Genomic DNA, 71,203 nt, shown 5'->3' with positions numbered 1-71,203 from the left:
CTTATAAATATGTCTTTTGTTATAGGCGATCTAGCCAAAAGGGAAGAAGGAATGGAGGAAAGTGGGTTTTTTTTTTCCTTCCCTGTACGTCCTAGCTCATGTCTAATGGTTGTCCCATGCGCTGCTGGGCAAGAGTGTGAAGGGATCTAGCCAGCCTGAGCATGGCAAACAGGACTCTGGCAGGCCTTTCCCTTCTCTCTGCCCCCATTCCCTCTGCCTCACTAGAACCATTAGATGACATTCCTAAAGCTAGCCAATGTGGTCTATTTCCTTATTTGACCACTTCCTTCTCCTGAGGCTGACTACCAAGGTCCAGCTATCAAAGAATTGAAATCCAGCAATCAAAAGCGCTCTTTTGGCTGTCCTAGATAGCACGCCCAAATGAAAATCAACCAACTCATCCTAACAGGGAATTTCCCCCTGTACCTTTTCAAGTTTTCTTTTCTTTCTCTTTCTCTTTCTCTTTCTTTTCTTTTGTGTGTGCACTGGTGTTTTGTCATGGGTGCCTGGTCCCCTGGAAATGGAGTTACCGACAGTTGAGAGCTGTAATGTGGATGCTGGGACTTGAACCCTGGGTCCTCTGGAAGGATAGCCAGTGATCTTAACCACTGGGACATCTGTCCATCCCTCCCCACCTCCAGCACCTTTATAAACTGCTGTTTGCCTATGGGTCACAGCTATCTCCCCTCTATCCAGAGGCAGTCCTTAGTTCCTCTGGGACAAATATCCCTTCCCCCTTTCCCGTGTTCCTTTCCCCTTCTCCCTCCTTCTCCTCCTCTGTCTCCTATCTTTGTTGTTTATTCCCTGTCCTCTGTCCCTCTGGGGCTGAGAACTTGGTTTTGCAGTGTCTTGTACCTACGCTGATCCTTTCAGAGTGAGTCTGTGAGGTTCAGTCTCTGGCCCAGGAACAGAAGAGGGTTACAGAGAATTCAAGGAGTCGTCTGCAGACAAGAAAAACTGTATTCACTGGCACACCAGCCACTAGGCGGGCAGACACCAGCAGACAGTTGGTACACACACAGGCACACACGTAGACAGACACACAGGTCACAAGGTAAGCAAGCACACAGGCCCGAACAGGCTGTCTGACAAACACACAAAGTGAATACACTCTTCTCCGACATAAAGGCTATATTTATAGAGAATCACACAAAAGAGCCCTTCTGCTCCCAACAGGTATATAAAAGATCACATCACTGCTTACTTTGGGGACCCTCAGACATCCAGTATCAGCAATTGTTTTGTTGTAATCCCCCCCCATGTTCAATGTTGGCTACCTTGACACACACTGGAAAGCCATATCAGTGCCATGTTGTCTAAACACATCCTGGCCAGTCGGTGGTGGCGTCTTTAATCCCAGCTGATGTAGGTGGGTCTTCTATCTATCTGTTGCTTTCATTGGTTAATTAATAAAGAAAACTGCTTGGCTTGATAGGTCAGAACATAGGTAGGCGGGGAAGACAGAACAGAATGCTGGGAAGAAGAAGGCAGTGAGACAGACGCCATGAAGCCAGCCACCAGGTCAGACATGCTGAATCTTTCCTGATAAGCCACCACGTCGTGGTGCTACACAGATTATTAGAAATGGGTTAAGCAAGATGTGAGAGTTAACCAGTAAGAGGCTAGAGCTAATGGGCCAGGCAGTGTTTAAGTGAATACAATTTGTGTGTTGTTATATCTGGTGTAAAGCTAGCCATGTGGGATCTGGGCAGGATGAAAAGCAGGCCTGCTTGCCTCATCACTACACCCAGCACTCGGGGACAGAGGCAGACAGATCTCCGAGTTCAAGGACAGCATGGACTACAGAGTGAGTTCCAGGATGGTCAAGGCTGTACAGAGAAACAACGTCTCAAAAAAAAAGCAAAAATAAACATATTCTGGCCCCTAAGGCCACCTCTTCCCTTGAGTGTACACCACCTCTTTGCCTCTTTGAGAGAGTGGTTTGTGAAGCAGAGGCCACCAGAAATTAATCTGATAGCCAGAAGTCTTGGCTATGAAAATGCTTGTTTATACAATAGCTAATTGTTTTCTTATTTGGGATGTGCCGTTGGCTATGGAAGTAACCCACTTTAGATGCAATGGAAGGTGCTTCTGTCTTCCAAACAAATTTCATATTTTCCAGATGGTGGTGACCCAGTGCAGACTACTGGGAAGAAGTGGAGGGCATGGGGCTTCCAGATAACAGTGGGTCCTTTTTCCTATGGCCTCTGGCTGCAGACCAGAGAAGAAAGCAGACACCAGACTGCTCCTGCCTGTCACCCACCAAGTGATGATGGGGTTCCTGACCTTTTTCACTCCCCCAGGGTATCTATGTCACCATGTCTTGTGAAGAGCCTGCACCCACAGTGGTGGTTGTTCCCAGAGCCAGGTGTGATGGCGCAGGCCTTTAATCCCAACATTCTGGAGGCAGAGGCAGTCAGATTGCTGTGAGTTCGAGGCCAGCTCCAGACCAGCCGGGGCTACAGAGTAAGATCCTGTCTTTGAACAGGGAACAGTTTCTCCCAGTAATCGTGCCATGAGGGTAACAAATAGCACTATTGATGTTTAACTGGAAGACTGAGCTAACCCTCAGCTATAATAGGTATAATTGATTCAAACTTTGGAATGAATTACCTTGAAAAAAGATTAGCCGATGCCATATTTTATAACCAAGGGACTTGGAACGGATTATCCCCAAACCACAATTAATTGGCAGAATATGGAAAATGAGCCCTGGCTCATGGAATTTGCTAACATTACCATTTAAAGAAGTGGCTAAGGTATTGGAGTTAAGAGTGCAGAAGTGATGTGTGTGTGTGTGTGTGTGTGTGTGTGTGTGTGTGTATAATCTGGCACAGGGCAGTGGAAAATTCTCTGCAGAGAAGAAGAAGATAAGCGGTTTCTTCCAGAGTCGGCCACTGGTCGGATGTGTCCTTGGGCAAAGCTTCTTAGCCTCCGAGGAACTCAATTTCTGTGTTTGTAAAACAAGGACTGGAATTAGACGGTATCTCTGTTCTCCACTGGGTCCAGTATTGTATTACCTCCAAACCTCTTCACCTGCTGGCAAGGTATCTCAGCAGCTAAAAGCACTTACCACACAAACCTGGGGACCTACATTTAATTCCCACAACCCACATGGCAGACAGAGAGAACCGACTCACACAAGTTGTCCCCTGAGCAAAACATGCCTTGTGGGGTGCACACACACAAATTCACAAACATAAACAACAACAAAACAAAACCCAGCAACAGCAAATCCCAAACACCCTACTCTGCCAAACCAATACAGCAGAAAAATCTGCTCCTACAAGACAGAACTTTTTTGTCCTGTATGCCACACTCAAGGCCATTTTCCTCCCCAGGGTTTCTGAGAAAACTATGTGTACAGCCAGTTGCCTGTCACCTGGGGCCTCCATCCCACTCAGCATTGTCTCCTCAGCAAACAGCACAGATTTTTGGCACATGTCAAGACCCTGTAAACGCTGAGTGAAATGAGCAAATAGAACCTTCACTTGCTGGCTGTGACTTAAGAACATGGTTTTCTTGATTGTACTTCCAACCATGGTCCTATCTCCTCTTCAAAGCAAGTACCAAATGCAATGCTCTTCCCAGTCCATTTCCTTATTTCCATGCCCTGACCAACAGATTCCAATTCTTCTTCTCGTTCAGGGCCACTGAGATAAACCAAAGCTCACCAGAGACTACAACGTTGGCAAACCAGAGAACTCTCCCTAGGGACTGGGGCTGGGATTATGCTTCATCAACCAGAATGAAATGGTGTTTATGGTATTAAGGCGTTTTTCTGGAAACACTCGTGACAGGAACCTTTAGCCCAAGCAAGAGAAGCATGGAGCAAGTTTACGTGAGTCTGGCAGTGGCTGCTCTGGACTTTGCAGGGACTAGAGGAGAGGAGGGAAACCATTCTTGTGAATCAGCTAAACCCTGTGGTTGCCAGATGGGAGAGCTTGGAAGCTGTGTTACGATTGGTGTTCAGGTCACCACATTTGGACACCACGCTAATGCCATACCGTGTTCCTGTATGTGTGTAATTGGGTGATGTCCCCATGATGTGACAACAGTATAAGGGTCATTTCTCTACCCACCTGTGATTTTGTCATAATAAGGACAAGCTGAGTTAGTATCATTAAGAGGACATAGTCGATGGTCAAGCCATAGAGGTGACAGACAGCAGCCCCTACCTCAGCTTTGCTGAGTATTTGGGGGAGTCTGGTGGAGTTGCCACGTGTTACCATAGAAATCAGTGTCTCTTTATTATATTCTTCCCCCTCACCACCACTGCCCAGAGATTCTTAATCTTGTTAAGAAAGGAATTGAAGCTGGGCAGTGGTGGCACTGGCCTTTAATCCCAGCACTCGGGAGGCAGAGCAGGTGGATCTCTGTCAGTTCAATGCCAGCCTGGTCTACAGAGTGAGTTCCAGGACAATCAGAACTGTTACACAGAAAAACCCTGTCTTGCCAGACAGTGGCGGCACACACCTTTAATCCCAGCACTCGAGGCAGGTGGATCTCTGTGAGTTCGAGGCCAACCTCCTCATCTACAAGAGCTAATTTCAGGACAGGCTCCAAAGCTACAGAGAAACCCTGTCTCGAAAAAACAAAAACAAACAAACAAACAAAAAACAAACAAAAAACCCTGTCTTGAAAAACAATAAATAAATAGATAAATAAATAAAGGAATTGGAGAACAGACTCCCAAGAAAGCTTAAGAGTAATATAATCAGAGTTTAAAAGAAAAATGCCAGTGTAATGGTCTGTCCTGTCCCTTTAAGAGACAAGTCCCACCCACTCCCCTCCCCTTCTGCTGAGGCAAGCAGATCTTCCTCCTGCTTCCAGCCTGCAAGCTCTCCCTTTCCACCTCTCTCTCAAAAAGGTACCTTCTCCTCTCCTCTCCCCCCACCTCTGTTTCCCTTTCTCTCTCTGCCTCTCTCTCTCTCTCTCCTCATCCCCCATCCTCTCCCATTTCCCCTTCCCTCCCATAACCCACTAAATAAATATCTAACCTCATTCTGCATGGCATGTGTATCCATCTCTGTCATCACCCACCACAACTCCTCGTGAGATCAGCTGACCCGAGGTCTCACGTGACTCCCTGCTGGGACCCGCTGCCCCCAGGGCAGACAAGCTATCTCTCTCCGCAGCTGCCTGGAGGAGAAGGACAGGGAAGAGGAAGAAACACCTATGCCTGTTTGCCTGTTTTCATTAAGCCAGCAAGGAGGTCAGCCACTTGATGGACAAGGCAGTCACATGGCAAGGAGGAGGACACTAGAGAAAGATCAAAGCCTGGAGGGTTAGGAAAGCTTCTTAGGCTCTGGCTAACATCCAGAAAAAAAAATAGACGAGAAGACAGAAGACAGAAAAGTGACTGTTTCTGAGGCAGACCCGACAGAACCCCATGGTAGCCCTGGAATGACTGCACAGAGGACAGGAATTCTGGTAGGGGAGGGGGAATACACATTATCTCATTAAAGGGATAATTATTCATCTTTTTATCTCTTCAGCATGGTTTAAGGTAGATCCACCCTCCTGAGGGGTGGTCCCTTGGCCAACTGAACTTGAAGGAGACGATGGCATGTCTCCACCCAGAGGGAGACTCCATTATTATTGTAGCAGTGAGGGCAGCAGCAGAGGTATAAAAATGTGGCTAGAGGGGGATATGGTGGGGAGCAGAGAAGGCAAAGTGTGTAGGTGATGGGGATAACAAAAGCTGTGGAGGCACAGAATGAGAAAGGTGGAGTCAGATGGCTGTAAAGGTTCAAAGTCAGGCCTGGAGGAGGTGAGGCATGCCTTTAATACCAGCACTTGGGAGGCAGAGACAGGCAGATCTCTGCAAGTTTGAGGCCAGCCTGGTCTACAAAGTGAGTTCCAGGACGCCAGGACTGTTAAAAACAACAAAGAAGAAGGAGGAGAAGGAGAAGGAGAAGGAGAAAAGGGGAAGGAGATAGGAGAAGGAGATAGAAGAAGGAGAAGAGGAGGAGGAGGAGGAGGAGGAGGAGGAGGGGGAGGAGGAGAAGGAGAAGAAAGGAAAGAAAGAGAGAGAGAGAAAGAAAGAAAGAGAGAGAGAGAGAGAGAGAGAGAAAGAAAGAAAGAAAGAAAGAAAGAAAGAAAGAAAGGATCTAAGGTTCAAACAGATCACGAGCCCTGGATTCTGGAAGAATACTAGGGAGCTGCTAAGCCTTGGAGGCCAAGGGTCTTGACACCCAAGGTTAGGAGCTGTAACTGGTTGGCACTAACAGCTATTGACTGTTGCCGCCATTGCCAAGTGCCAGGAACCCATTGGCAACAAAAGCCTGAATCACTAAGCCTCCTATCTGAGTTCCTAGACATGAGTCTCTAGTTCTCAAGGCTATGAGCATCTACATTTTTCAGGTCCACCCACAAGCCTTTGACACTCAAGAGCCCCATGCTACAAAAACTACTCATTGCTTGTAGCCAATATCTATTCAAGTAGGACAAAAGGGCCCTGGCCACATCACTGGTTGACACGGCCACCACTCAACTCTGATGTCCAGCTTCCCCTGTGTGTGGCACGTTCATGGGGCCTTTGTTCATACCTGTTTTCCTTCCAACCCCCATAGCAGTGAATCTCTAGCAAAGCTTATGCGGCCCCCAGTCCCTACCATGAGCTTCTGAAACACTGCAAAGTCCAGCTCCATCAATACTTGCTCTGTACAGTAGAGAATGAGTGCCTGCCATACTGCGCATTTTGAATGAGTGAGTTTAATAAGTATACTGCAAGCGAAAATAAAGGAGAGAAGAGAGAGAGATCATTAAATCAGATACTCAAAACATCTTTTGGAAATCAGCCAACAATGTCCCGTTAAGGCAGCCAGCTGGAGGTTCTGACACAGAGTCCCAGAGAGTCTCCTTGGATGAGGCTTCCAAGTAAAAGAAGAAACAGAATCAGTGAGGCCATCATCACATCAAATGCTCATAGCATCCTGCAGAAACCCACTAGGGGAGTTGAGGAAGTTGGCTGGCGCTCCCACCATGGCTGAAACGCAGCGCCTGTTTCTCGCGCAGGCGCGTTCACATTGTGGCGTAAACAACTGTGAACCGTGGTTCACCCTCTCGCTGTTTTGGAGGATACGGTGCTTTTACTCTTGGGTCATTCTGTTCCCTTCTCTCACGGAGTTCTGAGATGGGGCAGGGACAACCCTACTTCCAGAGCCCGCGTCTCAGGGAGCCGACAGCACCTGGCCCTGGCGTTTTGTTGCTGTGCCCCCTGGAGGAGAGGACACTGCATCCTCCGAGGGGAGGAGACTTGGGAAGCTAACAGTGATGCACACTGTATACATACACACTCAGGAGAGGGAATAGAAAGGCCACACTTGCCTTCTTCAGCCCTTTGTTCTGTGGTGTTGCTGTTGTTGCCACTACTATTGCTTAATGTGGTTTTTTGTTTGTTTGTTTGTTTTTAATTTTGAGACACACTTCCATCTCTCCACAGTCCAGACTGGCCTAGAACTCATGGTAATCCTGCTGCCTCAGCCTCTCAGGCACTGAGATTACAGGTGGGAGCTAGAACTTGGCTTCATACTTTTTTTTTATGAATAACCCCACTCATGATGGTGGAGCCCACTCGGCTTATTTCCCTCTCTAGAGCACGTGTCTTAATACTTGATTAGAGAATACCTTTCACTATGAGTTTAGAAGGACACAGCAGTGCTCCCAGCAGGGACAACCTACCAGAAGCCACACACCCAGAGGAGCTTTGATTCTTCCTCCTGCAGCAACCAGCAATGCCAGAGACTCCTCTGCTTCATGAGCCCCTCCCCAACCCAGGACGGGATTTGGACCAGACCGTGTCTCCTTGGGATGTGAAGCTTCTGGTTTTCTCTCAGGTACATGGCCTTGGGCTTGCTATATTCTTCCTGGGGGAGAGCTATTTTTGCAGGGTTCTCTTTGGCCATCTCTTTCCCCGGCCACACCCATCTTCTAGGCTACACTAATTCTGTGATACATTTATCTAATTATTCTTTATCAATAAAAAATTGGGAGTCAAGACCTAGCTGCTGCCAAGGACCATGTTGGGGTCCATGGTTCTACCATGGCTGGGGTCTGTGCTGAAGTCCGGGTCCTGCACTGCCACCATAGTTAGGGCCACAACCTGAGGCGTTGGTGGTCTCCAGTGATCATATGGCTACTAGAACCATCCCCACCTAAGTGGCCATTTCTTCCACCCAGTGCCAGGATGTTGTCTGGGACCAAGTTGCAGCCAAAGGCCATGTCTGGGTCTGTGGTCCAGATTCAGCTGGAGTCTGTGTGGATGTCTGTGGCCTGTGTCACCTCAGGAGGCCTTAGGAACCATGCAAGATGAGATCAGTGCCATGCTGAGCCCATCCTGCCTTTCGCTGGCCCTGGGAAAGCTGGCCTTGCCTGGCCACTCCAGCAAGAAAGCTGGCCCCTGCTTGCTGGAGAGATGGCCCCCACCCCACCTCACCACCATCATCACCAGGATGAACCGACCCTCAGTGCATGCATATGTAAGGGAGCAGACTCCATCACCTTGCCCTAGGCAGGTGGTCCCTGGGGCCCGGACTGACCAGCTTGGCTGCCACCCAGGCCCATAGTCGGGCCTTGGGTTGCCCAATGATAGCACCTACCCCATTTTGGACCTGCTGGAGCTATTAAGGGACTGGTCCTGTGTAGAACGATACCTGCAAGATCGCCAAGACTCGTGGCAGCCACAGGATGTCCCAGAGGAGTTCCAGTGAGGATCCAGAGATGGTGGTGGACCAGAAACCAGAGGCCTTGAACCAGACCAGTGACTCATTGCAATGAACATTTGCCAGCAAAACTGATGGGACAAAGAGGTTTACTACAGGGCACAATGAAGCCTCGGGTGCCACCAGGACGAATGAAGAGGTGATGGAGAGGCAGGAAAGAAGGAGAAGCAGAGATTTTTCTGTTGTTGTGGGTTTTGTTTTGTTTTGGGGTTTTTGTTTTTTATTTTGTTTGCTTGCTTTGATTTGTTTTCTTTTGTTGGGGGGATTGCAGCAGGGATGACGGGAGGGTATGGGGGGACCAGGAGGTGAGCAGAATTGGGGTACATGATGTGAAACTCCCAAAGAGTCAATAAAGATGTTAAAAAAATACTATAAAAAAATCAGGAATCAGATATCGGCATAAGAACCTAAATGATCAGAGAAGTGGCAGAGACGCCACCAGTGAGCTCCTCTCTTTCCCATTCCTCCACCCAAAAGGGCTGAGATCTCATCCCCATCTTACTACATCCTGTCTCCTATCTGTCTTCAGCCCTCCAAAACCTCTATGGTTAATTTTGGTCAGCTAATGGCTAGCTCCGTTCTGACTCAAAGCAAACTTTATTGTCAGAATGTGATTGAAATATATCATGACAATTCTGTGTATCGCTCTACGGTTTCTCTACTAATGCTCTGGGGTAGAAACCTCACCATAGTCTGATCCAACAAGGTGGGGACACTCGCAAGTGTGGGTTTTGCTGCCAGTGGTTTATCCTGACAATGAGAATGCTCTTAGCTCCTGCCCCCATTCTCTCTGGTAAACTAACAGATGAAGCTAACACACTCGTGTTAATTACTTCCAACCCAGACCTCCAGTTGCTGCTGAGGCTTCAACCTCCTCACAGTCTGTTTTGAATTAAGTTGGGTCCTCTGAGGGCAAGTGAGGCGCTTTCTGTCTCTCCCTTTAATGAAATCTCTAAGCCACAAGCCTGGAGCTGCGGATTTGGAAGTGGCCTGCTTCTCTTGTGAGTAGCACCTCGCTTTAAGCAAATGATAGGGCAGAAGTGGTCGCCTCTGGCCTCCTTGGCTGGCTTCCTATCATGAAACCCTCTCCCTACCAAGGAGCTGGGGCCCAGATGGTTGGAGCCTTTGTATTTGTGATCTTCCTACTATGGAATCTTAACCCTTTAGGTGGATGCTGAGCAGAGGAGAGAGCATTAGGCCTTTTGCTGTACTCACCTGGGCTTCAGTGTGTGGCTGAGAAGATGGCATGGAGACTTGTGGCAGCCTGAGTCACCATTGAGGGTGGAGTTTCTGACACAGTGAACTGGTCTGAGGAGGATGGGAATCAGGGTTTAACTACCACAGATTCCCACTCCTCTAAACAAGTTTTACTGGTTTTTCTTGAATAAACTCTTCTTTATTTGCTGCATGCCCTTAGGATAATTTCCAGAGTTTTGAGTTTGACTCAGGGACTTCACCAGTTTGTTTGCTTGGCTGGGGACCACGGCACTCCTCACCTGTCTCTTGGTAATGAAAACCACGGTGTTTGTTGTTTTAAGTTAATAAGAGTGTGGTCATTTGTTTTGTGGCATAGAAAAGTATTGTGCAGAGGACTAGAGGTCCCCCATTGAAGGAAAATTGGTATAAGCAAGCACTGAAATAAGGTGATAAGTAGGTTAAGTTGAAAAGGACATTACCTACAATCAACGGGGCTGTGGATGTATGTAGCGCGATGCTTGTCCAGTGCACACATCCCCAGCGCTGTGCACAGCGAGTGTGGTGATGCTCACTTGGCATCCCAGTGCTCTGTGTCAGAGGTGGAAGCAGAGGGCCAGACGTTCCAAGGTCACCTGCTACACGGTGAGTTTGGGCTGCTCCAGGAGATCTTGTCTCAAAAAAGATAAAAAAAAATACTGATCGTCTTATTTTAAAAATGAAATATTTTAAAACATTATTTTTGAATGCTGAACAGTCAGTATTGAAAACACTGCCACCTGTTGGGAATAGACATTAGTCACAGGCAAATGCATTGTGTTTGCTGTGTGACTTACTTTTGCTGGGATAAAATGCATGACAGAAACAGCTTTTTTTAATTAATATTTCAGATAAAGAGACAGAAACAACTTAAGAAAGGTTTATATTGGCTCATGGGGTCAGAAGGTCATAGTTCAGCATGGCAAAGCAAAGCATCTCAGTCCTTGGTGGTGGACAGTGTGGTAGTAATTTGTTCCCATGGCCACTGACCAGTAGGCAGAGGAAAACAGGCTAGAACCTGAAGTAGATATAACCTCCAAAGGCATGTGTGTAGTGACCTACCTCGGCCAGCTAGACACTATTGGGTTTTTGTTTAGTTTTGCTTTTTTTTTTTTTTTTTTTTTTTTTTTTTTTGGCTTTTTGAGACAGGGTTTCACTGTGGCTTTGGAGCCTGCCCTGAAACTAGCTCTTGTAGACCAGGTTGGCCTCGAACTCACAGAGATCTGCCTGCCTCTGCCTCCGAGTGCTGGAATTAAAGGCGTGTGCCACCACCACCCAACTAGCTAGACTCTTTTGTGTGAAGGCTCTATAGTGCATTTAGTTCAGTGTAACAGGATTTCTCTTAGACCACCAACCAGCTCCTAATCATGACAGAGACTTAATATTGGCTAAGAATGCTTGGCCTTAGCTTATGCTTGTTTCTTGATAGTTCTTTTTAGAATTTTTTTAATAAGATTTATTTATTTATTATGTATACAGTCTTCTGTCTGCATGTGTCCCTGCAGGCCAGAAGAGGGCAACAGATCTTATTACAGTTTATTAGTTGTGAGTCACCATGTGGTTGCTGAGAATTGAACTCAATATCCCTGGAAGAACAGTCAGAGCTCGTAACCGCTGAGCCATCTCTCCAGCCCTTCTTGATAGTTCTTATAAGTTAACCTGTTCATCTATGTTTTGGATCAGGGTTTTTTAACCTTTCTTTCCTTCTATATATCTTACTTGCACTGCTTCCTCCAGTGTCTACCTGGCAGCTGCCTGACTTCTGGCCCCAGGAGTGTCCCTCCATTTCTCCCTCATTCTTCCTCTCTCTCAAGCTTAGATTTCTCCTCCTGTTTATTCTCTCTGCCCACCAGTCCCACCTATCCATTTCCTGCCTAGCTATTAACCATTTATCTTTTGTTTTTTTTTAAATTTATTTATTATGTATACAATATTCTGTCTGTTTGTACGCCTGAAGGCCAGAAGAGGGCACCTCATTACAGATGGTTGTGAGCCACCATGTGGTTGCTGGGAATTGAACTCAGGACCTTGGAAGAGCAGGCAATGCTCTTAACCGCTGAGCCATCTCTCCAGCCCACCATTTATCTTTTGATTAGACCAATCAGGAGCCTTAGGCAGGCAAGATGCAACAGCAACACATTTTTTCATAATTAAATAAATGCAGCATAAATGTAACACAGCTTTACACAGTTAAAATAATATTTTGCAGCATAAATACACGTAATAAATACATCTTTACATAGTTAAAATAATATTCCATAACAGTCCAACTTCAAAAGTCTCCATAGTGGGACCCAAGAGATGATGGCTCAGGAGTTTGGAGCACTTCCTGCTCTTTTGTTGTTGTTGTTTTGTTTTGTTTTGTTTTTTCGAGCTGAAATTGCATATGCAAAAATTTTTACTGCAAAAAGTACTTTCTTTTTATTGTTTTTAATTGAGCTATATATTTTTCTCTCCTCCCCTCCCTTCCTCTCCCCTCCCCTTCTACCCTCACCCATGATCCCCATGCTCCCAATTTACTCAGGAAATCTTGTCTTTTTCTACTTCCCAAGGAGATTAGACCCATGTATGTCTCTCTTAGGGTCCTGTTTGTTGTTAGGTTCTCTGGGGTTACGAATTGTAGGCTGGTTTTTCTATGCTTTATGTCTAAAAGCCACTTATGAGTGGTTACATATTATATTTATCTTTCTGGGTCTGTGTTACCTCACTCAATATAATGCTTTCTAGATCCATCCTGCAAATAGATGGATGTCATTAATTTTTTCCGCTGTGTAGTAATTGTGTAGATGTACCACATCTTTTTTATCCATTCTTCGGGCAAGGGGTGTTTAGGTTGTAGAAGATGGGAGTTCAGTTCCCAGCACTCATGTCAGATGTATCACACTGTGTGTGAATTTAGCTCCAGGGAATCTGATACCTTCTTCTGGCTGCTGTGTGTACCCGTAAGTACACACACACACACACACACACACACACACACACACACAAATTAAAACATAGTAACTTTTTAATCCCCACAGTCTTAACCATGCCAACAATGTTGAAAAGTCCAAAGTTCCAAGAGTTTGCTGAGTCACAAGGCAACCTCTCAGCTGTGAGCCCCTGTAAATTAAAAAAAGGAAGCTACATAATTCTAGTACGCAACGGCCCAGAGTAAACATCCGGACTCTGAAAGCGAAGTAAAGGAGAAGAAGCAAGAAAACTTTGGACCAAGGCAAGACTTAAACCCAGCATGGGAAACATCAGCTTCTGTAGATGCAGCCCAGGCGCTGGGCTTGTGATGGCATCATCTGGACTCCGACAGGCGGGAGCAGCCCTGCAGCTCAAAGCACACTTGCCCCCCACCCCTTCTTGAGCCAACTCCACTTGGTGCCTGCAGCTTTCCTCAGCAGATACCCTGGTTTCCTGACATCCCCAACATCCTGCGGTCTCCATTACAATTCGGATTCACCGTGAAAAAAAATCATGCGTAGCCTATTTAAGGGCTCAATGCCAACAATGGAAACTCACCAGGCTTTGCTGGTGCAAGCTTCCATGACCAGATGAATCTTACGTTCTGCTTGCCCGCAAAGCACGGATAATGACAAGTTATGCTGACAACTTGACCAACAGCCAGCCTCCACTTTTATTTATTTTTTTTAAACAGAGTTTTTCCTTGACAGGCCTGCAACTCACTAGTGTAAACCAGGCTGGCTTCAAAGTCACAGAGATCTGCTAGCCTCTTTGTGGTGGTTTGAAAGAAAATGGCCCCCAAAGGGAGTGACACTATTAGGAGGTGTGGCCTTGTTGGAGTGGGTGTGGTCTTGTTGGAGGAAGTGTGTCATTGTAGTCAAAGTGTCAAGTGTGTCAAAGTGGGCTTTGAGGTCTCACATATGCTCAAGCCATGCCCAGTGAGACAGACCACTTCCTGTGGCCTGCAAGATGTAGGCCTCTCAGCTACTCCTCTAGCACCATGTCTGCCTGCACACCACCATGTCCCACCATGATGATAATGAACTGAACTTCTGAGCTGTAAGCCAGCCACACCAACTAAATGTTTTTCCTTATAAGAGTCACCATGGCCACAGTGTCTTGTCCTAGGCTTTTTCTTTTGGCTATCAACCAGCTCCCAAATCATGACACAGAAATTCTCATTAGTTGTGATAAGTCTAGCTTAGGCTTGTTTCTGGCTGGTTCTTTTAACTTAGACTAACTGGTTTATCTTTATCTACCTTTTGCCTCGGAGTTTTTTTTACCTTTCTTTTCTTCTGTATGTCTTACTTTCCTGCTTCCTCCGGTGTCTGACTGACAGCTGCCTGGTTTCTGGCCTTGGGTGTGTCCCTTCTCTTTCTCCCTCATCCTCTTCTCCTTCCCTCGCTTCTCTCTCAAGCCTAGATTTCTCCTCCTATTTATTTTCTAGGCCCGCTAGCCCCATCTATCCTTTCTCTGTTATTGAGCATTCAGCCCTTTTTTAGACCAATCAGGTGCCCTAGGCCGGCAAGGTCAAACAGCAACACATCTTTTCATAATCAAACAACTACAGCATAAACAAACGTAGCCCACCTTTATGTCGTTAAATATTTTCACAACAGTGTCTCTTCCCAGCAATAGAAGCCCTGACTAAGACACTCTTCCTTCCAAGCTCTGGATGTTAAAGCGTGTCCCACATCCTGTGCAGGGCCCCTTTTATAACCGCTTTGGGCAGTGGCCTCCAGGAGCCTGGGCGACAGAAAGAGGGAAATGCTATTCCAGGTCCTTTCCATCTCGGGGCAACCGAGGCTGCTGCTTTTCAGACACTCCCTCCTTCCTTTTCTTTGTGTTACTCGGGATTAAACCTGGGCAAATGCTCTACCATCCAAAGATAGCGTAGATATTTTCTTCTCCAGAGAAGATCTTTCTAATGCATTTGCATTTTGGCACCTTGGGTCCCTCCAGGACCTTTTCTGTGTCCTGGTGCAAGGTGCAGGTTCTCTTTAACAGAACTAACGATCCTAATGACAGCCGCCTTATACCTGCATATTTAAATGTGCCCATGCTCCTTTCCTTACCAAATGGCATGCCTTTACATCTTCTTGATTACTATAAACCCTGCTAAATGCAGACATCATTAACCATGACACAGTTAGAATGTATACTGTCTTGCATTGCTCTGCTGATGAATGAATTTATTACTTTTAAATTCAACTCGCACAACATTAAGGACACAGGCAAAATGTAGCCAGATTTTTTTTTTTTTTTTTTTTTTTGGCCAGAGGTAACACAAATGGTCTCTAATTCAATTCCCGATAGAGTCTGTATTACTATCTTAACCTCATCAACAATTTTACTACCCATATTTCCGGTGCTAGTCTGGTCTTCTGAACTTGCACAAGAATGGTTAAGTTCTGCTTATAGTACTCAAGGACTATATTCATATATATTCAATATATTCATATTCCTCCTACAGTCTAGTTCCAAGGCCTAAAAGACCAAATGGTTGAGTTTATACAGCAATGACACCACTCTTTGGTACTTGTGGTGGTTTGAAAGAAAATGGCCCCCAAAGGGAGTGGTCCTATTGGGAGGTGTGGTTTTGTTGGAGTAGATATGGCCATGTTGGAGGAAGTATATCACTGTGGAGAAGGGCTCTGAGGTCTCATATATGCCCAGTGAGACAGACCTCTTCCTGTTGCCTGCAAGCTGTAAGACTCTAAACTATTTTTCCAGTACCATGTCTTCCTGCATGCCACCATGTCCCACCATGATGATAACGGACTGACCCTCTGAAACTGAAGCTGCCACCTCAATGAAATGTTTTCCTTTTTAGGAGTTGCTGTGGTCAAGTGCCATAGCAATAGGAACCCTAGCCAAGACAGTGTTATTTTCTACAGTCATTTCCTTTCCCATCACCATGACAAAATGCCAGTTAGAAACACCTCAAGAAAAGACTTGTTTGGGCTCATGTTTTCAGAGAGTCAGAGTCCCCACAGAGGGGGAAAGGAAAAACGGGTTTGCTCCATGGCCGTGAAGGCATGTGACAGGAACTTGTTAGCACGGCTGTCGATGAAAAAAGCAAAGGAAATAGGCCAAATCCAAAACAAATTTAACTCCAAAGGCAAACCCATAGTGACTTACTTCTGTCATCCAGACCGTACCTCCTCTGTGACCCACAGACTTCCAAACAGTGCCACAAGGCTAGGGACTAAGCAAGCAAAACACAAACCTGCAGGGGACACCAGATTCAAACCATGACTTACATTTTTAGAAAGTGAAATTAGCCTGGTTAAGTGAGCCAAATTAAACATGCTGGAAGAAGCTAAGACTTAATTCTTGTAATGTATAAAATAGCAAAACCTTAAATGGATATTCACTTACCAAAAATGTTTAATAAATACTCCTTTAACTAGATAGACACCCTGGTGTGTTTACATTGTCATATTTAAATAGCTTCCAAAGAAACTTTGTGAAACTAGAGGAATTTCTCCAGTAAGAGAGATAAGAGTATATACATTAACATTTAGCCATGAATGCAGATTAAGCATGTCTGAAATCAAAATATATTGAATGGGAAAGTAGAATTTACATAACAGTGTCCAGGAATGCTATGAATGATGGGATAGTTGTGATCTTTAGTAATATGATTTGAGGCTAAATCCCAGGATGCTTTTCATCTAGCTTAACATCGCTCTGAGAAGTTCTGTGCTTGAAGAACACAGCAGCTGCACTGGGCTTCATCCAGCTCGGGCTAACATCTTCTGAAATCCGTCCTACATCTAATGAAGCCTCCCGAGGCTTCTTACGGTGATTAAATGCTAGCAGAGGCCTTGCCAAAGCCACTTAGCAGAGAACTGGCACAGCAGGTTTCCAGTAACTGAGTGGCCACAGGCAGTGCGAGCTAAGAGCAGAATCAAGTTCCGTGGAAAATACACCGCATTTGAAAAAGAGAGACAAAGAGAGTCGGCACTCCCTCTGGCATGAGCACGTCTGTGGTCAAGGCATCTCCCATGTCATGTTCCCCGGAGGTAAACAACCTGCCACTTGTGCCTCGTTTTCCATCTCTAATTCCATGTTGTGCCTCCAAAGAACTCTAAGGGGTTTTTATCTTCTCTGCCATCTTTCCTCTTAGCGAGGGGAATCAAGTCATCCACTCTTCCCGCAAATTATTTGGAGTAGCAAGATCAATGGGCAAAATAAAATCTCTTCCAAAACAAATAGTGTCAAGTTTTTTCTTTAAAACTTTCTGTAGGCTATCACATCCTTAGAAATAGATCATAACTCTGGAAAGATCTCCTATAACAATTAGAACAAGGAGACAAAATTAGATCCTGATCGAGCCAGAATCCAGGTTATGCTGTTCCGTGCTTCATAGGGTAGAAAGACCCTTTCATGGAATTCTCTTCCTGTTTGAGAAGGGTGACCTGCCTTAGATTCAGGATGGATCAGGGATTCTGCAGATCTGAGGGCTTTGGTTGTGGTTCACAGCTGGCCAAACCTAACAAACAGAACCTAGGATTGGGGAAGGACTGTTGGCGTCGTTTTGGTAACCAGTCAGTCCATGTGAAGGTTAGCAAAAACAGAAAGACTTGTGTTGGTCCACGTTTTGTTGTTATATTGAATCTGAGTCTGGATAGTCTGGCTTCTTAGGCTCACAGTTCAGGAGGCTCAAGAGCATGGAATGACATCTGCTTAGCTCTGGTGTGAGATCACAGAAAATCACATCACGGTGGTGGCAGCTGAGACAAGAGTGGCAAATGGCACATGCAGAGAGGCATTCTGGAGAGGTGCCAAGTTCTCTTATGACAATCCATTCCTGTAGGAACTAATCCAGTCCCAGGAGGCGTGCATGAATCCTTTCCGTGGATGGACCTGAAGACCTAGTTAGTTACCTTCTGCATTAGCTACTTTTCTATTACTGAAACAAAACACTGTAACCAAGGAAATTTATAGAAGGAGGGTTTATTTGGGGCTTAAGGTTCCAGAGAGATAAGAGTCCATCACCATGAAGGCGTATAAGCATTACAGAGAGCGTGAGCATGGCAGCAGGGACAGCTGAGAGTTCACATCTCTAGCCACAGGCAGTGGCTAACACACTATAAACAATACATGGCTTTTGAAAACTCAAAGCCTTTCCCCAGTGACATACTTCCTCCAGGAAGGCCACATCTCCTAAACCTACCTGCAAACACATACATACATGTATGTATGCACACATGCACAATACACTCCCCTAAACATGCACATATACACATATGAGAACATTCATACACACACACATTCCCACAATACACACACACACACACATAAATGTATGTGTGTGTGTGATAGCAAGATAATAACTCACAGCTGTAAGACTGGATATATGTATCTTCTTCCACTGACTCCCCAAACCCTAGTGAAACAAGAATAATATAAATCATTCATAGGTATGTAGCCATAAGAATGAGCCAGTGGGGGTAGGGCAGAAACTCAACATTTCTGAAAATGGAAATGATGTATACGTGCCGTATGAGCTGGCAGACATGAGAAGAAAGAAAGTAAGCCTGGAGCTAAAAGGCCAACAGGTTCCCTGAAGCTTGGGATTTAAATAAGGCTGCTTTGGGGAGTAGGAGTGAAGATGTAGCTAGCACTAAGGCATTAGTTAAAAATATGTATGCTCAAGTGCCCATGTCTGCAAGCATGTACACGGAGACCAAGCATGTGCACGGAGACCAAGCATGTGCACGGAGACCAGAGGCAGATAGCTGGGTCCGCTCTATTGCTCTCCACGGTACTCCTTTCCAGAGGCAAACAGACAAGGACATCATTGGGTGTTGGGAGCAGTGAGACCCCAGATCCTGAATTTCTTGTAATCCCCTGATCTGAGTGCCTACAGCTGCTCTGAGCACAAGACCTTCAGGAGTTCCTGATGGCAGGAGAGTGGTTTCTGGTGGGTTTGACTGGGGCGTGGCTATCTCTATATAATCTGCCCCTGAACACAATAAAGGGGGCATTCTTGGGGAATTCAAGGATGACCCGTGTTGTTGTCTCTCTGTCTGTGTGTGTGTGTGTGTGTATTTTAACCTCCAGCCCCTTGCCCGAAGCTCGGTAACAGGGTTCAAGCGCACCGAACACAGACACGGGGGCCTGGTGCGCGGCAGTTGGGTCAGGAAAGACAATCACATCAAAGGAACACAAGCAGGACAGTGGAGACAGGATGGCCTTTCCCCCAGTGTGTGCTGGAGCAAACTGGAGAGTCACGTGCTGAGAGGAAATTGACACAGCCACCCAGACTCACAGCCTTTACAAAGCATAACTCTACACGGATCACAGATTCCAGGGTATAATGGAAAATGGTGAAACCCCTAGAAGATAGCACAGGTGAAAAGCAAATGCCCTTGGGGTGACAATGACTTTCAGATCCTGATATTTACCCAGAGGAGCTGAAACCTAACATCTGCACAGAAATCTGCACATGACTATTTATATCAGCTCACATGGGTATTTACAGAAGCTGTATTCACAATACCAGAACCTGGGAGCAACCAAAATGCCTTGGGTGCCGGGATGAACACACAAATATCACACAATGATGGTTATTCAGTGCTGAAAATGTGTGCACTATCAAGACTTGAAGAGACATCGAGGAACCTTAAATACACATCACTCAGTGAACAAAGCCATCTCTCTGAAAAGAGTGCATGGTGTCCCACACACAACATCCCGGATAACACGAAGGTATGGAGACGGTAAAACCATTAATAGTGGGTAAGAGTTCAGGACGAGAGAGGGGTAAAAGTTATGACAGGAGAAACTTGGGGCAGAAGAAGTTATCTTTGTGAGAACAGCATGACAATGTCATTGTACATTTGTTCAGACCCATGGCCTGTGTGAGGTCACAAGGGGACTCTGATGTAGCAGTGTGACAATTAGTGGAGGATACTAGTAAGGTCTGGAGCTGTGTGTGTATCAGGCAGGAAGTGTATGGAAACGGTACTTGCTGCAAAAATCTTTCTGTGAGCCTAAAACAGCTCAAAGGTAATAGTTGTCCCCCCTGCGCAAAGGAAAAGTATCAGCTCAGGACCCCTAAGGTCAAATTCTCAGACCAAGTTCTCAGCACAAAGGAGATATATTTGCTCCAGAGGAACAGAGGGTGGGAATAAGGGACAAAGACTCTTGGGAAAGGGAACCAAGGAAAGGGGGCACAGGGTGTTTGTCCTGGAGGGACAAAGGACTGTCTCTGAATAGAGAGGAGGCAGATGTGACACCTAGGAAAATGGAGGTTTATAAAGGTTAAATGGAAAACCCCACGTTAGAATGAATGTTTAATTTTAATTGGGCACATCAATTAGGTGAGCCAAAGGCGGTTTTTGATTGCCGAACTTCAATACTTTGATAGCTGGGCCTTGGCAGTCAGCCTAAGGAGGAGGAAGTGGTCAAATAAGGGTTTAGACCTTGGTGGCTAGCTTTAGGAATGTAATGCTTTTTAGAAAGCTTTTTAGAAAGGCAGAGCGAATGGAAGGACAAGGCCTGCCAGAACCACATGTTTGAGTGGGCTAGTATCCTAGAGTTACTGGGGCTAGAGAGATCACTCACTGCTCTTGCAGAGGACTTGGATTTGGTTCTCTGCACCCACATGGTGGCTCATACCTGACTATAACTCCAGTTCCAGGGGCATCCAAAGCCATCTTCTGGCCTTGTTGGGTACTGTGAACATATGGTGCATGTGCATACATGCAGGCAAAACATTCACATACATGAAATTAAGAATAAACACATAAAATCTCCTTAAATGTATTTACTTTGTGTATGTACACGATGTGTGCATACATGCTTGTGTGTAAGGGTGTGAATGTGTGTAGGGGATTGGAGGATAGCTTCAGGTGTTGACCCTAGGAGTGCAAATTCTAATTGGTCTTTACAATAAAATCCCAGAGTCAGATATAGGGGTTAATGCTGAAAGAACAGAGAAGCAGAACAGCCAGTCACTAGTTCTTACCTCTACTGAATCCTCAGATCAAAGGGGTGATAACTTTCTCCATGAATCCTCAGACTGAATGCTGAGCTCCTGTCTCCTCCGGCCATATCTCTCTCTGCCCAGCCATATCCCTTCCTGTCTCCACCTCCTTAGTGCTGAGATTAAAGGCATGCGACTCCCAAGTACTGGGATTAAAGGTGTGAGCCACCACCACCTGGCTCTATTTCTCTTTGAGACTAGATCAATCTAGTGTAGCCCAGGGTGCCCTTGAACTCACAGAGATCCCTCTGCCTCTGTCTCCCAAGTGCTGGAATTAATGGTGTATGCCACCACTGCCTGGCCTCTATGGCTAACTAGTGACTTAGCTCACACTCTGATCTCCAGGCAAGCTTTCTTTGTTAAATCACAAACAAAATATCACCACAGGTCCTTTCCTTCCACCTTGTCTTTTTTCTAAGATTTATTTATATGGGTGCTGAGAATCAAACTTTGGCCCTCTAGAAGAGCAGACCATGTTCTTAACCTCTGAGCCCTCTCTAGCTCCTCCTCCTTGGTTTGAGGCAGGGTCTGTCTGTTGTTTGTTCCTGCAATGTGTTCTCTAGGCTAGCTGAACTCTTGTAGGAGGTCTCTTATCTCTGTCTTCCATCTCACCCATAGACAAGCTCAGAGCAGAGACAAGCACTACTGCATCCAGTCTCTTGTTCCCGGGATGGAACTAGGGTCAGTGGGCTTTGGCAGCAAGAGCTTTTATCCACTGATCTGTCTTGCATTATTATAACACTTGCATTATTATAACTATTATTATAACCCCCAGAGACATTCCTACTCCAGGAAAGCCACACCTACTCCAACAAGGCCACACCTCCTAATAGTGCTGGTCCCTATAGGCCATTTAAGAAACAGAACATGGGTTAGAGAGATGGTTCAGTGATTAAGAGCACTGGCTGCTCTTCTAGAGGTCCTGAGTTCAATTCCCAGCAATCACAAGGCTCACAACCATCTGTAATGAAATCTGGAGCCCTCTTCTGCCATGTAGGAATAACACTGTATACCTAATGAATAAAAAAGAAAGAAAGAAAGAAAGAAAGAAAGAAAGAAAGAAAGAAAGAAAGAAAGAAAGAAAAAGAAACAGAACAAGCAACACCTGTCCTCATCTGAATCCTGGAGATGCATACATAGTTCACACAAAAAATTTCAGATCTCACCAAGAGATCCATTCCCATGGGTAACGGCATTGATGGAGAACTGAGCATCCACAGAGCTCATCTTGTAATGGAGGAGCCCCACTTGACTGTGCACGACAACAGATCGTACTAACAGCAGCCAATTTCCACCAGAGCCTCTTCTTTTCCTCTCCTTGGAGACTGTGCTCTACACCTGTGTGACTGAAGTCAGCCTACCCATGAGCAGGTCTTAAAATGCCTTCCTTCCTGGGCTGCAGAGACAGCAGCAGTAGTTAAGAGGTCACCCACATGAAGTGACTCACAATTCCCTGTACTCCAGCTCCAGAGGGATCCCGACACCTCTGGCATCTGCAGGCACCTGTACTCGTGTGTTCATACCTACAGACATGCGTATGCGCATACACACACAGACACACACACAGATTTTTTTTTAAAAGAATGGATCTCCTTCCTGTGCACACGAGATGGAGCATCAACTAAGTCTACCTAATTTTGGATTTGCAATTCAAATTAGTAAAACCCCCTATTCACCTTAACAGCCACTTAATTAGCTTTATGTGCAATTAGCACTATTCTCTGACTCAGGCTTCTGGGCTTTATTCTGAGACTGTTGATAGGTACATTCGTAGGCTTTGAGGAGCTCTTCTTTCTCATATGTCCCTACTATGCCCTAGCCCACATTTTGTTGATAATAACACAGTACCACAAATGGGGTAAGTTATACAGGAAAGAAGTTTATTCCCAACCAGTCCTGTCCTGGGACACGGGGCTGTATCTGGTAATGACCATTGGAGAGATCTGGGTGTGAAATGTCCCCCATATACTCAAGTGTTTGAACACGTGATCCTCAGCTAGTGGTGCTATTTGGGAAGGCTGTGGTACCTTTAGGAGGTAGAGCCTAGTGGGAGGAAGTGGCTCTGTAGGGGCAGCCTTGAGCCTTTATGTCCTGCTCCTACTTCTTGTCTGCTCTCTGCTTCCCACCGTTGACGCAATGTGACCATTGCTTCCCACTCCTGCCACCAACCCTTGCTTCCCATCATGGACTGCGCCTTTCTTAAACCAAGACAAAATATATCTATCCTTCCTTCCTTAAGCTGCTTTCTGCCAAGTATTTGGCCACAGTAATGAGAAAAGTAGCTACAATCTTCCTTGCAGACAGACCTGGGGCATGACAGAGCATCTCACAGAGAGAGGGGGAGTTTGTGTGTGTGTTCTGGTCTCTTCCTCTTGTAGTAGGAGGCCGCTTGTTCATTTCCCGGCCGCCCAGACTCATGAAATAACCACGCAGAAACTGCATTAATTAAATCACTGCTTGACCTATTAGCTCTAACTTCCTGTTGGTGAGCTTTACATCTTAATTTAACCCATTTCTGTTATTTTATATTTTATCATGAGGCTCGTGGCCTACTGGCAGGGTTCCAATTTGTTTGTCTCCGACAGGGGCTCCATGGCTTCTCCTGACTCTGCCTCCTTTCTCCCAGCATTCAGTTTAGCCCCCACCCCCACCCACAGCTCTATTCTACTCTATCACGGGCTCAAGACAGTTTCTTCATTAACCAGTGGTATTCCCAGCATACAGAGGGGACTCCCACATCATTCTCTCTAGTACTTTAATAATGAAACTGTAACAGGCTCCCAGACCTTAGTAGACCCCGAATCCTTAGCACAATTGACACCATGATGGAAGTACCATTCAGTCCTGGGAACCTAGCATGTAGTCAGCAACATCTGCCAAAATGAGAACAAAGAATTAATTCATTAAAGTTCATAGTTCTAGGAAGTTCCCTAAATGTACTAACCTTGCTTTTTGGCTTCTGTAGTTCTGCTTCTTACTAATTGGTCTTGCTAACCGAGGTATGTCAACAACTGAGGACACGGTTTTCGTGCTTAAAAGCTCACCCTGAGGATGGCTCAGGACTACACTGGGGTCCCAAACACCCAGTGCAGTTGCCAGCTACCTAATAAAACTTTCTATTGGCCTGACTTGTATCTGAGTGGACATGTCTGGTGGATAGCTCACAACAGAACACCCATCTCCTTGTCTAACCCTAACCACCTCCTAAGGGCTCCACTCAAAACACTACAGCCTCATGAAGTTTCCTCTCTGTTAGTTGCTTTCCTATGGCTGTGATAAGACACCACAACCTTATAAAAAAAAGCACTTTATCTGCCGTTGACAGTTCCAGAGATTAGAAACCATAATGGCGGAGCAATGGCATAGCCGCAGGTTTAGCCGAGAGCTTTCTTCTTGATCCATAAGTTAGAGGCAGGGAGAGACACTGGGAATAGTGTGGGCTTTTGAAACCTCAAAGCCAACCCCAGCATTATACCTCCTCCACCAAGGCCCACCTCCAGCCACACACCTCCTCCAACAAGGCCACGTCTCCTAATATTTCCCAAACAGTTCCACTTACTGGGAAACACAGATTCAAAGATATGAGTCTGTGGGAGCCATTCTCATGCAAACCACCACACGTTCTTTTAAGACCTCACGCCAGGGTTGGAGTCTCAGCTGAGGACACTGAAGCTGTTGCTTTGTCCTTGAGGAAACTTTATCCCCAAATAGCAAAAGGACTTTGTGTTGAGATGACTTCCTAAACAGCAAGACAAAGAGTCAAAACAGCCACAAGCTTTGGCTCTTTTTATGGCTCTGCTTTGAACAGCTCCTCAAATAAAGGACCAGTGATTTTCCTTTCTGGAGGAGATCTGATTTATTTCTCTTCAAATAGTGTCATGCTGGTCAGGGTTGTTAGAGGACCAGAACTGAAAAAAATGCATGTGTGTCTGCTTGCACGCGAGCGCGTGCGTGCGTGTGTGTGTGTGTGTGTGTGTGTGTGTGTGTGTGTGTGTGTGATGAGGTGTGAGAGCTGTAGTTACCTGTGGGTATAACGATAAGTTTTGGAATACAGTTTAGGAATTACACTGGTTTAGTAAAGTGGTGGTGTAAGGTTTCCCTCTAAGAGCCATGACCTCACTGGTTCCCAGGAAGTTGACTGGGTTTCCAGGACTAGGCACGTTTGCCCTCCTGTTCAGTAGGCCATGGGTCCAGTTAGAAAGCTTTTGGTTACTGCCAAGACATGAGGACCACCATTGCGCCCTTAGGGATATCTTGCCACGCTGGCCATTTCTGTGGTTCATACATGTCGCAGCTAGGTAGAAGGAGTCCTCAAGAAAAAGGCTTTCAGGTTACATCTCTCAGGCCCTGTGACTCCTGAGTTACGTTATCTGGGTCAGTGCTGGAGGGTGTTGCTCTACCCTGGGGAAGCTCTTCTCCCCTCTCTTCTTCCTTAATGGTCTTTCAGGCCTGCCCAGAAGCAGGCCTCCTAGTTGATTCCAGATACTATGAAGTTGACGATCAAGGTCGGCCACTACAAGTATATTTAGTGGTTGTATTTTCTTTGTGCCAGGACAATGTCAAACAGAAGGCAGTAAGCAAAAGGACTTCTATTCCCTGTAAGCCCCCACCACCCTACACATTCCAAGTGGGCACAGAGGAGTTAAAAGTGCAAACCACTGAAACTCATTTCCTGATAGTCCTTACATTCATTTACCCTCGGAGGAAGCTGAGAACGGATACTTTTTTCTTTCTTTCCTGGCTGGGAAAGATTGAAGAGTGGTATGGAGCAGAAATGACGTCAGGACCCAGAGGCTGTGGCCAGCTGCTGGGGCCAGCCTGGAGTCTTCCACAATCATAGGAGATGGAACAGGCAGCTTTGCTAGGCATCATAGTGGGCGTCTGCCCTCAGGGAGGGTTTGAATTCCTTGCCACATCTTCCAAGTCCGCTGGACCACAACGGGATCAGGAACTCATCAATTATAGGCGTGTGAGATCATAGCACATTTTCCGAAGTGCCTCTTGTTTTTCAAGCCCTGTGTTCCCAGAACCGACAAATTTCACTTCTTACTGGAAGGTGAGAGAAATAAAGCTGCACGGACACCTTCAGGTTGAGTAGGGGCCTGTGCCTTCCAAGCACATGGCTACAGAGGCCTCCCTCGGTCTTGCCTGCTTTTCTCTCCGGGGCTGCGGCTATGCCTTCTCTCCCAGATGCCTGGTTGCTGGCCATAATGCCTTGGAGCTGCCTGGGTGAGGGACTCATCGGTTGTTCTCATGGATTCTTCATGGAAGTTAGTCACCAGAAAGACCAAGGCATGGGTGAGACATAAAACTTCCAGTCCATTATCCAGCCTCGGAGACAGAGAGCAGTGAAGACTGAATTAGTAATTGATTGTGTCTATATAATGAAGCCTCCATAGACACCCCTAAAATATGGGGTTCAGGAGACTTCCAGATTCTTGAATGTGTCCATATGTCGAAAGAGCGGTGTTCTCTACCTCCACAGGGACAGAGGTTCCTGCCTTAGGAATCTCTCTGGACCTTCTCTGTATTTTTATATATGACTAAAAATGCCCTTTGTAGTAATTGACAATTGTAAGTCACCTCTTCCCTTAGTTCTATGAACAGATCTAGAAATGACTGAACCCATGGAGGGGGTCACAGATTTGTAGCCAAGGTAGACACAGGTTATGTGTAACTTGGGGACCCAGTATTTGCAAGTGTCAGCTAACATGAAGGGAAGTGTTAGTGGACCGTACCCTTCGCCTTGGGATCGTTGCTAACTTTGAATAACAACATCATTGAGTTGAACTGGGCGTCCAAATGGTCTCAGAGACTTGGCTGGTATTTCTTCTTCCAAGAGCATGGATCTTGTCAAAGTAGACTCCACCCTCATGACTCCATTCAAGTTTAATTCGTTTCTAAAGGGAGGCCTCATCGCCGATATCATCACAGTAGGCTCTAGGGAATTCAAATGTGCATTTTTCTCCCTGGGGTGTAGGGGTGAACGTGGACACACAGCTCAACTGCAGTAGATGGCAAACATGGGCTTGGGGCTCTTGCTAAGACATTAAAACATCACATCAGCGACTTTTCCCAGACCAGCTGGCATGTCGCTGAAGGACAGATAGATTCTGCATGTAACGGAGTGTGTCCATCTTTTCTGTCATTCACTTCTGAGCACACACCCAGGAGAAGGATCTAGAACTGATGCTGTAGGAGGTGGACAGAAGTAAAGAGAATTCGGCTGTGCTGGAGTGTCCTGGACTAGGGGAACTGGAAGGTACTCTAGGAGCCCAGGGGAGGAACAGCCGTGACAGTGGACTATGTGAGGAGAAAACAGGGTGCCTGGAAGTGGGTGGTGCCTGGACTGAACAGTGCGAGGTGAGGCCAATCTAGACAGGAAGGGCCTTCCTGGCTGAGAAGAAAGTGTGTGTCTATGCTGGAGATGTGAAAAAAAAGCCCTGAGCCCTCTAGGCACTGCCTCAGACTCAGAGCCCAGAGTCCCATCGAGGCAAACTCTGGGAAGCCACTCAGGGTCAGGTCACAGAGAGGATGAATTTCACCCTGGAGTTTACGAGGTCCCTGGGGATTCCGAGCAGGAGAATGACAGGATGAAGTTTACGGACAGAAGAATTAATCAGACTATGAAGGGGAAGGCTACAAGAAGGGAGGAGGAGTTATAACAGGAGGGTAAGCTAGGAAGTGAGCTGTGTTCTGAGCAGTAGTACTTGGAGGATCTGTGATCCAGGCAGGGGAAGGAAGAGACTTCTGTGATGCAGGAAGAAGAGATATAAGGATGAGGGAGGAAAGGTATCTTAGGGTTTCTGTTGCTGTGATGAAACACCTTGACCAAAAGCAACTTGGCGAGGAAAGGGTTCTTTTACTCGCAGTTCTGTATAACATTTGCCATCAGAAGCAGTGACGGACAGGATCTCAAGTAGGGCAGGATCCTGGAGGCAGGAGCTGATACAGGGGCCATGGAGGGGTGGGTGTTGCTTACTGACTTGCTTCCCATGGCTTACTCAGCCCGCTTTCTTATAGAACGCAGGACCACAGCCCAGGGACGGCATCACCTGCAGTGGGCTGGGCCCTCCTCCACTAATTAGTAATTAAGAAGATACGTTATAGCTGGATCTTATGGAGATGTTTTCTCAATCGAGGTTCTCTTCTCTCAAATGACTTTAGTTTGTGTCAAGTTGACATAAAACTGTCCAGCACAAAAAGAAGCTCCAGTTCATTATATGTGCATATACTGAAATAAACAACTGATTCAGGTTGGAGTTGCGTTCTAAGACAACTGACTAGCAGGCAAGGGTTTGAGGTTAATGGATGCATCTCACAGGCAATAGTGCTAAGCTTGTGACCCAGGTTCAATTTCATGTGAGCATCAAGATGGCAGCTTACAAATGTCTGCCACTCCAGTTCCAGGAGATCCAACACCCTCACACAGACGTACATGCAGGCAAAACACTAAACAATGCTCCAAATAAAAATTTAAGAAGTATTTTTAAAAAAATAAGAAAAAAAGAGTGCTTGCTGCTCTCACAGAGGACCTGAGACCTAGCACACAGGTTAGGCAGCTCACAGTTGCCTGTAACTCTAGTTCCAGGGAATCCGACACCCTCTTCTGCTATGGGAGCACATTCTGCTCCTTCAGCCAATAGCCTTTAAGATACCAGCCTACTTGGGCATGGTCTCTTATACTGTAAAAGCAACCTTAAATGTGTGCCCATTCTCTTGCTTCCAGCTCCCACTTCCGGCTGCTAAACTCTGTTCCGTTCGCTCAGAGGACTGTTGTCTAGGACAGTGATCTGTAAGTTTTCCGCTTAAATAAATTACCCTTTTGTTATTCATAATTCTGAACTGGTGTTGGATTGTTTTGTGACTTACATCATCACTCTTCTGGCCTTGGAGGGCACCTGAACACACACACACACACACACACACACACACACACACACAAATAAAAAACAAAAACCAGCCTGACATGGTGGCATGGGCCTTTAATCTCAATACTCAGGAGTCAGAGACAGGTAGATCTCTGTGAATCTGAGGCTAGCCTCATCTATATTATGATTTCCAGGCCAGCCAGGACTACAAGCAAGAACTATCTCAATACATAATAAATAAATAAATAAATAAATAAATAAATAAATAAATAAATAAATAAATGGGGTGGTGAGAGAAGATACTTTGCTTCCATGCTTGGAAGAGAGTGATGTAAAATGGGAAGACCCTGGGAATGGAGGTGTACTTGTGTGCTTGTATGCATGTGTGTTTGAAGCAAGAGATTTTTGAGCATATTTGTTTTAAAGAAATACTAACTCCTTTAAAATTCAACATATGTTTGAATCCTACTCACATAAATGATTAGTTTTGACCTTAGGCATATTATTTAACTCTTTTCTCCCTCAATTTTCTCACTTGAGAAAATGAAGCTTATCATGATATTTGTAGGAAAACAGACCAACCGGGAAATCACATATTAAGGGCATAGATCAGATCCGATGCAAAAGCAAAGCAAAGAGTCCTTTTTAATCATGAGGTTTGAACCCAGGCCTCTAGTCCGTCCAATGCAACAGTGGAGCAGGAGAGACCCCGGCTGCAGTGGGGTGGGGGTATTTATGGAAGCTGTCAGCTGCAGAAAGGTTGCTCTACCTGGAGGCTATCCAGTGGGGCGGTTACTTCATTCCACCTTTATCAGTAAAATCACTGCGAGCCTACCAGCTAGCTTCTGATTGGTTCCTTACCATTAAGTCGGTGGTCTGGCAGCTTTTCCCCCAGTAATTAGAACAAGGTCAGGGGCTCATCACAGCCTCCTGAGTTAGGGGCCTGAATCTTGCTGGGTCTTTTTTGCAGACTGTTATAACTGCTAAGGGAGCAGGAGTAGGGGAGTGAGGGTGGGTGAGGGGAGGTGAGGGTTTGGGCCTTCAGCAAGAATCTGAAGTGAACGGAGAGATCCAGTTTCTATAACCTGTCCTCTGACCTCCACATGTGGGTGGCAAAAACATACACAGTAAAAATAAAAAAGTAAAATTTCTAAAAATTTAAACTCTACACATTTCTATTTATTTTAAGGTCACATTAATCTGCAACAAAACATCCTACCTAATGCATATTCAGAGCAGTGTTTTAGTTTGGGTAGATTTGCCTTCAAAACAGGCACACATTTTAGGGTTTGGGCCAACATCTGTTCTTTCGAAGGCCTGATACTTCCTATAGAACCTTTCCAGCCATTCCTTTGGAAGGTCGCTTCTCTTTGGCATCTGTCAAACCTGGAAGCCCAAGCAGAGCAAGACGGAGTGCAGGAACGAACGCAGGAGTTCTGACCCTAGTGCCGCCCCGTAGTCAGCGGCGGGATCTTTGAAAGTAAGTGCGCGCGTCCTGAAGGCGGCGGCGGTTACTGGAGCTCCAGTTACAGTTCCTGCCCTTCCCGGAGCCGCTGTCCCTGCACTTCCCGGAGCCACTGTCCCGACAGCTTTGAGCCAGCTGAGCGGTTCTGACCTAGAGCCAGCCGGCGCGGCGCGACCTTTGAAAACGCGCGCGCCTGAACGCTGCGGCGGTTAGAGCGAGTTCCTGCACCTCCCGGACTAGGTGCTCACCTGGCTTTGAGCCGCCTTGTCACTTTTCCCTTTTCACCCGAGGGTGTGGCTGTGGTAAGGGGAAGCGTGGTGGACTCGAGGGAGGACAGCGGACGGGAGGAAGACAGTCGCGAGGGGAGGACCCGGGACCCAGAGGACAGGCCAAGGAGCTCTGCCGTGAAGGACAGCTGACTGCGGGTATGCAGCGGCCTGGGGAGGATCGAGGAAGGACCCAGGGGAAGACAGTGGACGCAGGAGAATAGGGGAACCCCCTTGGAACTATCGCGCAGAATCTGACCCTGAGCTCCTGGGTCACGGGGAGTTGGGGGGTTCAGAGAGGAAATCACCGCCTTCTCCTTGGAGAAGACGGGGAAGTACCTCTCAGCGAATGCTTCTGCTTTTTAAGCTAAGGCCACTGTAGAAAGGGTAGGGATGTGACCAGGGGCAGTAACCCATTGGGTAGAGTCCGTGCCAAGCATGCATGCAGCCCTGGATTCCTTTCTTAGGACCAAAAGAGTGCCTGTGGCCCCAGCACTAGGGAGTGGAGACCAAAGACAGGGCAGGAATGTGGCTGTGGGTAGTTTCCTACGCGGGGGATATTGATTTTTTTTTGTTGTTGTTGAAAAATGTATTCACATACATACATGAAAACTCATAGTGGAACCCATAACCTTGTAGAGTTAGCATATTCTAATAAAAGAATACTTTAGAAAAGTCAAGCACTATTAAACAGTATTATAAAATTATGGGTTGGAGCGCTGGAGAGTTGATTCAGTAATTAGAGCCCGCACTGCTCTTGGGGGACAGGACTAACCTGGTTCCCAACACCGGTGAGGAGTGACCCAACAGGTTCCTGTAATTCCATCCATTACCTCAGGCACCTGTGTTGCTGTGCATGTACCACCCAACCCCTTGCCACACACAGCTACATAATGAAAAATGAAATGTTAAAAGCAGTTATCGGGGGCTGGAGAGATGGCTCAGAGGTTAAGAGCACTGGCTGTTCTTCCGGAGGTCCTGAGTTCAATTCCCAGCAACCACATGGTGGCTCACAACCATCTGTACTGAGATCTGGCGCCCTCCTCTGGCGTGCGGGCATACATCGAGGCAGAATGTTGTATACATAATAAATAAATAAATCTTTAAAAAAAAAGCAGTTATCGGATGAACCAAGCATGGTGTACTCTTGTGATCTCAGTCCCTTGGGAACTGAAGCAAGAGGGTGTCACATTGGGTATTAGCCGGGTATACACAGGCTGCTCAAGGCCAATAAGCTTGGGTGAGACCCAGATTCAACAGGACAAAACATGACCAGGGCTTAGCAAGTAGATCCACCAGCTCTATCAAAGGTGCCCTTTGAACCCTAAGCCTCAAGGTGATGTGGTTTGAAGTTAGTATACTTAACAATTAACATCTATGGAAAGTATATACAGACCTAAGACAGTACATAGACAAAGGCTCAAACTCAGGAAAGGCAAATACCATCAGACAACCAGAATGGGTGGGACATAGCATATTTTTGTATAAATAGTGTTAAGTGGAAGATAAGGTAGTTTTGAGTGTTCAGAATGTAGGGGGGGATATTGGGGCTGGAGAGGTGGCTCAGCAGTTAAGAGCTGGCTGCTCTTCCAGAGGACCTGAGTTCAATTCCCAGCAACTACATGGTAACTCACAACCGTCTGTAATGAAGTCTGGTGTACACTGTATACATAAGTAAATAAATCTTTAAAAAGAATGTAAGGGAATGTTGGAACATTTAGATCTAGGTATTTTAATCTTTTTTGTTTGTTTGTTTGGTTTTCTTGAGAGAGGGTTTCTTTCTATGCTTATCTTTGGAACCTGTGTTAGAACTGCTCTGTAGCCCAGGCGGGCCTTGAACTCACAGGGATCTGCCTGCCTCTGCCTCCTGAGTGCTGGGATTAAAGGCGTGCGCCACCACCATCCGGTTGGTGTTTTAATCTTTTAAAAATATGATGTATCTTTGTATCAAGTCTTTAAGCTGCAGGAACATGGACATTGATATTCTCCAGGCCAGTCTTTGCCAAGAAATTTGCACATGGCTTGTATTCTACAGGCTGATTTGTTCCCTCCCTTTCCCGAACTGGTGCTGAGGGTTGCACCCATTCTTATCCAGGAAATCAGTGATGCCCAATCTCTGTTGATCAGCCCACAAAAATCATGTCTTCAGCTTTGTTCAAGATCTGTATTTGGCTACCTGTTTGACCTTTCCTCCAGGATCTAATAAAACATTTACAAATGAGCTCCCAATATCCCATACCCTCTTTTTTTTCATTTGTTCATTCTAGAAAGCCACTCCCACCCTACCCCCATTTTTTAAACTTTTTTTTTCTTTTTTTCCGTAGGCACAGTTAAGTCATCAGGAAATCATGACATTTTCTGGACAGCTTTAGACATGCACCATCAATGGAAGCCTATGCGTGCCTTTCTATATCTGGTTTTGTTCACTGAGCATGTTTTCTTGGTTCATTTGTGTTGTACATAGCAATACTTCGTTCCTTTGTATGCGGATGCCATGCTGTGCTGTGCACTCAACACCTAAGGAGCACGTCCCTCGTCTGTCTGGACTGTTGGCAGTGTTGCTCTTGGATGCAGTTTTCTACTTTTGTTTTGTTTGAGGCAGGGTCTCACTGTTGCCCAAGCTGGTTTTAGCCTCCAAGTGCTGGCATTAGAGGTAGACATAGAGGCTTGTCTTAAAGGAAAACGAGACCTGTTTGTAACTTCTGAGAACGTGTGAGAGAGAAACAAACGTACTGTTACCTTATGCTTTGGCACTGGTGATGGAACTCCCAGCCACGTGCACGCTAGGCTAACACTCTCCCACTGAGCTGCAGTCCCAGCTCTTGTCTACTTTTTTGAACTAGATATTTTTTTAATTCAAGTTTGTATTTTTAAAGTCTTCCTTCCTTCCTTCCTTCCTTCCTCCTTTCTTTCTTTCTTTCTTTCTTTCTTTCTTTCTTTCTTTCTTTCTTTCTTTCTTTCTTCCTTTCTTCTTACCAGGTGGTGGTGGTGCACGCCTTTAATCCCAGCACTAGGGAGGCAGAGACAGGCAGATCTCTGTGAGTTAGAGGTCAGCCTGGTCTACAGAGCGAGTTCTAGGACAGCTAGGACTACACAGAGAAACCCTATCTTGAAAAACCTTACACATATATATGCAAATAAATGTAATTAAATTTTTATATAAAAATTTATACACACACACACACATACACACACACACATATGTTGAATATGTGTGTGGGCAGGTATGTGCCACAGTGTGTGTGTAGGTCAGAAGACATCTTGTGGGAATTGGTTTTCTGTACTATATGGGTTTCAGGAATTGAACTCAAGTTGGCAGGCTTGGCAGCAAGTGCCTTTTCCTTGTGAGCTTTATCTCTGGCCTCTAAGTATACATTTTATAGTTAAAACCACAACCCCAATCACTGATAGTATGAGTATTACATGAGTAGGTAATTGTATATCTTCAATTTTACCATTGTAAATAAAATTGGATGAAGTGTTTGTTGAGGTTATTTTCAGTTCTCAAATTGTGTATTTCCATGATAAAGTGATGTTATGGGATTCTCCTGAGTGTTATTTTTTATAGCTTCTTTATAACTTAGCTTGTTTTTATTATAGGACCTAAAGTGATTGCTACAATGGAAGGAATTAATGATTTCAAGACACCGAACAAATTGTCTGAAAAAAGGAAATCTGGTAAGATTGCAGAAGTAAGACCTTTTCCTGTTGCTGTTTCTACTAGAAAAGTTTTAGTGTTTGCTCCTTATCATGTCTGTGAACAGTCATGGCATTGGTTATTATAACCACGCTAACCATAACGGAGCTTCTAATAGTGTGGGCTAGACTTTCTGTCGACGACATGGTCGTTCTGGATTTTAGGTTCTTCCTGGTGATGGCCTTCTGACTTGAACCAGACATTAGCAGGCATCAGTTCTCCCCTCCCAGGAGGAGATTCCTAGGATTCCCCCAGGAGTCAAACATCGGGCTTGCATAGCAAGCATTTTTACCTGTTGATGCCTCTTGAAGATTGTTTAGGATATTTTTTGTTTGTTTATATTTCTCCAGACAGGGTTTATCTGTGTAGTCCTGACTGTCCTGGAACTGCTCTGTAGACCAGGCTGGCCCCAAGCTTAGAAATCCTTCTGCCTCTGCCTTTTGAGTGCTGGGATTAAACCACCACCTGGCTTGTTTAGGATTTTTTTTTTTGTATGCTGTTTTATTGTATGTTACAGCCAGTGTATATAAAATAGTTAAACCTCGTGAAGCAGAAATCCACGAAAGTTCAGAGAGGTAGACATTACCGACTGACAAGTACAGACTGTGTAGTGTGGCACATGTTAGAGGAGCTTCTGTACAGACTTCAGATCTAGTTCTCTCGAATACCCACGGGTTCATGAGAAGTGGTTTGAGAAAGCTCAAGATGTATGACGACAAAAATGAACAGACTTCCTGGCGTCTGAAAGGATTTGTACTTGAAGACATTCCAGTCAGCAGAGGGTCATGTTTATCTTAAATAGTTGGTCATGTGTAGAGTAATAGAAATTTTAGCAATTTTTCTTCCCACTGTGATCTCTATAACTTTAAACATCACCCTGTTACACTGGGTCAGCATGCTTTTGAATAGAGGTGCTAGTGGGCATATTTGTGTGGTTCCCAATGCAGGTTAGATGTGGTTGTTCTCAGATGCATTTATCAGGCTCCAGCCCCTCTCTTGCCTCTGAGTTCTGAGATTATAGCTTGTGCTCCTACCCCCAGCCCATGAGGACCTTTAAGAACATCTCTTTATAGCCGGGCGGTGGTGGCGCACACCTTTAATCCCAGCACTCGGGAGGCAGAGGCAGGCGGATCTCTGAGTTCGAGGCCAACCTGGTCTACAAGAGCTAGTTCCAGGACAGGCTCTAGGAACTACAGGGAAACCCTGTCTCGAAAAACCAAAAAAAAAAAAAAAAAAAGAACATCTCTTTAGCCCTCGGTGTGCCCAGACTATCCTTTACATCAGTGAGCCTCTTTCTGAGATGTGTATCTGTTTTATGATTTGTTATTCTGCCATCCTTGTCAATTGGTGGTATGTTTTGATTGGTTTATTTTTCTCCTGGCATGAACCCTGGTTTTTGCTTCTTTCATACATGGTAATTTTTGATTAGGTTGGTAGATGTTTTATGTCATTGAGTGCTGGATTTTGTCACTCTACAGTGTGTTTGGTTTCATGAAGTTTCTAAGCTTATTTGGCTGAATGATTGTGACCTTGCGCCTTTTGAGACTGGCCTTTAAGCTTTCTTACAGACTTTAGAGGGCTTTACGTAATAGTCTGCTACAGTGCCACCTGATTTGGCTGATGATGATAAAGTGATCTTACTCCTAGACTTCCATTGCTTTCCTGGCTTGGGGGAATACTATCCAATAGGTGTGCAGCTAAGTATTAGCCAAGCACTTTACTGGAAATCTTTTGTGTTGTGCATTGTCTTTTAGCTCCCTCCTGTGTTCTGCTCCACAGCCACCTAGTCCTCCTTAACCTCTGCTCTCTGTCTCTGTGGTTTGACAGTATTGTGCTGTTTCCTCTGCTTAAACCTAGGACTGCCTTTCAGGGCATGGGGTGATGCTAGGGCTTACTTCATCAGTTGCTCAGAGGTCGCAGCTCTGCTCTGCCTCTTGCCATGCACCTGAAAACTATTTTGTCAGATGTTGCAGTTCAGAGAGAGCAGCCCCAAGAGCAGCTTATTCCTGACCAGAAGCAGAACTGCCTCATCCTTGTATTAAGTATAGAATGCTCTGAATTAGATCTGTTTCATTTTTGTTTTTGCAGATGCCAAAGCAAATTCAAGCATTTGTGCCAATGGTGTGTGTCTCCTTGGGCACATGTCACGGGATCAGAATGTAAAAGGCCAGGTTGTACATAGTTCCAGGCATGTTCATCCTGTGGCACACAGGTCATATGTACCGCAGGACAGCTATGCGTGTGTCCCAGCACAGCATCATAAAAGTACTTAAAACATTACAAAGTTTTCTTGCAGTTTTCTATTTTTGTGTTTGTGCATAGAGTACTGATTTTGCGCATATTTGTAGACGATGTGTCACAATGTCACAAAGTTGACCTTCCTGGTAGACCCCGAGGACCACTTGGGACTCACTCATGCTTGCTTGTTTGATTTCCTTCTTTATTATCTCTTTAAGATATATTTTTATGAATGTGTGTGTGTGTGTGTGTGTGTGTGTGCTTGCCACATGCTTGTGGTTACCCTTGGAGGCCAGAAGAAGGCATTGGATTCTCTAGAGTTGGAGTTACAGAGGGTTGTAAGCTGCGTGCTGTGTGTGCTGGAGATTAAACTCTTGCTCTTGACCACTGGCCATCTCACCAGCCTCTTTACTCGTTACTCTTAAATTGCCCTTTAAGAATGTACAAAAAGAGCCGGGCGGTGGTGGCACACACCTTTAATCCCAGCACTCGGGAGACAAAAGCAGGCAGATCTCTGTGAGTTTAAGGCCAGCCTGGTTTACAAGCAAGTTCCAGGACAGCCAAGGCTACACAGAGGAAATCCTGTCTTGAAAACAAAACAAAACAAAAAAATTAAAAAAGGACCAGTGGGCTCAACAGGTTGACCTAAGTGTAATTAACAGAACCAAGTTCAAAAGCTGTCCTCTGACTCCCGTGTGTGTGCCATGGAGTCACATCTGCACACACACGCACGCACACACACACACACACACACACACACACACACACAGAGTAATAATTAGATTTTTAAAATTCATAGCTTGTATGCCCCAAACAGGCCATTTGCGTTAGCTACTGTGAGTTACAGAAGTAGTCTGGTCAAAGGTGCTCATGTGCATTGTAAAAATGGTGCTGTCACTAATCTTACCGCACTGGTTAAGACTGTCAAGATACTTTTGTACTGCTGCTGTTTTCACGTGCTAAGTGCTGGCTTTGTTTTTGATTTTTAGTATTATGTTCGACTCCATATATAAATATCCCTGCCTCTCCATTCATGCAGAAGCTTGGCTTTGGGACTGGGGTCAACGTTTACCTAATGAAAAGGTGAGTGCAAGATTTCCAACTTGTGGGACTTAGGTCCATGTGCCTGCGTTGGGCAAGTTCCTCATCACATCTGAAGGCTACATTCCAGTTCTCAGAACCCTACAACTGCGGGAGCTCTGCCCCAGCACTTCACTCCCGCATTTCCTCCTGGTGGTTATTAGAGGGAAGTAGCTTAGCCCTCTTCTGGCTTCGCTAAGATGGTGGAGTGGTGGAAAGACCCTAGAACATGGCTTTGAATGTGGTGTAGAGTCGCTGTTGTGTGTGGGGAGCTGAGAGTGAAAAAGAGCGTGTCACGGATGGGGGACTTGTGGCAGTTTAATGGCTATAGAGAAGGGATGCAGCCCCTAGGTAGCTACCCTCGCCCCAGGAGATGGCCTTGTACACATGCACTAAGTGTACAGCAGGCCTAGTGAATAAAGAGCACACAAGGATTGGAGGGGAGGGGACAGAAAGCATATTTGATCAGAAATATGAAATTTCATATAATAAAAGAGAGCATACCATTATATACAGACTGTTTTGTGTATTCCTTAAGTTAAATTTCTTTAATATTAATTATAGAATCTTGTAACTCATTAACTCATATATGTAAAGTGTTTGATAAAATAGTAGACTGACATCCCAGGTTAGAAAAAATTTTCTAAAATTCTAACAAAAAAGCAGTTTTTTGTTTAATTTTACTTTTATAAATTCATAACATTCCATGTTTATCTTTCTCCTTTAATCCCTTCTCAGAGCTGAGATGTCAGGTGCTGTTCAGTGCATCAAGACTCACTGACTTAGTCCAAACAGAAATGTAGCAGGTGTTGATGATCTAAAGAATTTTATGTATTTTTAAATACATATATTTCTCTGGAGTCAATTTGGGAATTTTTAAAATTCATTTTGTTACTTTTTAAATTTACATGTGTATATTTTAGATCTCCAAGAGGGCTGTCTCATTCTCCTTGGGCTGTGAAAAAGATTAATCCTATCTGCAATGATCATTACCGAAGTGTGTATCAGAAGAGACTGACTGATGAAGCTAAGATTTTAAAAAACCTTCATCATCCAAACATCATAGGTAGGTGCAGGTTGACTTGATGGTGGTATGCGGTAGAGCAATGTTCTGAGTTCTAGAAACAGTATAGATGTGCTCTGAAGTGGTTATGCCAGTAAAGATAATGTGGATTGTCTAAAGTGGGCGGGAGACGAAGCAGCGGTAGGAGGACTTGTCACACTTGCAGAGGACTCGTCGGGTTCAGTTGTTGGCAAACACGTGGGGCTCACAACTGTCCACGGGGATCCACTGTCTTAACTTTCACTGTTACATTACCAGGCACACATTAATGCACATTTATTCACACACAAATCTAAGAACATCATTTAAGATGGAGTTGAGGTGTAGTCATTTGGTGCAGGTGCTGTGAGGATTTCGGGACTTTTACATTTATTAAATGGGTTCTTACATTGTCTTCACTTTGCAATTTTGGTACTAATGGGGATGGTGGGATCATTCTATTTACGAAAGCATATTAAAACTATTTTGATCTGTGGTGCTAGACACGCTTGAAGGCATTGAAATTATAGCTGTGGGTTAATTTTGTAAATGACAGCTGTCTCATCTTGTTAGTTCAGGTCCAAGTTACATTACCGAAGAAGCCCTGGTTTCCAGACTAATAGAAGAATGTCACATTTTCTTAAGGGTATCGTGCCTTTACTGAAGCCAGTGATGGCAGTCTGTGCCTCGCTATGGAGTATGGAGGCGAGAAGTCTCTGAATGACTTAATAGAAGAGCGCAACAAAGACAGTGGACGCCCCTTTCCAGCCGCTGTAATTCTCAGAGTTGCTCTGCACATGGCGAGAGGGCTAAAGGTAACTATGCTGTTATATTTCAAATAGCTTTGGAGAACTATGAAGAACTTAAACATGGCTTATACCTATGCTGCTGTGATTTTGGAGAGATAGAACATGAGGGAAGGAAAGAAATGTATAAACTAATTAAACACTAGTCATAGTGACTTTAGAGAACTACTGGTAACTCAGTGTGATGATGATAGTGATGTCAGGGTTACATGCTAAAGTTTCATATGAAATTGGTTTATGGAGCAGATTGGGAAAAAAAGTATTGTAAATACATTCAGTACAATTTAGTACATTTATAGATAACTTTAAGCAGGACAGAGCTGAGCATGGTGGCACACACCTTTAATCCCAGTGAGGTAGAGGCAGGCAGATCTCTGTGAGTTCGAGGCCAGCCTGGTCTACAGAGTGAGTTCCAGGAGAGCCAGGACTACACAGAAACCCTGTCTCGAAAAACAAAAACAAAAGGAGAAACATTTAATTACTTACTGACTGATGGCTTTAATTATGTATATATAATGGAATTAATAATGCCACCATGTTGGGGCCTATTCAGCACATGACATAAGCATTTCAGCATTTGCAGCAAGCACAGAAGCTCCTGTGGAAGGCAGATCACAGCAAGAATGGTCTCTCCCTTCTAAGCTGGGCTCAGCTGCTGACAAATGAACAGCCATTTTGCAGCACTCTTCAAAATGTGACTGTAATTACGTACACCCCAGAAGGAGTTCATGTAGAAAACATAATATAGCTCTGGGGTACAGCTCTGCTTCTGCACATGATTATAGTGTCCCCATGTCATCTGCTATTCTTGCATTACATCACAATTTGAGATATTTGCTATTGTGAAAATTTCAAAATTTAAAACCATTGGCCTCAAGTGAAATTGGAGTGTTTTGAAATCTGATAGGAAATTATATGGGCTTTAAGAACTGAGACACCTTTAAGGACAATTGAAATGGCATGGCCTGTCCCTGGCTTCACCCTGGGACAGGTCAGTGAGTCCAGTTCACAAAGGGAGTTCAGTCATTGCTGCTTTTGTGTTCATTTGTTCTCCTCTCCCCCCCGAGGCAGGGCTTCTGCCCTGGCTGTCCCAGAACTCGCTCTGTAGACCAGGCTGCCATGCACTCAGAGATCCTTCTGCCTCTGCCTCCCTAGGTGTGTGCCACCACTGCCTGACTCAAGTCACTGTTTTATTAAAAGAACTTTTATTAGGTTTTTTCTACTCATGTATTTGATTGTTTTTACCATTTTAGTATCTGCATCAAGAAAAGAAGCTGCTTCATGGAGACATAAAGTCTTCAAATGTTGTAATTAAAGGCGATTTTGAAACAATTAAAATCTGTGATGTAGGAGTCTCTCTGCCATTGGATGAAAATATGACTGGTAAGTAACATTGTTTTAAATTCATTCAGATTTTGAACTCCTAGTTTTTGCATTCTACAACATAATAAACCCACATGGTTTAAAGTGAGCTGTTTATGACAAGTGTGTGATACAGAGTGTCTTTGGTGTTTTGCTTCCTCTGAGTGCCCAGCTTCTTCCGTTGCTACATGAACTGTCAGACTTACAGTCTTTCCAGTCTTGAGTCTGTGCCCACACTGGCTCTTACTAGTTTGGATTTTACTTGAATAACTGTGGGAAAGACATACCCACCAAACTAGAACTTCCCCAGCTTCTGGGTATTCTGATCCAATCATGCTAATCAGGACTATTATATCTTCCCTTTTCTCTTCAAATGTTTCTCTACTTGTATATTAATTGAAAGCCTCAAAGTAGAATTTTGAAGATAAGATTCTTTGATTAAACAAACTGCTTGTTTTCTCCCCTATTGTTTAGGAGTTATTAGCATTTTGTTTTCAATTTTATCCTTGTATAAAATGGAGATTATCGTAATGAAATACTGAAGAATTATATTTTTAGGGTAATATACTTTAACACTGTCCAGTGAATTTGATTTATCTTAGTTAGAGAAATAGAGTTTTTAAACATATAAAGGAAATTTTGCCTTAAGGAAGATGTCATAGAGTACTGGACAAAGGAATTAAATTAGATTACTAACAAAATATTTGGGAGAACCTTGAGTTTTGGGAGTTTGGCAATGAAAATGTATGTAGTTATTGGAGGGTCACTGGGCCACTGTTGGCTGTGTCCTTGCCAATGGAAGGAATAAGAAAGATAGGAACAGAAGTCACTGGGAAATGTTAATGAAGCCAAAAGCTGGACTATGGAAAAATAAATTCTCTCAAGATTGAGAAAAGAGAGAACATAGCCACCAATATGAGGCGTGAAGAGGGTCACAGCTGCATGCTCTACACTTGTGTAAGGACTATTACAGACAGCCATGCCGGGTGATGGTGGCGCACGCCTTTAATCCCAGCACTCAGGAGGCAGAGGCAGGCGGATCTCTGTGAGTTCGAGACCAGCCTGGTCTACAGAGCTAGTTCCAGGACAGGCTCCAAAGCCACAGAGAAACCCTGTCTCGAAAAACCAAAAAAAAAAAAAAAAAAAAAAAAAAAAAATGACAGCGTACATGAAAATGCAATTATCAGGAGAGATGGCTCAGAGGTTAAGAGCACTAGCTGTTCTTCTAAAGGTCCTGAATTCAATTCCCAGCAACCACATGGTGTTCACAACCATCTATAATAAGACCTGGTGCCCTCTTCTGGTGTGCAGGCAGAACACTGTATATATAATAAATAAACAATGCAATTATCAAAATTGATATAAGAACTAGAAAATCCAAAAACAACTAGTAAGGAGACATTGATTTTAGAAGGAAAGTGGTACTAGAGTAAGTAGCTGTCCATTGTTTTCCTATATACTAGTAAATAACAAGAAAACGAAGTTAAAAATTCCATTTATAACTCCAAGATATTTAAAAATCTAAGAAAAAAATGAATAAATCCATTAAGTCTAAGTCTCTAGTCTGGAAGCTATAAAGCATCACTAAGATGGAACCAGATAGAGAAAGAAGGATCTGTATATTTGAAGACTTGATACTATTGAAATGTTAATTCTTTGCAGATTGATCTAAGAGTCCATTATTTCCTAATTAATTTTTTCTGTCTTTTTGCTTTTGCTCTTCTATTGAAGTCGACAACAGGACTAGACTGCAAGGGGCTGTGAGTGGCAGATACTTTTTCAAGGCCAGTCTGAGCTCCCGACTTAGCAATCATGGAAGAACTGAAATGCCATTTGGCTTTCAGCCTCTGTGATACTAAGAGCTTACAAAAAACCCAAAACCTAGACATGAAGTAGTCTGCTGTGTCACACCGCTTACAAGATGGTCTGGCTTGAGTCTGGAAGTTTGACATCTATCTATACTCTAAATTTCTGTTACTTTCTAAGAGAACTGTTGTTTTCTTACATTCCTACCAACTGATGAGATTTTAATACTTCCTAGTCTGATAAGGGACAGCTCCTTTAGAGTGAGGTTGAATATAGTGATTAACAGTGATTAACTTCTGAACTCCCTACGTAAATGAGCTTTGCTTGTGTTGTTTTGTTGGTTGCTTGCCTTTCTCCATTTTTTTTTTTTGTGTGTGTGTTTTAGTGACTGATCCTGAGGCCTGTTATATTGGTACTGAGCCATGGAAACCCAAAGAAGCGTTGGAGGAAAATGGCATTATTACTGACAAAGCAGATGTGTTTGCTTTTGGCCTTACTCTGTGGGAAATGATGACTTTATGTATTCCACACATCAATCTTCCAGATGATGATGATGATGAAGGTATAGATACAAATAGGTTTTAACATGATCTGAATTTCTTTCTGGTAATTAGTACATAAAATTGTCTTTCCATTAAGTTAAAATTCAAACAGCAAGTTGTTTAAGATTATAGTAGTACTGTGATTCATTTGGCTATATTTAATCTTATACAAATGAAATACAGATTGAGAATAGGGCTATTATGTATATAACCTCTCCACTCATGGGTTCTCATTTTTCTTTAATAAATTACCCATTTGCTGGATGGGTAGGTGGGGTTATCTAGTTGAAATAAGTTTCCTTAACTTCTTGGTGAAGAGAAAATAGCGAATCTCTGTGGCAGGAATAGTTGAACAGACTGCCTGTGGTCTGGGTAACCCTGCCTTCTTGCAGGACAGTAAGCTGTTGAGCTGTTCCATGACCTACACGATTTTGCTTGTTTCCATTTCTAACTCCTCATGTGCAGATGCAACCTTTGATGAGAGTGACTTCGATGATGAAGCGTACTATGCCGCTCTGGGGACCAGGCCATCCATCAACATGGAGGAGCTGGATGAATCCTACCAGAAAGTCATTGAACTCTTCTCTGTGTGCACTAATGAGGATCCTAAAGATCGTCCTTCTGCTGCACACATCGTTGATGCCTTGGAACTAGATGTCCAATAATGCTGTTGTGGTGGTCTAAGCATGAAGCACAGCTTGTATGTGAACTATTGACTCAGTTGCATTTATTTATTTAGTTACTGCAGTGGCTAGACACTGGAGGTGGTTTATTTTAGGACCACTGTACTGTTAATATTTGCATAATTTTCCGACATTTTATATAAGCATTTATTATACTGGATAGTCTGTGAAGTTTAAAAAACTCTCCAGGTACCTAGATGCTGCCCCTGACTTAAAACACTAGTTACCCTGTCTGAGGCGACTTTAGAATCAAGGGACCATTGCTTTACTAAAGATCTTTTTAGGTGTTCATCAGTGGGTCATGAAAAATTTACCTTATACAGTACAGAGTGAATCTGCATCTGTTCAGTGTCCAGCTATATAGCTGGCCTGTCGGTTCTGTGCTTATTAAATGTTCCCTGAACATGGTTCAGTAGAGTAGCTCCTAAGGTTTTCAGACCCTGGTTACAGATGTTTCGTATCTCTTTACATCTTAGTGTCTAACTCATTAATATATTTTTATTCAGTGTATTTTGTTTCTATTGACTGTATCTTAAGTCTTTCAAAGTTGTGATGCAAGAATTAATAAAGGACAGTTTTGATACCAGCCACCTCAGCATTATCTTCTATTCTTGTGTTGCCACTGAACTTGGGTAATATATGTGGTTTTTATTGAAACCTTGTTTTCTTGCATATAAAGTGAGATTAAATTGGATCAATTGAGTCACAGCTCTTTGGAATTACCAGAATTAACTTACTTGGTAAAACTAGATATACTCAGACATAGCTACAGATAGAATCTTAGGTAATTCAGCAGCAGATAATTAATTAGCATATTGTCCATCAAAACAGTATGAATATGACAGCAATTTGAAAGTTTACTTATGGAAAAGATTCAATAGTCTTACCTACCCTTTTTCTGATGTATCATTTTTAGTAGGCTTGCTCAAGTGACTTGCTTACAGACCACAAAGCATGAATTGGCTCTAACACATAAACTGGTACTTTTTGGGTTTTATTCCCATTTCCTATGGCTATCCCATTTTCCATATATCATTTTACATCACTCTGCTTCTCACAATAAACCAGTACTGGCATGCAATTCAACTCCACACTTTATTCGGATTTATTGCTCAATGACTACCTTTCTGTTCCAAGATCCCTTTCAAGTGCCACTCAGGAATGTTACAGCCCCTTGCTTGACTACTAAATGTCAGGGTGTGGTGGTTTAGGAATTTTGTACAACAGACCTGATGTTTATTTCATGTTCACATGGGATTATAGAACTTGAGAAATGTAAATTCTCACACAACAAACCAAATATCAACATGGTGATGCTGTCAACTGATCAGCAGGTTATCTGCTAGCTAATACAGTATTCATTTATGTGCAGTCTGCCTTGGAACATGTGAATTTAATTTTTCAGTAAGGACTCACTCATTTATTACACTACTTGATGTGGTTATTCAGATCAGCTGGTCGCAGTGTATCTACTGGGGGCTCTGAGCGCCAGTATTCTCTTGACATGCACCATAAGATTTAGCTTTCCTTTTTAAACTTTTTGATATTTAGATCTAGGCTCATTCTGTATAATCTCTGACCCAGCAACTCCAGATTTTCTTTTTTTTCTTTAGAACGGTATTAGAAACAAGATCTAAATGCTCCATGTACTCATTGCTGTTATTAAATACCAAAACTTCCTGGGTGTGAAACCAAACAGTAAACAAAGCAACAGTATCGATAGCAAACCAGTGTACATTTGAAACCTCTTAAGACATTAAGTGAATTAAGCTGCAAAACTCATCTGTATGATGTATCTAAACCCCAAAGTAGGATGATAGGGAAACTATGTCTTAGCATAATCTCTATAGTTTTGTTTTTTTTTTGTTTTCAAAGATATTTATGCTAAAAAATAACATTGGAGTATTAGCAGGATGTTATGAATTCTGGGGCCAGTGAGATTGCTCAGTAGATGTGCTTGTACAACCCTGGCCTCTTGACTTGGATCCTTAGAACCCATGGTAGAAAAGAACTGACTTCCAAGAGTAGTTAGTTAGTTCTCAGGCCTCCATATGGTACCTTGAAATGCACACATGCACACACAAACACTAATAATGACAACCATAAAACAATTATAATTGGTTTCTCATAAGTCATTGAACAATGAAATAATATTAATAAAATTTATAATAAAACATTTAAAGACATCTTGTGCAGAAAGTAGCATTAAAATGTTTGCATAATTACACACAATTTTAACACTTCCATATTGGTCTTGGAAAGTAGTACAGGCAAATTAGACTAAAGATGAACCAATCTTACAATGAACAATAAAACCTAAATACAAAAACTGATGTCTCATGCCAGATATCAGTTAAATAACCTTTAAGAACTAAAACAATCTGAGTAATTTTTTGCTTTAAAAATAAACGAGCATACAAATTATATTAGAAATTTGAATGCACTTAAGTGGACAGAGCATTCCATAAGTCATTATGTTCTTAGGTCCACTAGTTTGGTTCATGACTTCAATTACCTGGCAGCATTTTCATGCAATAAAAACATCAGATAACAGTGCCAATACAGTCTCATAATTTTATGGTAAGTGTGTTTTTGATTAACTTTAAGGGATTAATACTGTTACAGAACTATTTTATATAAATGGATATGAGACAATGATTTCTGCTATCTTATTACAAACAGGAAATTCAAAATACTTTCTAAGTAATTCAACTTAGCTGCTACAGTATGTTTACAAAGTGAGAATGTTGCATAAGGAATTCAGTGATCTCATTGTCTGTGTTTAGATTTGCCACTACTGATGGAGCATGAGACAACCATGATCTGAAGTGTGTTCATGTGATCCTTTATAAAGTGGCCCAGGTTCTGCAGAAGCCACCTAGGTTTTCAATATTAAGAACTCAGTGTATCCAAAGATTTTTTTTCTTTGAATCCCAAATAGTTCAATAAATTCTAACATATAAGAAATAAAACTGGTATGCACACGTGTACAAGCTTTACAACTGTCATTCTGACACTAGTTATTTAGCTGAACTTCACACAGTACCAGTTTTGTGGTTGCAAATGACTTTAGCTATGAAAATTATATACAAGGAAATTAGGGGTGTTGCAGTACTTAGTTGCAAATAATTTGCCATCTGGTGTTGGGTCAGAAAATGCAATTTCATTAGTGCTTAGAAAACAGCCGAACATGAAGCAATTCCTACAAAATAAAAAGAGAGAAAACATCACATTTATCAACTAAAATTTTAGATTTCAATTAAACACACGCATTAAACGATAATTGATTTTAAAAAGTACTACTATTTTTGGTGCCAGAATGCCTTGGATTCTCAGATGAGAAACTCAAAGGTCCACAGAGTAGAAAGAAAAAGAAAGCCAGTTTCCTCAAGTTTATCTTCTGACTTCCACATGTGTGCCATGGCATGTACACACCAAACATAAAATAACCACACCACCACCATCACAGAAAAACTATTTTTCTCAAAACAAATCTAAAGCTTCCTTGCTCTTGTTCAACTATAATTAAAAGTACTGAAAATGGAAGTAGTTAAAAGGGGTTCAAGGCTGGTGAAAAAGGCATTTACTGCCAAGTCTGAAGATCCAAGTTCAAACGCCAGTGTCCATATGGTGGTAGGAGAGAACAAATTCCTCCAAGTTGTCCTCTATATACATGCCACGGCACATGTTACCCACCTTCACCCCCAACAAAATAAATAAATGTTAAAAAAAAAAAACCCCAAATCCTAAAGGGAATTCTGTAAAATAAATAGCTATATTCCTCTGATAGCCAGTTTTGTCAATTTCATTGAATTAAGACATAGATGATCTGGTAAAGCACACCTCCAGATGTATCTAAATGAATCTACATGTAATTAGATCGTGAGGCTCTCATCTCAGATTTATCCTTGATGTGTTCATGCAATGGCCAATAGGAGGTGGTGCCTAGTTAGAGGAAAGATGTTGCTCAGGCATGTTCTTAGGAGCTCTGTCTTACACCTGCTTCTTCCTGTATTCCCCTGTATTTCTGCTTCTTAGACACCGTGAGCTCAGTTGTTGAGCTCCTCGGTGATGTCATGATGGACTGACACTTCTGAAACCAGGAGTCAAAGTAAATCACCCCACTTTAAACCATGTTAAGCGCCCTGTCACAGTCACCAAAAGGTAAAGAAAGCACTTCAAATTCTTCAATGTGGTAAAAAACAAAGGTGCCACGGGATACCCCAGGTTATTGGAGATAGTCTAAGCAAACCTGCACACAGCATCAAACACTTGGCAGTTCCTGACAGGCTGTGGCAGAAGCATCATTGGCTCATCTTTAGCTCAAGGATAGCTTAAGCTACACAGGAAGTTTTATGTCAAACAGAATATGAAAAAAGTAAACATCCAAAGCACTGATTCTCTACCTTCCCAAATCTGTAACCCTTTAATACAGTTCCTCATGTTGTGGTAACCCCAACCATAAAATTATCTTTGTTGCTACTTCATAACTATAGGACCATGAAAAATATGTATGTTTTTCAATGGTCGACCCACAGGTTGAGAACCACTGATCTACAATCACTATACAGTGTGTCCCTGCATGGGGAGGGGGAGAACCCTAATAAAAGGCACTTGAGAATAAGTCATGAAAATGAAAACTAGACTATCAATCAGATAAAGATATTGATACTGTCCCTTGAACTTGACCATTCTGTGGTTATGTAAGAACATAAATGTTCTTGTTAAGAAAATTAAACTGGGGGCTGAAGAGATGGCTCAGTGGTTGGGAATACATATACACTTGTAGATATGTGAAAAGAGAATGGCCCCATAGACTCATATTTATTTGAATACTTGGTTCCTAGTTGGTAGGACAGTTTAGGAAGGATTAGGAGGTATGTCACTGGGGACGGGCTTTGATATTTCTAAAGCCCGCACCATTGCCAGTAGCTTTCTGTGATGAGATGTGAGCTCTCATCTATGCTCTAGGAACACGCCTTCCTGGTATCTACTATGGTCATGAACTCTAACCCTCTGGAACCGTGAGCCCCCAAACTAAGTACTTTCTTTTATATGTTGCCTTGGTCGGTCATACTTTCTGTCACAGTAACGGACAAGTGACTAAAACAGGACTGCTCTTGCAGAGGACCTGAATTTGGTTACTAGCACCCACATTAGGTCTAGCTCCAGGGTTGATCTGATATATTTTTCTGGCCTCCAAAGACACTGCACTTACGTGGCTTATACATATATGCAAACACTGCCATAAAAAAAAAATCTTAGACAAAATGAGGTGCATGTTTGTAATTCTAGCACTTAAAATGGAAGAATCACTAGTTCAAGGTCAGTCAGGTCTAAGAATGAGTCCCTATCTCAACCATAAAATCCATCTGAAAAAGAAAATGCAAGAAAGGAAAAAGAATTATATTTAAGTTTGGCATGGAATACATAAGAGTTATTCCCTTCTTATCAACATTTGACTTAGTCTTTGACAGTATTTATACAGTAATGTTTTAATGAAATTCTTTTGTTTGGCTCATGAGCCAAGGGAGGTTCTGGGAATGCTAGTAAGTCATTGTGTACCATTCTAGAGCTCTAAGGTCTCCTTACCTGACTGTGTCTACCAGTCGTCTTGCAATGCGCTTTCTTCTTTTCAGTCTGAAGACCCAGATTCTACTTATCCCACAGATTGCAGGTTCTGGTACATCTGAACACCGCCAAGCTCTAGAACATTCTTTACTGGCACTTGGTTCTGATAGGACACGAAAGGCCTGTAATAGCACACAGTAACATCTACAGACTTTTCTTTTACAAAGCAAAGTACATAAATAAATTCAAACTTCAAACAAAACCTGCCTGTAGTTAATCAAGCTCCAAAAATTATTGTTATTCCTTAAATTCTTATATTTATGTGTATGAGTGTTCCTTCTGCCATGTGTGCATGTGCACTTATGACCCTGGTGTCTGAAGAGGTCAGAAGAGGGCACTGGATCCACTGGAACTGGAGTAACAAATGATTATGAACCACAGGCTGATATTAAGCTAAAAAGCTTCTTCATAGGAAAGGACACTACATAGTGAAAGACCATTTTAGGAAAAAACATCTACAAACCATTCATGTTATAAGGAGTTTAAGTCCAAAATAAAAAAGGAACTCAACAGAAGAAAATACTGCAAATCTCCAAATGAAACAAGGGTCCAGCAAGATGGTTCAATAGAAAAAGCATTTGCTGTACAACCTGACAATCTGAGGTTTATTCCCTAGATCTCACAGAGGAAGGAAAGAAGCAACAACACATGTGCCACACTCTGACCCATCACATACACAATCAAAATAAAATAAAATTTAAGTAGTGGGACAAGGACCCAACTACCCCCTTTGAAAAAGACCCACGAATGGCTCACAGGTGTTAAAGGAATGCTCAATACTACCATAATCACGGAAATGCAAACTAGAACAAAGAGGTATCACATCACATCCATTAGAATGGTTATTATATAAAAGTAAAAAAAGTTTTGGCCAAAGAGGGAACAAAGGGAACCCATATATGCAGTTGGTGGGAATATAATAATCAGCAGTGGAAACAGTACAGAAATCTCTCAAGACAAACATACCAAAATCAAAACAACAAAAACTTTGACTCCGTGCTCCCACTTCAACGTAATGTATCCGAAAGAAAACATAGGAGGCTGAAGATACTGCTCAGGTTCATTGCAGCATCACACACAGTGAACCTACACAGGGCCCAGAATCAACTTAAGTATCCATCAATGAAAAAATAAAAGTCAAGGAAATTCTATTCAACCATAACATGAAATCTTGTCATTGGATGGACCCATAGGACATGCCAAGCACAACTGGCAATCACTAAATGGCAGATCTTGCACAGTTGAACAAATACAGAACATAGAAGTCGAACCCATAGAAGCTGAGAGTAAAATAGCTATCGACAAGTACTAATAGAAGACAGTGGGGGAAGGTCGTGGAGAATGCTTGTCAATGCTTCATTTAGGCAGAGTAAGTTCTGGAGGTCTCTGTGTGTTTGTATGTTTTAATGTATACATTTATACAAGTATAGGGAAAGCCCAGTATAGTTAAGATATAGTTAAGCCAGACCCAGTGGCACAGGCCTGAAACACAGGAGGCTGAGGCAGGAAGATCCCAACTTCAAGGCCCAACTTATCATCTTGCAAAGAATTTCTTACAAAAAGTGTAAGTTGGTGTTTTAACCTGTAGTTATAGACATTATGAGTTAACTAAGTGAATCAAGGAAGTCAACATTTTATCGCCATACTTATTTCCTGTGAGGGAAACACTGAAGATGTAATTTCAACATTTTCAAGTATGCACACACATGTGTACAAACACAAAGTGATACTGGAATCAACCTAGAATCTTTTGCATGCTAGCCACATAAATGTTCTACTGCTGACCCTTGGTTCTTTTGTTGTCAGCCAAAGTAGTCTCTTTGCTTTCTTTCACAGAACCAACTTCATTAAGGTATAACTCACAATTCATGAATATTTGGCCTTACTGCTAATACAAACAAGTTCCTTTTCTCTAACTTATAATAACAAGATAACTATTTTAGAACACTGCTTATTAGTGTCTAAAATAGATTCTAGTTGGGTATAGTGGCATACACCTTTTATCCCAGACTTAGGAGGCAGAGGCAGGAGGATCTTTATGTATTCAATTCCAGGCCAGTCACAGCTAGAGACCCTGCCTTAAAAACAAAACAAAACAAGCGGGGTGGTGGTGGCGCACACCTTTAACCCCAGCACTTGGGAGGCAGAGGCAGGTAGATCTCAGTTCGAGGCCAGCCTGGTCTACAAGAGCTAGTTCCAGGACAGGCTCTAGAAACTACAGGGAAACCCTGTCTCGAAAAAAAAAACCAAACAAACAAAAAAACACATTCTAAGCGAGGAATAAGCAATGATTTTGCTAAATACATCCACTAAGCTGCTATGTAATAACTTAGGTCTACAGATTCTTATATAAAAATCACTATATTTTTATACTCCCAGGTAGGAAAACATAAAAACAACACTTATTCTGCTTAAGACAAAATACTAGATACAGTGTAAATTATTTTAGTAACCGACAGGACATGCAGCATACCTGTTTGATGGGCTCTGCTATTAAACAGCCCACTACTTTCTTTTCATCAATAAAGAGGAAAGTTTTGGTTTTGTTTGGACACATGGGAACAACCTGATGGAAGCCCAATTCCAGATCCACAAGCTCTTGGACATCTTCTACCTAACAGTGGTAAAGAGCAGAAGGTGAATTTGTGTATACTCACAAACACGATCACTATCATTTAGCATCTTTTGTTTCTATTTCTTTTAATTTATATACATTCAAACTTATTTCAGAATCAATGCACACACCTGCTACTTGGGAAAAAGGGCTTAAGAAACCACTTAAAAGAACGCTTAACAGACACTCAGAATCCTAGGAGAGAGGAGGAGGCAGAGGCACCAGGCAGACTTTTAGCTTTATTTATTATTCCTGTTGGCGACATTCAACTCGGAAACAGAAGCAGCATCAATTGAGAACTAACACATCCGACCTGGACACTGTATGAGCCACTATGAACTGTGAACGCTTAGGCCTATGCAACAAGGAAGGCTGCTGGCCAAACCATTCCACAGTTCACTATGGTGGGTTTGAGTGAGGAGAGAACGAGAAAAATAATCCCATACCTTTTTGATGGCATAACTTGGATCCTGTGGCAGGACCAACACAATCTTCCCATCCCAAAACTGTGCTACTACCCGCTCTCTTTTCCAGCCCTGCCGAAGGGAGGAAAGAGAAAAAAAAATTATTAATTTATAAACAAACACATAAAATACTTTGGTTTGGAGAGGACTGGTGGTCAAACAGTGAGTGACAGGAAAGGCAAGATGGAGGTTCTGGCCTCGACTACCCACAGCGTAGACAAAGGGTACTTAGCCTTAATCAGAGACAATTCTCCCTGTGGTCAATGGCGGAAAATATTCATGGCTGTTCAAAGTGCTGAAAACAAGCTTTTAGCCCTGACATGACATTTATACCATTCCCTCTAAGACTCAGATAACATCACAGAAGAGAAAATAGAGCCAGAAGACAGGCAGCAGGGCTGCGAAGCGCCATCTTGTGGGCAAGATGCAGCAACTGCAATCCTGAACTCAGCACCCGTAGCCCGCACTGGACATGAGTAAGATCTGCTAAATTATGAGTAGGCGGGGGCAGCAAGCTGAGTCCCAGGAAGTGAAAGATCACAAAGAGAGGATACAAATGGACTAGAGAGAGAGATAAACCCAGGAAATACTAAGGCCCAAATGCTCCCTACCTTTCAGCAACTCAGCATAGGCCTGATCCTATATTGCTTGAATACTTGTACCCTGCTGATAGCGCTGTTTGAGTTGGTTATAAAACCTTTGGGAAATGGAGTTTAGATGGAGAAAGTGGGCTACTGGGGGTACTTTTCTAGTTGGGTTCCATTTCCTGTTCACTCTTTGCTTCTTGAACGTGGATAACAACAATGCTGGCCTCCTGCTACCATGCCAGAAGCTATGTCTTCATGATGGTGGGATGGCTCCCTTCAACTATAATCCATAAAAAAACCCTTCCCTCTTTAAATTAATTCCTATCAAGTATTTTGTCACAGTAGAGAGAAAATGGGTTTTACACAAAGGAATGCAGAAACTCATTCACATATTCCCCCTTTAGTGTTTCTGCCCACATCCCTCTCAGTGTGTAGACCCTTACAGGGATACAGTCCTCTAAAGCCTACCGATTGTGCTCGGTTATTTCTCTACTCCCATGGTTTCTGTCGGGGAACCTTCTCCATGCATGTGCATATGTGACAAACATGCGCTGGCGATGTCCTTATACTTTCGCCCCATATGTGAAAAGAGTACATGTTCATACCACTCTAATCCAATATCCCGCAGAGTACAGGGTCTACCTAATCCAGTACACCAGGACTGAGGAATCTGAACAGCCTTCCGTACAACCTAGCAGGCTTGGTTACAGCTTCCGTCATATGTGCTTAGTGTATGCAAGGACCGTCCTTGATGCCTGGCACTGAAGGATAACAAAGCTAGCTTTTTTATATCATCAACCTCAGTTACTTTTATTTCTCAGGATTGTGTGTGTGTGCCAGTCAGAAGAGGACATTACGTGTCCTGCTCTTTCATTCTCTTATTTCCTTGAGACAGGGTCCTCACTGAATCTGTAACCCAGAAATCCTTTTCCACACTCCCTACAGCCCTGGGGTTCTAGGCTCCTATGCAGTCACATCTGGTGCAGCAACTACTCTTCCCCTCAACCTTCCTAATGCTGCAACACTTCAGGACAGTTCTTCAGGTGTGGTGACCCCAACCTTACGATCCTCCTGTCTCAAACTCTTCCCAAGTTCTGGGATCACAGGTGGGAGCTAAGATGCCTAACTAAGCTCTACTGCAAGTAGTGAAATATTTATGGATATATAGATTTTCCAACAATGGCACAAACTGCCTTCCATACAGTTAAGCCTTCTCGACTCACCACATATTTAATTCCCTCCAGAAATCTGTGGTGATGCTGGAGATGCTGCATCTCGTCTTCAGGGTTGGAAGCAGTATAGATCATGCCGCAAGACTTACATATCGTCATCCCAAAATGTTTCTGACCCGCGTCCTTGAAGAACAAGCAAGCAAACAAAAGCATAAACCCCAATAAGTGGATGAACAATGGATCTTTTTAAAAATTATTAATTTTTATTATTTTATGTGCATTGGTGTTTTGCCTGCGCGTATGTCTGTGTGAAGGTGTCAGATCTTAGAGTTACAGACAGTTGTGAGCTGCCATGTAGGTGCTGGGATTTGAACCCAGGTCCTCTGGAAGAACAGTCAGTACTCTTTACTGATCCATCTCTGCAGGCCCACAATGGACCTTCTTTAGGAAGGACATGAAAGAGCAAGAAAAAGCAAAAGCCTCATATCAAAGAGAAGGAACAACATTCTCAGACTTCTGTATTAATCATTGCTTTGTCTTAAGTCACTTAGAGTGTTAAATTCTTTATTCTTAAATACTAAAATGTTCTGCATCAAGAATTGATAAAGTTCTACAAATGTCATTCTCTTAAAGTATTGTGTTTAATGCCCTTGAAAATACTAGACTCTGAATTATTAACAGGGATTGGCAGTTTTTCTGTGAAAAGGTAGAAGGTAATACTTCAGGCTTTTCAGATCACGTGTGGTTTGCCACTGCTGTATCTGAGTGAGATGTATTTGAACACTTGGTCCCTGGCCGGTGGTGCTGTTTGGGAAGGTTATGGAGCCTTGCTGGAGGAAGTACAACACTGGAGTTGGGGTGGACTTTGAGAGCTTATAGACTTGGCCCCTTCTTGCTGTTGTCTCTGCTTCCTGTGTGAGGCTGAAATGCAGCTAGCCAGCTCCCTACTCTGGCTGCCTGCTCTTGTGTCATGATGACTCCCCTCTGGAACCAAAGGCCAAAACAAACTCCATGACTCATGGTATTTTTATTATAGCAACAGGAAAAAGTAACTAATGCAGTCATCTAGTCTTCTCTTTGCTTTACAACGTCCGAAAGCCTAAGCCTGGAGGTACAGACTTATAGCTATCACAGAGGCTGAGGTAGAAGGAATGTTAACTTAGTAAAATTCTGTCCCCAAATAAAAAGCCTTGTAGGTGGGTGCAGTGTAGCTTAGTGGTAGAGTCTTGCCTATCCATGAAGGAGACCATGGGGCTCAATTCCTAGAACCACAAACAAAAACCACATAAAAATGTTAACTACTATTTTCAGCTCACGGATTATGGAACTGGTTCCAGTCCATGGCCATAGTTTTTGCTAAACTTAGCTCTAATTTCTGACCTGGAAGAAACCATTCCTACTCAAACACTAGCACTATGAGCTACAAAGTACTGGCTAGCTTTAAATGCTACCGCAACAAAACTGGCAATTACAAACCTGGAAATCTATAACCCAAGAAGACCACGCTGAAAGGCTGACTGCATGTTCTACTTGTGGAAAGGGTTTATTTTAAATTTACTTACAATGATGAGCTGGTCTTTTCCTCCTTTATTTGTATCTCTGGAATTCATATTTTTCTGCGCAATTGTCTGTTTCAAGAAGTTAGTACATGCAGTGGATTCCATAGAAGACTGTTCTTCAGGTGGAGACCTTCAAAGAGAAAGTTGGTAAATATCATTGAACAGTGGGAAGCTTGAGGTTCACCCAGAGAAATAATCAAAGAACATAATAAAGAAATTCAGTGTCAAGACTCAAATTCAGATCTGACTTATATCCAAAGAACTTTTCCCTGTAGTATCAGGCACACATACACAGAATTACTTTGGAAGCTAACTTCGCTCGAAAAATGGACTTTTCTTTACTGTTAGATCTTAGGACAATATTTACCCATTTAACTTTGATTTTTTTTTTCTTTGAGACAGGGTCTCTTGTAGCCCAGGATAGTCCTGAACTTACTACGTAGCCTAGGATGGCCTTGAACTTTTTTTTTTTTTTTTGGTTTTTCGAGACAGGGTTTCTCTGTGGCTTTGGAGCCTGTCCTGGAACTAGCTCTTGTAGACCAGGCTGGTCTCGAACTCACAGAGATCCGCCTGCCTTTGCCTCCCGAGTGCTGGGATTAAAGGCGTGCGCCACCATCGCACGGCTATTTACCCATTTAAATAAAGAAAATTCCTAAGTAGATGTTCATGTTGAATCTCATAGATCCAAGGCAATCAAAGACACCAGGATATTAGGATCCAACAATCTTTACTTGGGTAATTATGTGCCAGTGAGAAACCCTATCTCAAAAAACCAGGTGGATGGCTCCTTAAGAATGTCATCCAAGGTTGACCTCAGGCTTCCATAGTCTATGTGCACATGGGTCCACATGAGAGGATGGGGGAGGAGGAAGCGGAGAAAGATGAGGGAGAGAGAAAACTTGGCCAAAAATTTCTTTGCTGAATAATTGGTCATTCAACACCAAATGGGTGTTTTTTAGCAAGATGTTCAGACAATACAAAATTTGGATCTTCTACTTGTCATGTTCTCTGCCTACCCACACCACCTCCCCATCACGGTATTTAGTTAGCTTCAGCCACAGCTTAAAATAGCACTAAACCACTTTTAATTATTTACTTCTCTGGGCACAGTTTTTCCCATTTGTAAAATGCAAGATACTAATACCTGTATTGATTATAAATGTTCATTAAAATTTAGTTATCATTAATATAGTGTCACCTAGGAAGGCAATATAACCCACAGTGAGCTTTTGATTCAAATGTGAAGTCTATTCCTAGCCCCAACACTGAGCATGTATTAGCTGTACAGTGGTGGCTAAATTAATTAGTTTCCTCAATTGAGATGTAATTATAACAATACTAATAGTATGTACCTTCTAGATCGTCCTGAGGATCTTTAAGTGAAATAATAACCTAATTACTACAAGCTAGCTACTATATTATAATGTAATGATTATTACTCAAGTCCATAAAGATAAATTCCATCTCTATGAAAAAAAAAAAAAAACTAATCTCATCTTCTATTCTCAATATTATTATTTCCCCTTAGTGGTATGGGGGGGGGAAGCTCTTCAAATGAAGTAGCCTTATAAGAGAAAAGGAAGCCTATATAACTAATAAAATTAAAATGGCAGAGCAAAAATAATTCCTACCTTTTTGTATTCACTGAAGAAACACTGAAGATGGGATAGATGACAGACTCGGGAGAAACTGTTAAGGGGAAAACGAGCAATAGTTGCATTACCAAAGAAACACTAAGCTGACTCATAAGACTCTGAAGGTAGCAAGAACAAAACACTTACATTACCTGACTTTAAGAATCAACCATAATCAAGAAACACAAATTTCCAAAAAGAGTCAGGTAGGTCAATGGAACAAAGGAGAAATTGCCCCATACAAATAAACCAAAAATTTGTGGCAGAGTCAAAGGTAGTCTGATAGATGGTGCTAGAACAATTGGGCATCCATTCAAAACGGATCACCAATCAAAACATAAGTTATGAAAGTATAGGCTAAATCCTGTGACGCTAGAGACATCAATATGAAACTCATGCTAAAAGACGAAGACACACAGAAATAATTGTTTGTGCTCTCCAGTCCTGTCTGGACAGAGGGCCTGAAAACGATGGCACTCTAGTAACACATACTCAGAGCCCTGATTTCTAAATACCATTCTCCAATAAAAGGGGTCAAAGCTCTGTGGAGAAATTGCTGATTCCAGGGCCAGAGCAAGAGAAATACAGAATGATCCCATAACAAATGTAGAAATCAGACAACACTCAAAGAGAACTAACCTGAAAAACAACCTTCATGGTCAAAACAGAACAATTTGAGCAATAAAAATTATACTGCACTTAAGCCCAAAATATAAAATAAACATTCATTTACCCATAATGACACACATCCATGAGCTCATTTGTTTATTTAAATGAGGGAATAAATAGAAAAACCTGAGAACATTTAATTTCCTAGAGAGCATAGACAGGGCTCAGTAGATAAATCACCTGAGGTGGAGCCCTGATCCCAGTTCAACCCATATTAAAAACAAACAAACAAACAAACAAACAACAACAACAACCACAAGAAAAAAAACCCAAACAATCGGATGCAGAGTTTGGTGCCTATAATCCCGTTTCTCCTATGGGGACATGGAGTTAGAGGAGAATCATAAGGAAGCTCAAAGGCCAGTTAGTGGGAATCACAGAAACGAGAGACCCTGACTAAACAAGGTGGAAACTGAGAACCCACTCCTGAAAGTTATCCTCTGACCTGCACACATGACCATGCCATAAGGGCCCCTATAGTCACACCCACAATAGTAGAGAGCTTAGGGAATTTAGAACGAGCCAGAAATTACTTAAGGATAAATTTGTTTTTTTCCTGTCTGATGTTTTAACCTACAATCTCCTTTCCTGCTTTTCAAAACACAGGTGACAAAGGTTCCCTAGAGATAAACAGATATTAGTAATAGGCACAGTAATTTTTTAAAGGCCCAGAAAATATTAGTATATATAATTCTATATCGATACATATTAAACAGTGAAGCCTGTTACAAGTTGCTAGCCTGATTAATGTGAATTTTCTTACTTACTTGTCTTGTTCTCACCGAGTGAATTCTCTGAAGGAAAACCATGTTTATCAGGTTTACATTCTTTTGAAGAAACTGCGGCACCTGAGGAATTCTGAAAATGATGAACAGGTTAAGAAATAAAGAAATCCTAATTCTTAGTTGTTTTCCCATCTAAAATCATCTTTTAAATGTCAGAGCACAGATATAGACATAGACTACAGTACTTGTAAAAAACGGAAGCTTCAAGGACTGGAGAGATGGTGCAGTGGCTTAGAGTGCTGGTTGCTCTTCCCAAGGACCCAGGTGCGGTTTTCAGTACCCACGTGGTGGTTCTAGTCTGTAGCTCCTGTTCCCTCTTTTTTTTTTTTTTTTTGTTTTTTGTTTTTTTTGTTTTTTTGAGACAGGGTTTCACTGTACTTTTAGAGCCTGTCCTGGAACTAGCTCTTGTAGACCAGGCTGGCCTCGAACTCACAGAGATCCGCCTGCCTCTGCCTCCCAAGTGCTGGGATTAAAGGCGTGCGCCACCACCGCCCGGCCTGTTCCCTCTTTTGGACTGAGGGCACTAAACACACACATTCACATACCTACATACAGGTAAAATATTCATACATATTAAAAGTATTAATAATAAATCTTTTTTTAAAGTATAAAGATGAAGATGGCAGAATGAATAATTATAGACCATTCTTTTTATAATAATGAACTTTTAAAGGTTAGTAAAAATAGAAAAATAAACTTTTTCAAACTAGGAAGGGCTAATTCTCATCATGGACTTTAAGAAACAATAACCAGGGCAGGAGAGACAGCCTGAAGTGCCTGCTGTGCAGGGTGAGGACCTGGTTCTAGCACCTGGTGCTTGTGATCCCTGAACCAGGGTAGCATAACGACCCTGGGCCAATGAAGAAAGCCAATCTCAAAAAATCTCGAGGTAGATGGCACGTGAGAAACACTTGCCGTTGGCCTCTCATTTCTATTGTGAGTGCATGTGCATGCATGTACGCATACACACAGTAATAGCAACCAGTTCTGGAGTCATTAGAGGGAGTTGTCAGTAACAAGTCCTACTGTTTTTTTGTTTGTTTGTTTATTTTTGTTTTTTTCCCCTGGCTTTTGGAGACTGGGTTTCTCTGTTGCTTTGGAGCCTGTCCCGGAACGAACTTTTGTAGACCAGGCTGGTCTCGAACTCAGAGATCAGCCTGCTCTGCCTCCCACGTGCTGGGATTAAAATTGTGTGCCATCACTGCCCAACTTTTTAATTCCTACTTTTTAACAGTGGCAGAGAAAAACAAAAAGGAAAATAAAATGATACATTTAACTTTACCTTTCTTAGCTTCTCTTCATTTTTACTTCTTGCACCCAGTAGCTCAACATTCAATTTCTCTTCCGCCAACAAGGACTTTGGTACTCGCTTGGCCTCTGGGACAGCGTCTTCGGCCACCTCTGGTTCATTTTTCTGTAATGGCTTATCTTCCAGGGATGATTTCTTAAGAGAGTTTCTTTTCCTAACAAAAAATGCTGCTCCCCCCTGGAGTGTGACTTGTGGTTTTATTTTCTGGCTTAGCACCCGAGGAGGAGTATGTGGATGATTTCCTGTGGGTAAACAGCTGTTCTCTTTATCCACAACTGGCTTCGAGCTTTTAGGGTTTCTTGATATTGACTTGATGTGCTTAAAATTCGGTTGATAGTTAGCAGTTAAACTCTTCTGTGGTTTTTTGCTTTTCTTGGTACGGGTTGGTTTTCTCTGCATTTTCTCTATCACACTGGATTTATCTCCATTTTTAGTTGCTGGACAAATAGATCTACTCTCTCTTATCAACTTCCTCTCAAGTGGACTGAGGTACTGCTTATTTTTATTGTAGAAAGATGCAGTAGACACAACAGATTTAAAAAGTGAACTGCAGTTTGCAAATGGCAACCTATTATTTTCCGCTACTTTGAGAGGACTTGAAGTGAAATGGCCTTGGTAGGAGCAAGACTTTTCTCCCTTTTGATCACTGCTTTGGCAAGTATGGCTTTCAGAAAAGCTTAAATTTAATTTGTTTGACGAAGTATCTGTTAATAGGCTATAAAAAGAAAAGAAACAAAGTTCACCAGTAAGTTCGGCATTTTTCTTTAAAATTTAGACCCAATAATAAATTTCTTCCTACTAATACATCCCTCTCCATTGTTTGACAGGTTCACATTATCTATTAATTTAACATAATCCTCAAATTCTGTCTTTATTAAATAAAGCACTTAAATATAGTTCTAAAGTTAACTTTCATAAGCCGGGCTTGGTGGTGCCTTTGATCCCAGCACTCAGAGACAGATCTCTATGAGTTCAATGCCAGCCTGATCTACATATAGTTTCAGAACAGCCAAGACTACATAGAGAGACCCTGTCACAAAGAAAACAAAAGGCAAACAGAAAGATAACATTCATAAAAGCAAACAGTAAAGCCGGGCGGTGGTGGCACACGCCTTTAATCCCAGCACTCGGGAGGCAGAGGCGATCTCTGTGCGTTCGAGACCAGCCTGGTCTACAAGAGCTAGCTCCAGGACAGGCTCTAAAGCTGCAGAGAAACCCTGTCTCGAAAAAAAAAACCAACCAACCAACCAAACAAACAAATAAATAAATAAAAGCAAACAGTACTTACAAAGAAGCTTTATGTACATGTATATGTATTTCAAAATCTATTTCTCTGTCTCTCACCGGCTGTGGGCATGGTGGTACTTACATTTAGTCCCAGCATTTGGAGGGCAAAGGCAGGAAGATCTCAATGAGTTTTAAGGTCAGCCTGGCATCCATAGTTAAGACTGTCTCAAATAATTAAAAAAAAACAAAACAAAGCAAAGCAAAGCTGGGCTGTAGAAGCACATGCCTTTAATCCCAGCACTCGGGAGGCAGGGACAGGTGGATCTCTGTGATTTTGAGACCAGCCTGGTCTACAGGGCAAGTTCTAGGACAGGCTCCAAAGCTACAGAGAAACCCTGTCTCGTCAAACAAAAACAAACAAAAGAGTTCTTATGTAGACTTACCTATCACCATTATCAGCATTCAGAATCTGTCGTTTTCTCTTCCTTGGAGTAAAAGCTGCCATCATCTTAAGTGAATTCCTAAAAGCAATAAATAGGTTGGTAATAATCAAAGTGATCAAGGGGATAGAAAATGCAATATGTCAAAATTGTATTTTAAAAATCTGAATTCCAGATGGGCAGTGGTAGCAAACTCCTTTAATCCCAGCATTTGGGAGTCAGAGGCAGGCGGATCTCTTGTGAGTTCAAGGCCAGCCTGGTCTAAGGTGGGAATTCCAGGACAGCAGGGGCTGCACAGGGAAACCTTGTCTCAGGATAAAAAAAAAAAAAAAAAATCTGAATTCCAAATAAGCGATTGTAAATAAAAAACCAAGGAAATAGTGCCTCATGTAGCTGAGGCTGGCCTCAAATTCCAACTCTCTGTGTAGCCAAGGAGGAACCTGGAGAACGTTTGAGCTTTCCAAGGCTGGGATCACAGGCTGAGCCAGCATGCCTGTCTCCAAATAACAGATTTTTTTTTTTTTTTTAAAAAAAAAGAGCAAACTAGTCAAGTGTAAGGGTGCTAATGGGAAGCTGAGGCAAAAGGATCCTGAGTTAGAGAAGCAAAGCAGTAAATGATAATATTAGAGACTTTAACGGCAACAGAAGGGAAGGGGGGTGGATTGGGGAAATACTGCCCACACCTACGTATTTAGAACAGAAAGTTGAGCTTACTGACAAGGTCAGGCGGACCCTAATTAGGGGCACGCCATCCTTTAATGAAACTAATCACGCCAAGTTTTAGCACTCCTGGTAGGCCTTCCTTGGCACCGTCCTCCCTCCACCATGCCCACTGATGGATGCTCTTGTCCCCCGGCTCCCCTGGCACCCTGGGCCTCCTCCCTAGTGCACTTAGCATACATTCTGGGCTAACCATCTCCACAGTCAGCACGTTCGGTGGCCGCAGAGCCCGTGCGGACCCTTCTTGAATCTGAGCAAGGAGATGAGGGAAGGACAGTCATCCCCACAGGTCCCAGCTAGGCTCCCTCGCAGGAGCTTCCCTATTTACAAACGCCCCGGAGCTCGTCAGGCAGCTGCTAAGGAGACACCGCAGGCAAGCCTTTTCCCACAGAGAGGTAACTCTAGAATGTTCTTCCCTTCCTTTCTCCTTCCTTCGGATCTGGTATGTCAGCCCCACAGAATTCTGCAAGCGCGACCTCTAAGCTAAACGCAAAGTCTGCGGGGATGAGGGGCGACCCAGCCCGGCTGCGGTGAGCAGCTGGCACCCGGAGCATGAGTCCCGCGTGAGCAGCAGGTTCACTGCCAAGTCCCCTGCCCCGTGACGTTACCTGCGTTCCTCAGTCTCCGGCTGGCTCGGCGTGCACTCGGGCAGGGAACCCACACAGACAGCGCTCCGCCGCTCGGCGACCCCACACAGCTCTCCTCACAGGAGCCCGGCGCTCTGCCAGGGCTTTCAAATTCACGCGCGCCACTTGAGACCAAGATTGCTGCATTCTGATTCGTCGCCGCTCGGCGCGTCCTGGAGCCTGAGCCATGATTGGTTTCTCCCTAGTACTTGCCCCGCCCACCGGGGGGATGGTGGCCTCCAAGATTCTCCCGCCCTCGTGAGTCAAAGCGGACCAGGGTCAAGGAAGCCACGCCTCCTAAAAAAAAAAAATCCTGCAACAACCTCCGGCTCCAGACCACAGGCCCGTAACAGTGCATTATGGGAATTGTAGTTCACGAATCAGCGAATGGGAAATAAAATTCTGAGGTAGTCAGGTGTAAGGGGTTTACATTAAATGATATCTCCAGGATACTTGAAGTCTGATGATTGGTTTTGCTTCTTTTAAAAAAATAATATTTTAGGTTTCCATCTTTCTATTTTATGTTTCCATTTATGGCATGAATACTAAATACTAAGTGTTAGACACTACATATTTTCAAAAGATTTCATTATTTTCAATTATCCTCATGTCTGTGTGTGGGTTTATGCATATGCGTGAAGGTACCAGCAGAGGCCAGAGGAGTTGGATTTCCTGGATCAAGTTTTAGACAATTGTAGGCCACTAAATGTGGGCATTGGGAGTTGAACTCAGGTATTCTTCAAGAGTCGTATGTGTTCTGAGTAGCTAAGCCCCCAAAATATCTCCAGCTTGATGCTTTACATATTTTATTTCACTTAGTGCTCACAATAATCTATGAGGTTTGTGTTAATCATTCCTACTTTACAGAAAGTCAAAGAGAAGGCCTGTGTCACCCAACCAGAACTCCTTTATCATGTATCCTTGAGCAAGAGGAAATGTTTTAAAGCACTCACAGGTTTCAAAGGAGTCCTCAGCTTCTAGCAGTCCCGAACACGTGTTCTAGGTAAGTTTAAATGACGCGGCTCTTCACAGAACAAAATTGGCCGAAGTGACAGATGACCGGCTAGCAGTTTAATTATTTACACGATTTGTGAATAGGCCGACTTCTGTTAGATGAAAGTTCCCACTGGGTAATGGTAGGATGGTGTGTTTTGTGCAGGGAGATGTCTTTGAAACTGGGGCCTCACTACCCCAAATTCATCCATAACGTAAAACCAGCCTCCATCTCCCGAGTTCTAGAATCCTGATTGCAATAGGGGCTCCAGACCTTAGCACAACTGACTCCATGATGGAAATGCCATCCATGCTGTAAAAGTTAGCACGTAGACAGTACCACAGACCAAAATGAAAACAAAGACCCAATTCATCAAAAACCATAGTTCTGGGATAGTCTCTAAATGTAGTAACTTTGCTTTTTGGCTTTTGTGGTTCTGCTTCTGGCTAACTGTTCTTGTTGGCTGAAGTATGCCAGCCCAGGACATGGCTTTGGTCTTAAAAGCTCTCCCTGAGAAAGGCTGAGGGCTCTACTGGGAGCCTGAACACCTAGTGAGATGGCCTGCCAGCAAGTAAAGAATTTCCGTTGTCTTAAACCCTCGCCCGAACAGAACCCTGACCAGCACCAGGAGAGCCAGAAGAATAGTGGGTTTTGTAAAGTAAAAGACCCGGAATAGGGAAAACCAGTTCATACCAGGCTGTGGCTACTTACTTTTTTGAAAGTTAAAGCCAGGGGACTTATGCAGATTCTACTGGACTGGAGTTCCTGTTTCTAAGGGAGAGCAGGCTCTTTAGGAATCTTAAAACTTCAGTTTCTTCAGCTTTTTGCCCGAGTGACTCCACTTTTGTTTGGTCTGACTTGTTGGGGCTTGTTGGAGGAATTCCATTCAAAACGGACTCTCATAATGTTTATCAGAAATAAGGAAGATTAACACTGAAACCTAGATGCCATGGAGCATTCTGGGAATTTATAGCAAGAGGTTCTGAAGAGTAGAGGTTTGGGATTTGTCCAGTCTGGTAAGTAATAAAGGGCAGACATTAGATTTAAAGGAACAATAGTCTTGAGTCCAAACTCCGGTATGCATACTACCTCTGGAAAATATCAATAACAATTCATTCGAGTACCTTCTATATCCTGCCCTTGATGCACAGCCATTTATTTAATTGTGACAGGACAAGACCGAGCAAGGTTCTTCCAACATCTTGTTTTTTTGTTGAGGCCATTTCAGATTTAACTAGAGTTTGATGGAGAATCCCAGTGGAAAATTACCCAGATCTATTCTGACTAGTTTGATCAAGCCAAAAGAAAACAAAAACAAAAACCAACTCACATAAGTCAAGTAGTGGAGGAATGCGTTCATTTAAAATTGAATTGGCCCCTACTGAGTGTCTTCGGATGTCCTAGGTACAGGAACCTGTAACTATGAAAGAGGCCATTTTTGCATTCGTGCAGCCCATGCTGGGTTGAGGGGAAGTTAGAGAAAAAGCATTATTTCCTTTATGGCCTCAAACAAGATTCGGTTTCCTGGCGCTATTCCTTCATCCGGCCGCTAGGGTGCAATCCTCAGTCACAAGGACACCCGCCCACCCGCCAACAGCCTTCCCTTCGCCAGGACTAAAGATGGCGCCGACAGGAGGGCGTTGTGACGCGATCTCATGTCCGCCGGAAGTGCCCGGAGGAGAGCCTGGAAGCCGGCTCACCTTAGCGCCTGTGGGCTCTTGAGCTTCGCGATTTGAGCAGGAGTTGCCACTCTTCTACCAGGATCATGGTTTTCTATTTCACCAGCAGCAGTGGTGAGTGACGCCGCACCCTCCGGGGTCCTGCCCGCAGCTGCCTCCAAAGCCGGGATTCCCCAGCCGCCGCTGGGCTTGGACCTGGTCCTGGAGCGCATCCTCTCGCGGGCGTCTGTCCCACCGCCTTCTCGGTCCCTGCGCGGCCGTCCCCTCGGTTGCCTGCTGGTCCTCTGGTCGGGGCCTGGGGAGCGCCGTGGGAATGCGCCCCCGCTCTCCTTACACTCGGGAATGATCCTCAACCCCACTTGACAGACCCTCGAACGCTGCCTGGGCTCGGGAAGTGTGTGGGTTCGCCCTAGCATTCTGGCAGCACCCTGGAGGAGCGACGTTGACCAATGAGACAGGTGCCAACTGCTGTCTCCTACAGGAAGAGTACCGTGCCCTTTTGAGAAGGGAGGAGCAGGAGTGCCATGGAAAGCAATAGAAGGACTAGAACGTCAGTATAACCCCTCACCGGGCAGAAGTGCTGTCCGGTTGACATATGGTAACACTACTGAGCTGGGTTTGGTAGGCCAGAAAGTGGTGTTTTGGTTTCCAGGAAATGCTGTGTCCATGTTGTTCCAATCAGTCTCTGATTAACTCACCCCGTTTTTTTTAAAAAAAAAAATAGCTGTGACTTTCCCAAGACACCTTTTGAGACCTACTTCCCGCGCCATGATGAAGTGTACATTTTCTTTATCCCTTTAACATGACTTAGCGCCGCCCTTCTCATGTGGCATGAGAAGCTGCCCGCTCTCTCTACAGGGCAGGTCTCTTGAGAGGCAGTCTGTCCTGTCTCCTAAGCATAGTGCCTTACTCGTATTGCTGGCTGTTGTGTGTTGGTTTTTTTCCCTTCTTGAGGCAGTGAGTGGTCCAGGCTGGCTTCAAACAGGGACCCTCCTGCCTCCAGCATGCCTACTGTTGGTGTTACTTTCTAGGTCCCCCAGTGTGGAGTGATGTTCAGTGTTTGTGTTTCTTGGTACTTTCTTATTTGTTTATTTTTGAGATGGGACCTAATTATGCAGCCCTTGCTGGCCTAGAACTCACTGGCCTTGAATTCGTGGTCTTGAATTGCTCATTATCACTTAAGAAGGCCAAGGTGTAGGACTGATCTGGGAGTGGCCATTAAACTTTATCCCTGATGTGAAGGCAAAAAAATAAAAGGCTATTTCCCTGAAAAGGAGGAAACAAACCATTCAGCAATAAGTATTGGCGAACATCATCTTTGGGAACGAGATACTGTTTTGAGGTCAGTAAGACTATAATGCTCTTGCTATGGTTTAATCGTGTCCTGCTGATACCAGTTACTTGAAAGTGTAAAACTTGTTCTCGAAGTATATAAGAGCTGATGGGTAAGTCAGGTGTGGTTTGCAGCTCCTTGTCAGAGCCTTTGACGCTTGGGCTTGTTGGTGAACTTAACTAAATGTCTTTTTGTTTCTGTTTCAGTTAACTCGTCTACGTACACTATTTACATGGGAAAGGATAAATACGAAAGTAAGTTTACAAAAGCATTTGATTTTGAAATTGCAGGCAGGTAAGTGCTCTGTGTTGCGTTTACAATTTTTGTTATTAATTTCTTTCATTCCTTTTGGAAATTATACTTGAACGAACAACAGTTGGCCATGTTTTTGAGTACAGTATTTTGAGTCCAAACATACATTGTGAGGTGATCCAATTGGAACCCATAGCATATCTGTCAACTCAAACTATGATCATTCCTTGTCGGTTAGAGAATTCAACATCCTGTCTTCTAGCTGCTTTGGCATAGACTTTGGTGACTGTGTTTACTCTGCCACCGAACAGCAGACACACTCCTATCTGATTATGCTTTTACTGGTTGGCCGGCCTCTGCTGTAGCTTTCTCCTCTGCTTGTCTTACTCCGCTGGATCTGGTGTGCAGCTTAGTTGTAGTTCGTGCGCTGTAATTCATGTAGTTCGTGACTGTAATCCTAGCATTAGAGGGTACCACTCCCCACCTTGCTTCTCTAGGAACACTGTCCCTGGGGCTGGGTGCCACTACCTCAGTAAGTCTGGAGAGCTGACTGGTCAGTTGCACTGTTATAGGTGTTTTCAACTTTTGGTACTTCTTGTCTGTTTTTCCCATTTCTTACAAGAACTGTCGGTGTCTAGTCAGGTGCAGTTTGACATTGACAGCAGTTAGAATCGGACAGTTTGTGTTCGTTAAAGGAGGCACACACACCATTCTTCAGTAAGCGATACTTGCCAGTAATTTTCATTATTAAACAAGATCAAAAAATGGTTGCCCTAAAGCAGAGCTGGTAAGAAGAAAAGACTGTTTCATGGGCTGGAGAAATGGCTCAGAGGTTAAGAGCACTGGCCGTTTCCAGTGGCCCCAAATTCAATTCCCAGAAACCTCAAGGTGGCTCACAAGTATCTATAATGAGATCTGGTACCCTCTTCTGGTGTGTGTATACATACTAAATAAATCTTTTAAAAAAATGTGTATCATGAAGAGAGAAAAAACAGATAAAAAAAACAAAATAAAATAACACATTTTGAAGCAATTTTTCATTGTAATGAATTTCTGGCTATGACTAAGATGTGACCTAATGGTGAAGTCATCCATACTACATGAATACTACAGTCTGATTATTTTCACTTATCCCCCAGTATCCTCTTGGTATCATGAAGGAAAGGATGCTGTCTCTCTCCCTGTTCTACAGTGAACAGTAAGCCACCACAGTAGAGCTATAGTTATCTAGAGTGGATAGGAATGCAAATCTGCTGCCAAGTATGGTTTTCTTTCTACTGTGCGAAGTTTAACTCTTTAGTTTTGTGGGGGACACCACCACCTGTCTCTCTCCTCCTCCTGTGGTTGTCTTCTCTCCACTGAGGGCTTATGTGTGGGGGTCCTCATTCCAACCTGTGTGAGGAAGACATTGGTAGGGCTTTAGCTCCATTTAGGTGTACACACACACACGCACACACACAGAGACACACATCAAAACATGTATACTTTGTTGTGAAGCTAAAACTGCTCTGAAATGTAGGGCACGTTTTGTTTTGTTTTTTTTTTTTTTTTGGTTTTTCAAGACAGGGTTTCCCTGTAGTTTCTAGAGCCTGTCCTGGAGCTAGCTCTTGTAGACCAGGCTGGCCTCGAACTCAGAGATCCGCCTGCCTCTGCCTCCCGAGTGCTGGGATTAAAGGCGTGTGCCACCACCGCCCGGCCTAGGGCACGTTTTAAAGTGTGGGCAAAATGCAGTCATTTCTAGTACATGCTGTGGAAGGGATGGTGAGCGGGGCTTGAGGCACCGAGCCGAGAAAGGTCTTGTATTTGTAGTAGAATTGAGCCTAGAGACACACACCTTGATGAGCATCCGTCTCCACAGCTCTGAATCTGGATGTCTGGAACCCTCTTGTGTTATTGTGTATGTATAGAATATTTGCTCATCAGGAAACTTTGGAGTCATGTGGAGGTATCAGCCCTTCCAGTTTAGCCCAATAAGAAAGGGAGCTGTGTTTTAAAGCCTCCTATTGGGGATATTCCTAGTACCTCCTATTTATTTCTCGTAGCCCTGCAGTTTCTAAGTAAGCAGTGGATAAAACAGGAGTGGAATTTTTAAGACAGGTATTTTCTCTTCTTAGCCAGCAGATGGCCTCAGCCATACATAGAACACCTAGAAATGTTTTGTTACTAATATTTTCCCTTACTTCAGTTATTTGCCCAGCTTCCCACTCACATAGTAAATTCCTGATGTCTGCCAGAAACCTCCTGCTCTCTACTATCGCCAAGTGCCCTCTCCTATGAGTTGTGTATATATTAGCCAGTAGTAGACTATTCTTTCTTAGATATATCTAACATCTTCACATAGGAATCCCCTGTTTTCCTTGAAGTGCTAACCAGTACTTACCTGCCACATGTACAGTTTAAATATCAGCTAATAATATAATTCTTAAAATAATAAAAGTCAGGTCCTCACCTCTAGTAGCTCTTTCATCATAATCCCAAAACTCTTCCTTGTAACAAGTCTTTCTCTGTCCAGCCAGATCCCAAATAATGGCACAGAGACTTAGTAATTATGAAAGCTCAGCCTATTTCTTAGGCTTGTTTCTAACTCGCTCTTATAACTTAAATTAACCCTTTTTCTATTAAGCTTTTTTTTTTTACCATGGGCTTTTTACTTTTCTTGTATTCTGTATGCCCAACTCCCTCCATGTCTCATTGGCATCTCCTGTGTCTCACTTATCTCCTCCTGCTTCCTGTCTCTGCCCAGAAGTCCTGCCTGTACCTCCTGCCTAGCTATTGGCTGTTCAGCTCTTTATTAAACCTATCACAGCAGTATCTTCACACAATGTAAATATCCCACAAAATTCACTTCCTCCCAGAACAATTCCTTTTCACACTTTCACCTCCTTTCTCTGCTAGTTAATTTCCAGATATGATTTTTATTTTCTTCTTAAGCATATTTTGTTCGTAATATTCTTAAGTGTACAATCGAAGGTTTGTTTTCTTTTCGTCGACACTGTTCTAAGACAAGGTCTCACTAAGCTGACTTGATCAGCCTTGTAGTCCAAGCTGTTCTCAAACTCACCATCCTTTCTCAGCTTCTCATGTGTGTGCAGCCATACCCTGCTGAATTTTCAAGGTTTTTTGTCCATCTCTCTGTTCTTTTGAGACACGTTCCAGACTGGTCTTAGCTCCTTATGTGGCCAGGGATGACCTGAACCTTGATGCTCTTGTCTCTACCTCCCAATTGCTGGGATCACAGGCTGTGTGAACCACATTCGGCTTCTGTGGTGTTGGGGATCAAATCTAGGGCTTCATGAACATTAGGCAAGCAATGCAGCCACTGAACTCTAGTCCCAGACCACGATGATGATGATGATGGTGATGATGTAACTCATTATTTTAAAGTTTGAACAAAATCATATTAGCATTTAAGCATTATAGTTGGTCAGAATTACCTAACTTCCCAGCTGCTGAAGTTTTTTCTAATATTTGTTTCATTCAAAGGAAACGTCTTTGGGCTTTGAATTGGAAGTGTGACAAAAGCCATGCAGTGTAAATTGTCTGACTGTAAAAGCTGTCCTCCTTCTTTTCAAGCTTCCCAGTTCTGCTTCTGTTGTCTCCTTTAAGGAAGAGGAGAAAGTGAAGGGGGATGGTCTACCTTTTCCTTCCCAACAATAAAAATCCTGGATATTTCCACTTAACAGTTTTTCTTAATTTCCTTTTCCATCCTCTTGTGTCTTACTGTAGATGAAGATCTGATA

General features: G+C 43.3%; 3 protein-coding genes across 3 annotated transcripts in view; 2 read left to right on the top strand and 1 right to left on the bottom strand.

Moving 5' to 3' along the window:
• The first annotated feature begins 34,132 nt into the window (after positions 1 to 34,132).
• Pbk (PDZ binding kinase) lies at positions 34,133 to 44,160 on the top strand. Its single transcript, XM_038310554.1, has 7 exons — positions 34,133 to 34,190; positions 37,437 to 37,530; positions 38,451 to 38,593; positions 39,215 to 39,384; positions 40,629 to 40,758; positions 42,929 to 43,105; positions 43,551 to 44,160. Exons 1-7 carry the CDS (start codon positions 34,133 to 34,135, stop codon positions 43,748 to 43,750), a joined length of 972 nt encoding a protein of 323 aa, XP_038166482.1. The 3' UTR covers positions 43,751 to 44,160.
• Positions 44,161 to 46,266: 2,106 nt separating this feature from the next.
• Esco2 (establishment of sister chromatid cohesion N-acetyltransferase 2) lies at positions 46,267 to 63,395 on the bottom strand. Its single transcript, XM_038310451.1, has 11 exons — positions 63,188 to 63,395; positions 61,863 to 61,940; positions 60,166 to 60,907; positions 58,866 to 58,956; positions 57,427 to 57,484; positions 55,799 to 55,925; positions 54,288 to 54,419; positions 52,460 to 52,549; positions 51,873 to 52,013; positions 49,361 to 49,521; positions 46,267 to 46,970 (listed from the first exon to the last, which is right to left on the bottom strand). Exons 2-11 carry the CDS (start codon positions 61,925 to 61,927, stop codon positions 46,838 to 46,840), a joined length of 1,740 nt encoding a protein of 579 aa, XP_038166379.1. The 5' UTR covers positions 61,928 to 61,940; positions 63,188 to 63,395; the 3' UTR covers positions 46,267 to 46,837.
• Positions 63,396 to 65,837: 2,442 nt separating this feature from the next.
• Ccdc25 (coiled-coil domain containing 25) overlaps positions 65,838 to 71,203 on the top strand; it is a 24,887-nt gene continuing 19,521 nt past the window's right edge. Inside the window, exons 1-3 of the mRNA XM_038310419.1 lie at positions 65,838 to 65,992; positions 67,418 to 67,465; positions 71,190 to 71,203. The exon at positions 71,190 to 71,203 is cut by the window's right edge and continues 26 nt beyond it. Of these exons, the coding sequence (XP_038166347.1) occupies positions 65,965 to 65,992; positions 67,418 to 67,465; positions 71,190 to 71,203 (90 nt within the window). The 5' untranslated portion in view covers positions 65,838 to 65,964. The remainder of the gene's footprint in view (positions 65,993 to 67,417; positions 67,466 to 71,189) is intronic.

Source organism: Arvicola amphibius, chromosome 13 (genome assembly GCF_903992535.2).
Source record: "Arvicola amphibius chromosome 13, mArvAmp1.2, whole genome shotgun sequence".
Classification (NCBI taxonomy): domain Eukaryota; kingdom Metazoa; phylum Chordata; class Mammalia; order Rodentia; family Cricetidae; genus Arvicola; species Arvicola amphibius.
The sequence above is the reverse complement of the archived record's forward strand: the minus strand, read 5'-3'. Positions and strand labels throughout refer to the sequence as shown.

What these genes read in the sequence shown, in the direction of transcription:
- Pbk (XM_038310554.1), top strand. Translation starts at nt 34,133, where the DNA reads ATGGAAGGAATTAATGATTTCAAGACACCGAACAAATTGTCTGAAAAA. An exon ending in GTCTGAAAAAAGGAAATCTG is followed by an intron (nt 34,191 to 37,436) that starts GTAAGATTGCAG and finishes TTTGATTTTTAG; the next exon opens with TATTATGTTCGACTCCATAT. An exon ending in AGATGATGATGATGATGAAG is followed by an intron (nt 43,106 to 43,550) that starts GTATAGATACAA and finishes CCTCATGTGCAG; the next exon opens with ATGCAACCTTTGATGAGAGT.
- Esco2 (XM_038310451.1), bottom strand. Translation starts at nt 61,927, where the DNA reads ATGATGGCAGCTTTTACTCCAAGGAAGAGAAAACGACAGATTCTGAAT. An exon ending in AATGCTGATAATGGTGATAG is followed by an intron (nt 60,908 to 61,862) that starts GTAAGTCTACAT and finishes TTCTTTTTATAG; the next exon opens with CCTATTAACAGATACTTCGT. An exon ending in GAAAAGACCAGCTCATCATT is followed by an intron (nt 54,420 to 55,798) that starts GTAAGTAAATTT and finishes TTGTTCTTCAAG; the next exon opens with GACGCGGGTCAGAAACATTT.